The 70,167-nt window shown below is 32.8% G+C and overlaps 8 protein-coding genes and 2 long non-coding RNA genes across 20 annotated transcripts in view; 6 read left to right on the top strand and 4 right to left on the bottom strand.

Moving 5' to 3' along the window:
• The first annotated feature begins 506 nt into the window (after nt 1-506).
• Nucleotides 507-1,271, top strand: LOC146931556 (uncharacterized). The gene has a single exon (XM_085703056.1). It carries the CDS (start codon nt 578-580, stop codon nt 941-943), a length of 366 nt encoding a protein of 121 aa, XP_085559182.1. The 5' UTR covers nt 507-577; the 3' UTR covers nt 944-1,271.
• A 5,622-nt stretch (nt 1,272-6,893) lies between these two features.
• LOC146931557 (WD repeat-containing protein 55-like) lies at nt 6,894-15,174 on the bottom strand. Of its 6 annotated transcripts, none has more exons than XM_085703044.1 (16): nt 15,054-15,174; nt 13,349-13,445; nt 13,209-13,250; nt 12,978-13,042; nt 12,756-12,843; nt 12,581-12,653; nt 12,245-12,351; nt 11,210-11,252; nt 11,060-11,116; nt 10,730-10,806; nt 10,514-10,562; nt 10,364-10,410; nt 10,186-10,259; nt 9,975-10,030; nt 7,877-8,012; nt 6,894-7,326 (listed from the first exon to the last, which is right to left on the bottom strand). In XM_085703044.1, exons 1-16 carry the CDS (start codon nt 15,172-15,174, stop codon nt 7,256-7,258), a joined length of 1,203 nt encoding a protein of 400 aa, XP_085559170.1. In that variant the 3' UTR covers nt 6,894-7,255. The 6 variants fall into 6 exon arrangements, with proteins under 6 accessions (XP_085559170.1, XP_085559172.1, XP_085559175.1 ...); XM_085703046.1 differs by lacking the exon at nt 15,054-15,174 and adding an exon at nt 14,289-14,381; XM_085703049.1 differs by lacking the exon at nt 15,054-15,174 and adding an exon at nt 14,260-14,281.
• A 1,726-nt stretch (nt 15,175-16,900) lies between these two features.
• On the top strand, nt 16,901-19,060 carry LOC146931558 (uncharacterized). Of its 3 annotated transcripts, none has more exons than XR_015006760.1 (3): nt 16,901-17,539; nt 18,012-18,099; nt 18,560-19,060. It is a non-coding gene; the product is annotated as an uncharacterized LOC146931558 (long non-coding RNA). The 3 variants fall into 3 exon arrangements; XR_015006761.1 differs by having other exon boundaries at nt 16,907-17,539; nt 18,009-18,099; XR_015006759.1 differs by lacking the exon at nt 16,901-17,539 and having other exon boundaries at nt 17,847-18,099.
• A 1,607-nt stretch (nt 19,061-20,667) lies between these two features.
• On the top strand, nt 20,668-21,999 carry LOC146931559 (early nodulin-like protein 6). Its single transcript, XM_085708337.1, has 2 exons — nt 20,668-21,080; nt 21,429-21,999. Exons 1-2 carry the CDS (start codon nt 20,879-20,881, stop codon nt 21,770-21,772), a joined length of 546 nt encoding a protein of 181 aa, XP_085564463.1. The 5' UTR covers nt 20,668-20,878; the 3' UTR covers nt 21,773-21,999.
• A 2,216-nt stretch (nt 22,000-24,215) lies between these two features.
• Nucleotides 24,216-28,727, bottom strand: LOC146931560 (uncharacterized). 2 transcript variants are annotated; one of them, XM_085703051.1, is made up of 6 exons: nt 28,553-28,727; nt 26,601-27,127; nt 26,380-26,476; nt 26,000-26,278; nt 25,811-25,912; nt 24,216-25,723 (listed from the first exon to the last, which is right to left on the bottom strand). In XM_085703051.1, exons 2-6 carry the CDS (start codon nt 27,122-27,124, stop codon nt 24,341-24,343), a joined length of 2,385 nt encoding a protein of 794 aa, XP_085559177.1. In that variant the 5' UTR covers nt 27,125-27,127; nt 28,553-28,727; the 3' UTR covers nt 24,216-24,340. The 2 variants fall into 2 exon arrangements, with proteins under 2 accessions (XP_085559177.1, XP_085559176.1); XM_085703050.1 differs by having other exon boundaries at nt 26,350-26,476.
• Nucleotides 28,728-34,106: 5,379 nt separating this feature from the next.
• LOC146931561 (transcription factor-like protein DPB) lies at nt 34,107-38,624 on the top strand. The gene is made up of 9 exons (XM_085703057.1): nt 34,107-34,640; nt 35,414-35,487; nt 35,975-36,018; nt 36,478-36,540; nt 36,647-36,793; nt 36,894-36,962; nt 37,119-37,217; nt 37,723-37,793; nt 38,066-38,624. Exons 1-9 carry the CDS (start codon nt 34,417-34,419, stop codon nt 38,301-38,303), a joined length of 1,029 nt encoding a protein of 342 aa, XP_085559183.1. The 5' UTR covers nt 34,107-34,416; the 3' UTR covers nt 38,304-38,624.
• A 764-nt stretch (nt 38,625-39,388) lies between these two features.
• On the bottom strand, nt 39,389-44,002 carry LOC146931562 (uncharacterized). 2 transcript variants are annotated; one of them, XR_015006762.1, is made up of 7 exons: nt 43,362-44,002; nt 43,206-43,260; nt 42,700-42,738; nt 42,069-42,117; nt 41,438-41,503; nt 40,953-40,989; nt 39,389-39,619 (listed from the first exon to the last, which is right to left on the bottom strand). It is a non-coding gene; the product is annotated as an uncharacterized LOC146931562 (long non-coding RNA). The 2 variants fall into 2 exon arrangements; XR_015006763.1 differs by lacking the exon at nt 41,438-41,503 and having other exon boundaries at nt 43,362-43,942.
• Nucleotides 44,003-45,018: 1,016 nt separating this feature from the next.
• Nucleotides 45,019-49,221, top strand: LOC146931563 (transcription factor-like protein DPB). Of its 2 annotated transcripts, none has more exons than XM_085703058.1 (9): nt 45,019-45,524; nt 45,657-45,739; nt 46,451-46,494; nt 46,791-46,853; nt 46,951-47,097; nt 47,225-47,293; nt 47,431-47,529; nt 48,184-48,254; nt 48,534-49,221. In XM_085703058.1, exons 1-9 carry the CDS (start codon nt 45,316-45,318, stop codon nt 48,763-48,765), a joined length of 1,017 nt encoding a protein of 338 aa, XP_085559184.1. In that variant the 5' UTR covers nt 45,019-45,315; the 3' UTR covers nt 48,766-49,221. The 2 variants fall into 2 exon arrangements, with proteins under 2 accessions (XP_085559184.1, XP_085559185.1); XM_085703059.1 differs by having other exon boundaries at nt 47,438-47,529.
• Nucleotides 49,222-51,418: 2,197 nt separating this feature from the next.
• On the top strand, nt 51,419-53,751 carry LOC146931564 (NADH-ubiquinone oxidoreductase-like protein). The gene is made up of 3 exons (XM_085703060.1): nt 51,419-51,595; nt 53,155-53,239; nt 53,385-53,751. Exons 1-3 carry the CDS (start codon nt 51,473-51,475, stop codon nt 53,492-53,494), a joined length of 318 nt encoding a protein of 105 aa, XP_085559186.1. The 5' UTR covers nt 51,419-51,472; the 3' UTR covers nt 53,495-53,751.
• A 13,330-nt stretch (nt 53,752-67,081) lies between these two features.
• LOC146931565 (uncharacterized) overlaps nt 67,082-70,167 on the bottom strand; it is a 4,746-nt gene continuing 1,660 nt past the window's right edge. The window contains exons 4-8 of the mRNA XM_085703061.1: nt 69,910-70,167; nt 69,446-69,536; nt 68,887-69,220; nt 67,982-68,130; nt 67,082-67,830 (exon numbers count right to left, since the gene is read on the bottom strand). The exon at nt 69,910-70,167 is cut by the window's right edge and continues 52 nt beyond it. Coding sequence (XP_085559187.1) covers nt 67,317-67,830; nt 67,982-68,130; nt 68,887-69,220; nt 69,446-69,536; nt 69,910-70,167 — 1,346 coding nt within the window. The 3' untranslated portion in view covers nt 67,082-67,316. The remainder of the gene's footprint in view (nt 67,831-67,981; nt 68,131-68,886; nt 69,221-69,445; nt 69,537-69,909) is intronic.

Consider the following 70,167-nt stretch of genomic DNA (forward strand, 5'->3'; position numbering starts at 1 on the left):
ATTAAACTTAGAGCTTGAAAAGTTTGGCAGGTCAGACTTAGGCTTTGCAAAGCTTAACTCGACCTATCTTATTCTCACCCTTACTGTGTTGTAATTATCGTTTTGTTATTCTCTTCTGATACGCCTTGTGCTAGAGGATGTCCGTATATAATTCATTTTGGCCAATTCATTTTTTTTTTTTATAATTTTGACTTAGGTTGAAATTTAATTTTAAAAAAGAATCGCGTTGGTAAGGATGATTTTGTTTAAATAGTATATAATATACATTTTTTTGAATAAAGTATATAATATACATAACTGTTTCATTTTTGAAGAATTGATTAAATATTTTTTCATTCAATTAATAAATTTAATATTTTAGAAAAAATAATTAATAATAATGACGTGCAATAACAAACTTCCATAACTAATCGTAATAATAAAAAAAAGAAAAGGATTGAGTCAAGTCAACCAAAACAACCGTTGACTTATACTCTTCCAACCTTATAAACACTTTCAAAATTTCACAAAGAGAAGACTCAGCCACCAATCAAGAAAACTATAACTCATAGCACAAACAGGAAGGAAGAGATCAGAAATGGTGAATCTTACTTCTTCGCCGGAGTCGCCGAAGCGTCAATCCAACAGTAGCTTCTTCATAACAATATCAGCTATTCTGGCTATGCTCTCAAGGCAAGCCAGCCGTTTGAAAGGAAAGGCAAAAACGAAGAAATTGCTAAGTAACATGAGCAACAAAGCTTTGTCCCAATTCGGGAAGATGAAGAAGACGAAGAAACATAGAGATAATGAATTAAGCGGCGGTGTTTGGCAGAAGGAGATATTGATGGGAGGAAAGTGTGAGCCGTTGGATTTCTCCGGCGTTATTCATTATGATATTAACGGGAGACAAACCGGTGAAATTCCTCTCAGGTCTCCACGCGCTATTCCTTTCTCTCGTTATTGAATTCAATGTATTTGGTTTGAACGGTTATCCTCTGCACGCAACTGTATTTGGTTTGAAGGATTATCCTCTGCACGCAACTGTTGTATTTTCAATGCTGAATTCAAAACTCGGGATATTAGGTTAAGTTGCCATCTCATCAAGGTAGTTGAATTCAATGTTTCACATGCACTACAAAATTATTTTAAAAAATAATTTGTCATATAATTATTAGAATTGAAAATTTAGAATTTTAATAGCGTGTTTATTGGTTAATGATAACTAAACATTTTGTATAGAGTTTGTGCTCTATTGATTGTGTGAAAAATAATACGCGTTTGTGTTTTTGAGTTGACAGATCTTTGAATTTTTCTAATTAGGAAGTTTGAGTGTGTCATTTACTTGCTTTATACGTTTAAAAGCTGCTTGATATATACTTGCTTTCACATCCAATTTGGTACAGTCATATTGGCTACCTAAAGTCCACTAATTAAACGTGCCTGTAGTTCATGTACATGTTTTTGTTTTTGAATAAGATATCATCTGCCTTTAATTTGCTAAAAAAGGGGACTGAACAACAACTTTTTCTAGTTTTTACCCTTTTTGATTTAGAAACGAAACCAAGTAAGTATTCTAAATAGGTGTAAGTAGGAACTACTAGAGACAATGGGATAATAACCTGTCCAGATGTTGTAACTATTGGAACCTCTCACTAACTAAAAGTTAGTTACAGATTAGCAAATGTAATAGGAATCAATTTGTAAGATCAATTTGTGGAGAGTACAAGTCTCTCGAATCAATCCAGTCTCAATAAGAATTTGGTTACAGTTGATAGCTCTTACTCTCATTGCTAGAACCATATTGATTAATGAGAGATTATGATTACATCAACGAGTACGATGAGGCTTATATAGCCAATTACAACAACTAATTCATAAATAATGTAACTAATATGTAACATCTCAAATACCGATCCATATATAATGAAATGTGATATTTCAAACTAGTACTCGATCAAGTCACAGTTGGCAGAATGTTGTTTAACCATCCGTGCCAATCGAAATCCTTCAACTCTACCATATTCTCAATTTGGGGGTTACTACTACTCGGATAAGGATTTCTTGGGGATGCTTTACAAAACTCCTCTATTATGGTAGATACACTTAGGGTTTATTATCTACCAAAGTTGTTATTAGGTTGAGTCACGACCAGGTCGCTCTCTTTAAGACGTTTCGTGGCACTACCAAAAATTGTGCAAGGTAGACTATCAACCACGCCGCCTCCAGGATAAAACAAGTCCAGCTACAACTGTTCGATTAACTACTGCACTGTAGTTAATCGTTCGAGAATTACACCTTCAAATATGGTACTAAGACCACTCTTTAATACTGAAACCACTTTAATATAGTATTATTACCATTCTATTATGGTGCTAAGACCACTCAAATATGGTGTTTCCACCATTCTAACCTTCAAGTTCTTCAAACTATCAATATGGTACTATGACCACTCAAATATGGTGTTACCACCATTTCTCCTCAAATAGAAAAATATTGTTATTATATACCGTTAAGATCATTCTTGATTAGGGACTATGATCTTAAAAGTACTCTTTATTCCGAAGGGACATATATTACCGAAGGGACTATGTTGTTTTTAAGACTATTCTTAATTCCGAAGGGACATTAAACCGAAAAAGGGACTATGGTCTTAATAACACTCTTAATTCCGAAGGGACAGAAAGGAGTAGAAAAAGGAGAATGACTTGTTAAACAAGTCGAAGGAGGGAGAAGAGAGGAAAGACTCGTCAACACAAGTCAAGAAAGGGAGAAGAGAGAAAGAGTTCCCGACAACTCAATGAAACTCTTTGGTGTGTGGAATGTATTGTGTGAGCTCTCTATTTATAGAAAAAATTCACAACTAATAAGTGGGAAACTTTGGGAACAAGTAATACATTACTTTGTCATTAAGTAATTCACATATTAGATCTAGTACAAAAATATCTCAATTGAGTACCAAAATATATTATATTTAGTACAAAAATATATTATATTATGTACCAAAATATATTTCAGATCAAGCACTAAAATATATTAGGTTGCCTACCCAAATATTTCAGATTGTGTTCCAAAATATTCTAGATTGCGTTTCAAAAATATTTTAGCAAAACTTGGGGACTAAGAAAACACTTTCTAATAACGATTAAATTAATTATTTAATTTATCTTGTCCAAATAATAAAATATGGGATAGGATCAAATGACACCAAGGTGTCAAATTAAATTTTACACCAAATCCTAGCCATTAATACAGTTTTAATCTAATGGCTCCCATTATTTCATTAAGTGCTCACATGCTTGATCAAGTGACCCACCTTTTATTTTTAGAAATAATTTATTTTTTCTTCTTTTGGTTAATTCCTTTCCAAAAATTATAATCTTATATTTTTTTTAAGGATTCTACATCGTTTATTCTTAGGGCTCTCTTGCACATGACTTACCCCTATTTCATTACTCCAAAACCTAATTGCCCTTTTTGCTATACCACTATTTTATGCTTCACTTCCCAAGCTATTCACCATCACAACTTCCATCTTCTCTTTTCCTATACTAGTCGAAAACGTAAATTTTGTGGCTGCTGTCCAAAACTTAATTGTTGTTTTGCTCATCCTATAACAGCCTTATTTCTTTATTGAGTTTATTGCTATTAACTATTTTTTAGAAGAGCCTTAAAAAATTGTTTTAAAGAAGGGCCGGGGAGGCAAAAAACATGAACAAAGTGAATAGTGACTAATTCTCTAATTTAAGTTTTTTATGCAAGGTTGTGAGTAATTCATAGCGTGACGACCTCAATTCGTAAGTGAAGCATAAAATACCAGTATAGCAAAAAAAAAAAAAAGGCAATTAGGTTTCAAAGTAATGAAATAGGGGTAAATCATGTGCAAGAGAGCCCTAAGAATAAATGATATAGAATCCTTCAAAAAAAATATAGAATATTAGAATTTTTGGAAAGTAATTAACCAAAAGAAGAAAGAATAAATTATTTTTAAAATTAAAATGTGGGTCACTTGATCAAGCATGTGAGCACTAGCACTTAATGAAAATTTCTAAAATTAAAATGTGGGTCACTTGATCAAGCATGTGAGCACTTAATGAAAGGATGGGAGCCATTAGATTAAAACTGTATTTAAAACTGTATTAATGGCTAGGATTTGGTGTCAAATTTAATTTGACACCTTGATGTCATTTGATCCTATCCCATAAAATATTTGGTGTCAAATTTAATTTGACACCTTGATGTCATTTGATCCTATCCCATAAAATATATATCAATATATATTATATATTTTTCTCTAGTGCTTATGTACCCCCATTAATTAGAGGTACACCCCCACTATATAAACACTATTAATGTGTGTGTTCCATCCGATGTGGGACTTCCACTTTTTTTAATTCACACAACACTAGTTCTACCCAACATGGGAATTTGTGTTTAGTCTTTTTACTCAATTTCCACACATGTTCCAACAATGCCTTTTTTTCTTTCTTTTATAAATTAAGAAAACTATAAAAATGAAAAAAGAGTGTGTGATGGAAACGGTTTATGATCATCTATCATGTATTTGTTTTATCAGGAGAGAGTCCAAACGAAATTTTATTCTCTTTAAGTGGCATCCAGTCCATTACTTTTAAAAAATCGGAACAAGTTGCAAACGGAAATTTCCAAAGTTATCAAAACTGCTCTTTAGTCAAGTACATATGCTAATATGCAATTTTGTCACTTGTGCAAAAAATAATCTTGATCTATTTGTTCAATTATCAGGAGACCTAGAGAAAAAACTTTTTTTACATAAAGCTTTTAATAAACATAAGTAACACTATAATCATAAATACATTACTATATCACTATTTTTGTTTTATTCACGATTTTTATCCTCTATTTTTAAATCAAGGATTCAAGTGTTTGCCATTTTTCTCAGCTATGCATTTGAGGTTAAATTTTGACGATGTAACCATGTTTAAGTAACTTCTAACTTTATTTTTTGACAAAAGTAGGTTCTATTTTGACGAAAAAAAAATCCTAACTTAACAATTCATATTTTTTCCTCTGTAACTTTCTTTATTTGAAGTGTGTCAGAAACTAAATATAAATATATTTAGTTTGCTCAAAAAAAAAAACTAAATATAAATACATCTTTTGGTTACATTGAAATTTTAATTTATCACGTTGTAGAGTTTAACCTCTTCCATTACGTCTAATTTATTCATTAAAAGTTCATAATCAATTTCATCGTAGAATTTTAATTCATCACGTTGTAGATTTTAACTCATCGTAGAAAATCTATTAGGAGATGTCATTCCTTAATTAATATCAAAACCATAAATAAAATATTAGAAGAAAACTACCAATGGAGGAGTATTATTGTGTCAATGATTCAGGTCAAATTTAAGTTGGTGGTTGACTTCAACTTATCCCGTGCAGTTGACACTGGTCTCAAATCAAACAGCAAAGAATAATATGTGTGTCTGACCCATTCAACATGTATACTATCCTTTTTTTTTTGTTGAATAAATGTACAAATTATCCTTAACATCAAGGTTTCTCTAGATTTAGTTGTTTTGTCAAACTCTAGCCTAGCTACTTCGAGTTTGAGCATAGAAGGAGTCAAATACCAGAGATAACTTCTCCCTCAGGGCCTCATCTAGTAAAGTACGATAAAGACAAAGCCATAACCATTAGGAGGTTATTTTATTTAATCGGAAACTGCTTCTCCTACACACAAACCATTTTTGTATTTTAAGTTAGACTCATGCACACATATCCAATACTATCACTCAAATCTTATTCTTAAACAAATTTTTGTGGGACATACTATGTCATCTCAACTTTAAGAACATTTGCTGCTTCATACGGTGGTTTGATAGTTTGAAGAGAGAAATTCAAGTGCTTTATAGATAAAGGATTATAGGCTCAACCCTCACCACTAATATTTGTAATAAATACTCCCCCGGTCCTATTTATAAGAAACATTTGATTTTTTTAATTCATTGCATAAATAATGTATTTGGTCTATATTCTATACCAAGTACATTAATTACTCTGAATCTAAAAAGTCAACTTTTTCTTATAAATAGGACCGGAAGGAGTACTTTTTTTCTACCATTTTTCATGTGGTGTAATTACTAACATTTTTCATTTAAAATAATAATAATTAAATTCGTGTGGTGAATATTTTAGAAACGATGTACGGTAAAGATTATTATAACATTGAAAGTGAGAGTGCATTTTCTACGGGAGTAAGTGAAGCAATTTTAGTCAATGATCAAGACTTATCATAAAATTAACCATTGAATTACTTCAGTCTTGATCCCAATCTTACTAAATACATCTTTAAATTAGAAAGACTCTTTACAAGATTGACAATCAAATAAGGTTGCTACGTAAAGAGTAAGAGGGCAAAAAGTCGGTTCTTTCTTTGTATGTCAAAAGACAAATTTGTGTCCTCGTGAGCTTAACTCACATAGGATAATGCATAATATATGCAAGGTCAAAGATTCAAACCCCAGCCACCACAAAAAAAAAAAAAAAAGACAAACCCATTAGTTTTTTTTTTAAAAATTTTTTTTATTGATCATATGTAATTTTACAAAAAATAATAATATACAATTTGGTATTTCTTCTTTTCCTTTTGGTTTTCATAACATTGTTTTCCTTTCTTTTGGGTCAGAAATGTGTTCCTATCATAACCGAAAAAAAGAAAAAAATGTGTTCATATCCTTTTACTCGCATTCTCCGTGGAAACGATAACATAACTTCTAATTTATCGGACTGACTTTGAAATCATGTAGTTCAAAGAGTTTAATCAATATATATTGTGGTTTAACATGTCCAATTACATCTTATTTCTAAAATGCTGTAACTCTTTTCATCTCGGATTCACTAATAAAAGTGTATTCGAATAGTGAAAATGAATATAGAACAATCATGAAATGATAGTCTTTGATTCTTTTCACTCCACTACTACTTTAATGTTGCAATTTTGATATTTTTTTTGTAATGACAAAATCAAGATAAACAGCAAATATTGACTAGTATCTTTCAAAATCTCTAAAAACAAAAAAACATATTATCATTACTTTTGGAAATCAAAATATAAACGAGTAAATGAGAAACTAAGCTTGGTTATCAAAACTGTTGGAGAAGTTTATGTTTATAGCAAATGTGGCTGTGATGATTTTGTGAATGGGCACGTTACACTTGAGGATGTTTGCTGATAGGAAAATCACACTTGCAAGTGTTATTAGTAGGTTGTGGAAAAAGTTGCAGCCATAATCTCCTATAAATCTGCAAAGAAGTTGTTTGAATCACCAGCAGCATGCCTGTTACTTGCATTCTTTCTCTTCTTCCCTACAAAGGTATCAATAAAAAGTGAATTACAGAATACACATAGCCTTCCAATAACCATACTATGTGTTTGGCAACAAGCAAGCTGTAACGTTTATATTGCTATCTCATTATCTAACTATAACTATTTCAAATTACTGGTACTAGATACATGTATTATTTATTTTTTCAAACATACCCTATTTAATGCTATTGAGTATCTTGGGAGATGAAAAAAGTTGAACATATCCATATACTAAAGAGTATTTTAAGAATATATATACACAAAATAGCAGGGTCGGTCCAAAAGTAAGGCTACTAAAACCTAACTTTAGTCCCACCAAAAAATTATTCTTCAATAGATTTTATAAACAAAAAAGTCACCTATGCAGGTAAAAAATGCTCCATATATTAAAACTTGTTTTAGGCCTCACTATTGAAAATTATTGGGTCGACTCTACAAAATAGACATAAACACACAAATACATTTCTCTTAAAATATGTGGAAATTGTAAAATGAGCTTTGAACTTGTAACAAGAAAGAGAGGTAGTATCTATGCCAATCATATCCTACCTTTAGTAAACTTAGAAGTGTTGTTATCTACATCCATCTCATCTTCATCGTCACTGTCGACATCATTGTCAACCACTCCATTTTCACTTCTTTGAGTATTTCGTGAACCTTGCAGTATATTATCCAAGTCCCATAGCTGCACAAAATTGAAATTTTTTTGTTGGATATTTAGACAACCAAACAATTAAGCGTACAAAATAATAAAGTAGAGTAATACATATAAGAACGTAAATAAGGTTCTCGAGAATCTAGATAAATTCGTTCAACCTATATAAACTTGACTCCCAAATGTATACAGGATATGCAAGTATCAGAATACATCATACTTAATATTAAAATAATCTATGTGTGACAACAATTATTCAACATTATACTTTGATAAGTGCCTTTTAAATAGGTTTACTTTATTCGACCAATAAGAAATGGTGAAATAAATAAACGAACTTGTAACAACAAAAGTGCAAGTTTACATTTAAAAAAAAAAATCAATATATAATAACACAAAAAACTAAACCAAGTATTGAATAATATTGACCAAAATTTAATATTTTAAGGCCAAACCAAAATGTAGAACTGTAAACTCGTAAACTACTAGTAAAACCGAGTTACCGATTTTATTAAAGTTTACTGAAAAGAGAGATTACGGGTGAGTTAACATGTTTGTGACCTACAAATAGAATCGTAAACTCGCAAGAGTTAAAGATATAACTCAAGAGTTTGCCAATGTTGGACACAAACAACCAAAGTATGTTTTTTACTTTTTTAACAGTGATCCACCCTCCGTAATCATGAAGGGCACCTCAACGGTTTGGCAACAATATTTTGAGCCAACCAGAATGTAACAATGTATTTTCTTTATTTTTCTTTGAAGGTCCATATGACCCCATATAGACCATCTGATGAACAAATACGCTAACATAACCAACTTATGGTCACTAAACAGAAGAATATATATGTTTCGACTTGTGAATACTTCCAAGATCCTCAGCTGGTTCCCAGCACAACATGCTGGCTGCTGACATCACCCACCAGCAGTCGCTTATTGTGTCAATAAGGTCTGCTGATTCACGTCTTAACCTCTAGTGTTTCATCCAGCTGATCCTCATCAACCTTGATCTCTCAAGACCTCTTGTGATGCATATTAGACATCACACCCCAGATGACCACAGGTCAATCAACCTCAGGATCTTGTGCTTAACTAGCTCGAATTTAATCTCTAACTGGTCTAAAAAGTAGCCAAATGTTGCTTGTTCAAGCACCAGTGCAGAATATAGAAGATTGGGGTCTCCGCTGTTGTTGAAAACCTCTAGATTCAAATATAGAAGCTTGCTTTCAGCACTCTTGATTTATTGTGATAACCTCGGTACAGTCCCCCTAAGCCACAATCCAGTCTTGCACTCCCATAACAAACACATGGAACGTTTGTGCGTGAATAGGTTCTTAGCAAGAGTCTCGTTGTGGCTCGTGTACTTGTGGACACTGTAATGCTCTTGCAAAGCCTCTATCCAACTTCGTTTCTACATTATGGAGAGAAACTAAGGGTTCTTGATCACTTCCAACAATCCAAGTCAGACAGACTCTAAGATTGGGAGCGGCACTGACATTTTTCCAATTACATTCGTGTAGTTAGTCAATTAGTCTGTAAACATTGGTGCGGAACTAATGTCGGGGCCAATTACATTCGTGTAGTCAGTCAATTAGTCTGTAAACATTGGTGCGGAACTAATGTCGGGGCATATCAAAATAATTGTCACTTAGGACTTGTTACCAGCAGTTTCTGTTGTACTGTTCAGTATAAGTTAAAACAGAAACTCAGTGCCTGTTATTCAGTGACTTACACATAACACTGTGCTCTATAGTAAAGCCAATTTGTGTACTGAAACTCGGAATATCAGATTACATTTTCAGATCACTCCCTGAATTCTCTCTTCTCCTTCAATATCTAGCTTCTATCATTTTCTTCCCCAGCACTTCTCTTACAGACTAAAATGACCAGATAGTACAGTAACGATCATGAAAATCAGTGCCTAGTATAAATGTTGCAAAAATGAAAGCAGCAAGAGTTGAATGCTATAATTTTTTGAATTAAGAAAAATACCTTTAACATTTGATCGTGTGCAATACTTCCAAGAAACTTTCTATCATGAGAGAATGCTACAAGACCACAAAAAACCACAAGTCAAACTTACTGGAAGCTACAAACAAGAAAAAACTTGAAAAATATACTAAGAAATTGGAGTTTTGAACAATATGTTCCACCCTTGGGCCAAAACAGCCACATCAAATAATGAGAAAAGAGAGTATGTTACCAAGACGCTCAACAGGATATTCAGAATGCTCGGCAATTGGCTGAATGACTCTGTTTGGTAATATCCCAACCAAGCTGAACATAAAAAGAGTGTATATAAATGAGACAAAGAATAAGTTATATAAAAGTTTGAAATAAGATTCAAACAAGAGGTACAATGCTCTAAAAATAATACTCACTTGATCATCCCATTCTCTGATCCAGTAATAATCCTATCTTCATCAAGCTAAGGTCATAAAAAATTATTAAAATACTTATGTTGATAAAAAAAAAAAAAATACTAATACTGAAATAATAATAATAATTATAATGGTACGCTACCCACTCACCTTTAACATGGTATCAATAGAGTTTGAAGAGAGATCAACGAATCGATCACTGGAATTTAACCATTGGTAAGAATATATCAGTCAAAGAGGTCAAAGTAATGTAAAATAGAAAAACGACATCCAATTGATGTCTTTACTTCATTCATAAAGTCAATCATTTCCATTATGTAATGATGACATAATCCTATTAATCCATACAACCATACCATATATTACCTGCAATCCTTGAAGCATCCCCATGAATACAATAGCATGATTCCAGTTTGTGATCCACACACAACTTTCCTACCATTCTGGTATACCGGTCCAAAAATACAAACATTAGCAATGTAATTAAAAATGTAAACAGAAAATGAGTATAAAAGATATTCTCAAACCAAACGACGTTTTGTACTTCTACCATGAAGCAAGAACAAAGCACAAAAAACATTTTATGAATGGAGTTTCTTAATAGTTCTTTATCATAGTAACAGTTTTTTAAAACATTACTAAAAAATAATAAAAATTCACAGCAAAATCACACACACAACACAATGAGCATCATACCTTCATTAAAACAACAGACAATAGCTCATCTTCAGAGAACTCAGATTGGACTTGGACCTGTTAGTAAACCAGGAAAAGGTGGGTAAAATTAAATGCTGATAGAGTGTTTATATTTCAAAAGGAACCAGAAAATACCGATATGCAACTTACTTTATTTCTTCGAAGATTGCAAACTGAAAGAGTTCCGTCTCCACTTAATAACAAAAGGAAATTAAAGAAAAAAATAATTTAGACTGCAGTGGTAAGTCAGAGAAAGTAGAATTTGAAACACATTATTATTCATGAAGCATATTGCAAGGAAATGTTGGAAGTAATACATACTATTTAATAAGATTAAAACTGAAACCTAAAAGGATAAAGGTATTGGATAAGTATCAATTTTGCAAATTACAATCCCCAAGATCACATATAAAATGCAAACCAACTTTATTATTTACATTTTTTTTGAAGGAATTGTCCTTCTTTGCATTCTAGTAATTTGACTTTGCAAAGAAAAAGTCACTGTTAAACATTTGAAAACAGCTGAAGTATTTATCAGTTCTAAGGTCACATTATAAGGGGAAAAATGAAACTGTTAAAGAATAATGTCTGGCTAGGATATGCTTTACTTGAGTAATTACTAAGATAAAAAAGTTTGATGCCTACCTTTGAACATGATAATACTAATTACTGAATTGTTCAAATATACAATGAACAAATTTATTTGCAGTACTGCACCAGCAAATGCTATTAACTTTTTAACTGGACCAGCAAATTTATTTGCAGTACTACACCACCAAATGCTATTAACTTTTTAACTGGACCAGCAGCCAGCTAGTCGAAGCCAACCACTATAACTAGAAAAAAATAATCTTAATACAGAGGTTACTATCAGCCGCAATCGCAGTAAGTTTTTCTTTAATTTCTATTCCGCAAAATCACTATGAAATAACATGATATCCTATCTAGCTAGAATTGTTTCTTTTAAATGCAACTCTGACTGTGTAGCTACGCCAACAAGAAGATTTTGCAATTACGAATCAAATTATCAATACAGCACCCCCCCCCCCCCCCCCCCCCCGACCAAAAAGTTTAAAAACATCTTTACAAATTACAATTAGTACCTACTACCTAGTGCCAACTACGGTAATTGTTTCTATCCGTTCATATTTTCAGGTAAGGTGAAGAAGTTACTGAATTGCCTACCTTGTGGCCAACAGTTTCATTGCATCAGATGCAAAAGTTATATCTGAAATGTAATCCTCATGGGCTTCAAATGAATTGCAGCAAGAACGTTCTCTTGTATCCCAAACCTACCAGACGTAAACACCAAATGAAAAAACTAAGGAAATAACAATTGTCTCATTGTTTCCGTAATTAATTAAATAATTGAGCAAAGGTTGTGGAGGTTGAAAAAAAGTGAGTAACTTATTGTTTAAACGTGAATGAATATCTATGCCAAAAGTTATCACAATGCATTCCACAACATAATCTGGAAGTCAGAGCAAATGCTACAGATGTGAAATGAAAATAACAAGTTACCTTAATACAACCATCATCATCTCCAGAAGCAACGGTTGACTCGGTCAAGTTTACCAATCTATTGACCGCAGCCCTGCATCAAAACAAAAAACCACAGAAATTACAAAGCTATCAGCACACATGAAATTCTAGCAGCAAATCATAACAAATGAGTCATTGATAAAAGTCTACTCACTCATGGGCATTATCAAGTCGGGCAATGGTAGATCCAGTTTCCACATCTGTAGCCAGTATTGAGAAATCTGGAGAACCCGTCAACAACGCTAAAATACAAGCATTGCAATAAGCATTTCAAAGTCAAAATCATCCAAATGAAAACATAAATAACATGACAATAATACTATTAATAATATAAAATAAAAAGAAAATAAGGACCAAAAGCTACAGAGTGCATTACCACGTCCGCCATTGATGAATCGAGCAGCTCTACAAGACTCGGTGTGAGCATGAATTTCCAACACCCTGGAATATAGAAAAATAAAAAATAATTGCAATGTTTGGATTACATGCATTAGCTAACGTATTAATATAGTGATAACAAATTGGAAACAACGTAAAGCCAATCTTCATTAGAGTTTTTAGTACCAAAAAATATACAAAATAAAATGAGTTCAGAATTTATCTATACCTCACTGGGTCGCTATTAGTGTTATCAGAGCTATAACGGTACCTGCAGGACACATGATTCACTATAACCATTACTACAAATGCAAGTAATAGTAAAATAATAATGTTGCTTTGTGGAGGACTAACTGGAGAGTAACTTACAAGTGAAGGTTGCCATCTATGAGTCCTGTAGCAACGAGATTATCGGACGGATGAAAATCAATGTCAAATGCAAGTTTCCCCAAATTGATTTCCATTCCTGCAAATAATACACAGCAAGAGAAGAATCAAATAACACATAATATATGTGCCTGAATTATATTGGATATTCTAATAAATTTCTTCATTTTGATCTCATGTAAAGGCAACAAAGATTATTGAATATAGTCCAATCCGAGAACAAGATGTGCCCGGAAAGACAAAAATATACAACCACTCTGCACAGGCAGAGCAAGAAACCAACCCAAACACTACAGCCCCTAAAAAACCCACTAATACTACTACCAAATACACCACTGCAATAGCAGTACCTCACAAACTGGTGTACGGCTACTGTCAAACAAATTCACAGGCATGGAATATCACTCAACTCACCTGGACTAGATTAAGACATACAGAAAATAGTAGGAAAAAAAATTAGACAAACCAGAAAATTGCAACAACAACAAGGGACTCATCAGAAGCAAGAGTTAACAGCACAAACTCCTCAATACTATCTTTTTAGGGTACTTAAGGTGAAATACTATAAATGAGTTTTAATTGTGGGGGACACAATTTGTTATTACCAAAAGAAAAAGGAAAAGGAAAAGGAAAAGGAAGAGCTTTATCTACTTTGTTAGAGTAATTAAGAAGGACTATAATATAGAGTGATTATCAAAGACCAAGTTATCCTAAAAATCCCATATTGACTATGGAAGAATTGGTAACTCTCGTAATTTCATAAACAAATCATTATAAAAGGCACACCACTCATCAACAAGAAGTAAAATCACCCCATATACTCTTTTCTACCAGGTACTAGCAAGAAGAATAAAAACATATTCAAACATTAAAACATCACAAATATGACTCACACAAACCATAATTGCAGCCCAAATGATACCTTAGTCTACTAATCAAACAAACTAGTGTTTTAGTCCCCCCCCCCCCCCCCCCCACTTGTCATACATTTGGATTAACCTCATACGAAGTTACCAACTAATAATAATCAGAGTGAAGACCCATTTTGTCCCTCACAATTTTCTAATGTGACGGCCCAATTCAATCCGAGACAAAAATAAAACCCAAATTAGCCCCTGACATTTTTATATTGGGGTTAAATTAGTAATTCTATTACAACGAATCACAGACTAATTTGTCTCCGCTATGAAAATGTCATAGACTAATTTGGATTTTATTTTTGTCAGTGACTGAGAACTGAACTGGACTGTCGGAAAATTGTGAGGGACCAAAATAGGTCTTCACTCAAATAATTAAGTACTGTTTTGGCTAAGGACTCCCAAATAGGCACAACACAATCTTCAATAACCAAGCTGGCTAATGAACTTGCCACAAATTTGGTGATATTTACAAAACCAAATGTTACTTCCTAAAGAAATTCTAATTCAATCTATAAACAATATGGCTAATACAACATAAAAGAAATGAGAAAACAATCCAAATAACAAAAACAAAAATTATACGAATGCATTTCCAATTTCACCTAACAATCAATGTAAAAAAAAAAAAAAAAAAACAATTTTAGAGGAACTAACTAAAACCCAAAACCTAAACAACATCACAACGCAAATTGATGGTAATGGATATCAAGAAATGAAATTGCCTGAAAATTGAGAGAAGAATGAAGATTGATGATAGCAAGCAGTACCTGAGAAGTGAAGTTTTGGATAACTGAGCGTTGTCAATAAGGCAGTGACGGCGGCGGAGGCAAGGTCGAGGGTGGCGGAGGCAATGTTTCGTTGTTTTCGTAAGTGTAAGCTTAGTAGCATGCAAGTGCTCTTCTTTTTTATGTTCTTATAGGAAGGAGAAGGAAGTTAATTTCTTAGTCAACCTAGCAACTAAGAAATTTAATTTGATTTTTTTTTTCTTATCAATGTTATGTCGGGTAAAATGGAAATCGATATAACTAATTTTAAGATTAAAATGTCGTGTTCTTTGTTAAGTTAGGTGACAAGTCAACCGATGTAAGAACGTGTAATAAAAAATATATTTTTGTAGTAGTGATTTGTCTCGCATTTAGGTTTATGCTTTGATTAAAGCAAGAAGAAGAAGGTGGTTTGATTCAATGGGTTTAGGTTGGGGGTGATTAATAAATATATGAGAGGTAATTCCCTCAAAAAAAAAATATATATATATATATATATATATATGAGAGGTAAAACATTAAAGGCCGTAGAGTTTCACATGAAAAAACGGAGAGAAATTTGCCGGAGGGAATCTGTTCCCCTAGGTTGGTTGGAGTGGTTATGATTTTTGCGTTAAATATAATCCTTTTTGATGGTTATTTTTTATTTTGTTCATTTTTTTTAAATGTTTTGTTCCCTTTGATTTAACATATCTAAGTGAAAGGAATGCCTCCGGGAGTTCCCTCATGGTTGTATGTTTTATTTTGTTTTATTTTATGGTAATATTTTTTTTTCTTCTTCCTGATAGCAGCAAGCAGTACCCCCCCTCATGGTAGCAATGAGGAGTGAAGTTTTGTGGTAATTACTCGTTAATATTGTTTTTTATTTTTATGTCCCTTAAAATAATGAGTGAATCATTCAAATAATTCTTTGATAGATAGATAGAAGTTGTATATAGGCATGCAATTCATTTGTTTTATTCCATAAGCCTAAACTTCAACCACATAGACAGAAGTTATACAGCATAGGAGTGCACATTGTTTTTGTTTTTGGATGAAAACTAAATTTAGACGTTTCTTTTAATTAAGTTTGTAATCTTTCGTGTTTCACTATCACTCTAATAAAATAAACTATAGTAAGACTTTTTATAATAACACTATAGTTAAGTAATTTAATGGGTAATAAAGATTATACTTTTCTTCTGGTGAAAACTAAATTTCAACATCTCTTTTAATCAAGTTAACTTTGGTTAGGTCTACAATCGACCATTACTATAATCAAATAATTAATTAGTATGACTTTTCTTAACTAACAAGTTAACTATCACTATAAGAAAATTAGTCTTTACCAGCGGTTAAAAGCCCCAGAAATCAATCAAAAAATCTCCACAAAAAACATTTTCCAACGATCATCAATGAAATTCTTGGTCACTGTTTACTTTTTTGTTTGAAACCGTTTTAAGTGTTTTTTTAGAGAAAAAAAAAGCTGCCGCAAATTAGTGGCGCACAATTACCGATGACTTGACCGCCATAAAACTTTATTTGTTTTCTTCTTTCTAATACGATAGTATCAACTACCAGTAAGTCGCCACAAATAGCATGTAATACTAGCCAAGATTAAAACTGTCGATAATAATATACATTTTTTCAAGAATTTTTTGGCTGTTTTAAGTCGTCGCTAATGTTTTTGGCGGATTTTGTCTGTTATCGGTGGTTTTTTACGTTAAAAAAGACAATTATGGGTTTTATTACCGGGGGGGCTTTAAGTCGACGCAAACGAGTTTTTACTCACCGGCTCTTGACCGCATCAAACCATTTTTTAAAGCAAAAATATTCTCCATTTTTTTAGCTGGGGTATTTAACCACCGCCAATCCTTATTATCTAATCCTAATGTACAATGTAAACAACTAATGCAAAACCCTAATCCTAGATTATGGGCGGGAAAATTCTGCTTACAAACTCTTTGAAATTTGAATTTCAAATTTCCCTCCCACACACAAACTATTAACCAACGCTAAACTCACTCACACATTTTACAAAGTCAATTAATTGCTGCTGTTTTCAATTAATTGGTTATTGATATTTAATGGCTCAAGAAGACTTCTGTACTGCTCAATGAATTTTTCCCTCCCATGAGTTTGTTTCCAACGCCATGTCATCAAAACAAACACAAACAATTAATGCTGCCTATTTTTCCAATGGTGCATAAATACTCCGCATCCGTTTCTCTGTTTTCCTCTTACGGGTTTACTCTTCATTTCATCTCAGAAGTTTTCATCTTCATCTCTGCCATATCCAACAACACCTACACCATTATCTAAGCGTCACTCTCCATTTCACCTGCAACAACACGCCGCCGCCGACTGAGTTTGAATTAACCGGTTTTCCTTTTCTGGGTTTACTCTTCATCTCATCCCATAAATTTTCATTTTCATCTCTGCCATTATCTTAGCGCCACTCTCCATTTCACCTACAACAACATCATAGCTCTTCTTAAATTATAATGAAGGTAGGACAATTCTCTTTTTGCATTGTAGTTTGTTACAAATATTTTGGGTTAAATATTATAAGCTTTTTTGTGCTCTAATGATCGTGTGTTGTGCTCTTAAATGTTAGGTTTCGGCTATATTTTTTCTTTAATATTATCATAGTTTTATGATTCAGCGTTTTTGGATTTTTTCTTTTATTGAATCAACCAAAAGGAAAGGTAAGAGATGATGTTTCCAATTCTCATTGTCTCTGCGGTTTATGAGTAAACTCTTATGAGTTTCATTTTTTGTAACTTCATTTTAAACTCTTAGAAATATTTTTTTTTTTGTAGGTTTTCTGTTTTTATTTATGTATTTTGATAAGGATGTTGCGTTTTTGGGTTTCTTTTTCCATGATCCATTCATCCAAAAGTCGTATCTCTGATCATTTTTAATTAGTTATTTGTTTCTATAGGTTCACAAATATTTATCATTTTTTTTGTTAATTAGTAGTTGGAAGATGTCTTGGTCCAAAACAAATAAAGAGGTTAGACTTGAAGTATCTAAGGATAGGCGTGGTAATTATAAAATCATGGACCAGGTAACTTTTTTCTTCCTTATTTTTTCAATCTTTGAAATGGTTTGAATGTGAGTTGTATATTATATTATTCTATTAGTAGGAACTGGTTCCTCAAGCTTGCAAGTATTTGAACTTTTTATTCAATATATTTCTTGACTCTTAGGTAATATAGATTTTGATATATTCAAAACCAAGTGTTGAAGAAGCCACATTGCACTTATTCATTTCTTATGTTTGATTTTAAATGTGACTGCTTTTGTCAATTTTGTTTGTAACAGTGAGCTTAAAAATCTATCGGAAGATGATAAAGGAACATTGAATTCACTTGCTTTTTGATTTTTTTTCTTTGAAGTTTCATGCTTTATGTTAAAAAAAACTTTAAAACCACTACCATAGGATGAAATAGGAGCTTTAGAATCAAGTATAGTTTGTCTATAAGATATCTCTTTTTTTATATTATTTTACTTTTGAATAAAAATAGGTGATTCAATCCCAGTTGTATAAGATTGCTCCGACATATGTAAGGATGGGATTCATGGATGTTCCGATGGTAACAGAACCAGAATTGATCCCAGACGCAATGGGCTTAGTTGTAAACAATTTCTTCGATATTAGGACCTACAAGCATGACGAGGAGAACACCATTAGTGAAATCAAAGTTTTGCAATAGTGATATGGCATTGTTTTCTGTTGCGAGGGTGGAGGTTCTATCACGGAGGGGCTGTCTTGCTGCTGCAGTTTTTTTGATGGTCCATAGGTGGTATTTGGAGGCCGGTTAATGTGTTCTTAATTTGTTGAACAGATTCAAGCCCAACATTCACATTTAGATGGCAACGTACATATATATACGTATAGATATATAGTGTAATATACCAAAGTAAATGGCAACGTGTGTGTGTCTATAAAGTGTAATAATCAAAAGTAAATGGTTAACATTCAAACTATCTTCTTAATGTGTTAAACAGATTCAATCATGTTGACACACTCCTTCATTGTGTTTTCTTATCAAGTGTTCAAACTCGATGCTGCATGCATAGGTCGAAACTGCTTGGTCCGAAGCAGAACAGAGCTTTAAATAAACTGTATCGAATCATTTTCCTGAGCCATAAATGTGACTGTTATGCTTTTGTATTTTGAGATACAAATTTGCGGTTGTTCGTTTTGTGTTCTAATAGATGACAGTGACTTCAAAATGTGACAGTATTGGTTTCAACCGTAATTATAATATTATATACTCACTAACAGATGAAAGTTATGAATTGTACAGGTTATGATCAATTGTAGAAACACCGCGATTTCGGAGCTGCTTTTTACCGTGCTATTATTCAATCTAAATCACCTCTATTTAGAACGATATTTTTACGGTGTCATTGTTTGATGTATAGTCACCGCTATTTAGAATCACAACTATTTAGGACGAGATTTTTATTGTTTTGTTCTTCACGGTAAAATCATCGCTTTTTAGAACCAACTCTTAACTTTGTTATTTTTCTTCACCGTAAAATCACCACTAAATGAATACAGATTTTTAATTGTCATTGCACAACTATTTAGTAAAATGTTTTACCTGTTGTGTTCTTCAATGTAGAGTAACCGCTATATAAGACGAATTTTTTTTTTGAAAGAATATAAGACGGAATTTATATCTAAGTTATTCTTTGAGGTATATAATAACCGCTATTTTTGTTGATATTTTAATTGTCCTATTCTTCAAGGTAAATTTATGTTATTTAAGACGATATTTTTACATTGCTATTCTAAGATGTAACATCGAAGCTATTTAGATGTAACATCTGAAGATTCTAATCACCGATGAGAATGGTGTTAGCATGGATAGCACTTCGAATATTGTTTACAAGGAATTTTTTCGCAATGTACCAACGTGAACTCATTTTTTATTGTATTTTTACTATTAAAATTGTATTTGCACCAAAAGCACATTATTTTCTATTTATTTGAATATTCTATTTGCCGTCGATATGACCCGTGCGACAGCGCGGGTGCAAGGTCTAGTGGAAACAAAACTTCAGGTAATCATCTTTGCAAACTGCACTTTTTGTAGTGCTTTTGCGGCGGAATTAGATTGTTGGAAATGCGTAAAAAACTACCAAAAATTATCACAGGTTAAATCCGTCAGTAAATTATGTTGGTAATTTAATGAATTCTTGTAATGTATGATTAGATGGTTAATAAATGTATGTCATTTGTTTGGTCAAAAAAAAATGTATGTCATTTGTTTTCTTGATAGATAGCGAAATGACAAAGTTCCGATCATGATGTTCTGCCTAACAATTTCAGCATTTTTGTTAGTTTAGTTAAGATTTACGAGACTAACATTTCTTCTAATCTGATAAAAACCATATTTAAACCTTTAATAATACTATTTCAATTTACCCTAAAAAAATATTATTTTAATTTAATTAAAAATTAGTTAAACAGTGGAACATATTTAAGGATTCAGAGTCAAACCATATGAGTCAAGAGCACATGGATAATAGAATTAAATTGAGAGAAAAATTAGAAAAATCTCAAATTCCACATATAAGCTAATTTCACTCAAAGTTAGACAAAGTCAGAGAGCATTTTGTGAAGTGAAACCATCACTTACAACAAAACCCACGACCTCTAAAACGTGTACCTCAATTCTCTCCCTCTTTTTGGTTAATAAACCACCATTGTCAACTTTAGTTTTCATTTTAAGTCCAAAGTTAACAATTTCTCATTTCACACTTTTCACTTCATCAAAAGTAATATATAATATAACATCACTTACTAGAGCTCCCTATATAGAAATCCAAATATGGCTTCCATCTTCAAAGCTGCCTCACACTCACTTTTACTTTGCTTCATTCTTTTCTCAGCCTCCCAATTTTTGGTCATCAACTGTACTGAATTTGAAGTTGGTGGTAGAATTGGTTGGGTTGTGCCTGACTCAAAGGACAAAGATGATATGTACAACCGATGGGCTTCACAAAATAGATTCAAAATTGGTGATACCGTCCGTAAGTACCATTTCTTACCAATTTAATTTTGCCATATATGTCATGTTTTTAGTATAAATCATCTATTTTTCAATGAAAATGAAGATGTCTATTCTTAAAGTTGTTGGAATACAAATGCATGATATATGTCACCATTTTTTTAGGAGTAATATGTGTGCATTTATATTATATCCCAAAACTTTAGTAATGGATATATTCACTTCTCAATCCATTTATTTTTATAAATGAAGATGGTCTCAACTCAACTTGTTATTATGTATAATACATCATACATGTACACATTCCAATATGTAGAATCCGACATATAAAGGTTCTGAATTACAATTTTAAATGTATCGCGATTTTTAGATTTCAAGTATGAGAAAGATTCAGTGATGGTGGTGAGTGAAGAAGAGTATGAACAATGCAAATCCACTCGTCCATTATTTTTTGGCAACAATGGCAACACAGTTTTCAAATTTGAGCGACCAGGAATGTTCTACTTCATCAGTGGAGTTAGTGGTCATTGTACAAGAGGCCAGAAAATGATCATCAAGGTTTTGGATGTCGAGCCAATTACAGCACCAGCACCACAATCTGCAAATGAGAATGCACCAATAGCACAACATTCTAATGCTGCTCAAATGACTCCTATTACTATCACATCATGCACACTCTTTACTTTGTCATTCCTTGGCATGATTTATGCTTGAATACTAGTTATTATTGGTCTTTTAATTTAGGTTAGTTTATTTATGAGTATGGTCTAATTGTTGGGGTTTTGTTTTTGAGTTTTTAGGTGTTAGATTTATTTGTTGCTTTGGTACATAGGATTTGGAAGGTCCTTCGTCATCATGGTGATATTGTTTCCTTTTCAATAGTTAGTTTGTTTGTGTTGACTTTTCCTATGTTTAATTAACGTGATTTACATTTTCCTTTAGGTGTTTTTTTGTTCAATGTGTCTTTTTTTTAAGAGCAGTGCTAAATGGTACGGACGGATTGCATACGGGATTTGACGAATACACACAACTGTAGTGTTTTTTAAATAATAATAAAATTAATATAAGTTCTACTTACCACAATACAGGCTGGTTAGTTAACAATAATTTTTAATAAATAACAATAATATAACACTTGCACTTAATGGAATACAGGAGTTGGTTGCACTTAAAAAAGCAGTCCGTAAACAAATTCTTGTATTTTCGTATTGTATTTATCCGTGCTACTAAGCATTTCCCTTTTTTTAATGAATGGATGATATTTTAAAGTATTGATTCTGATTTAATGAAACAAACCACTAAAAGGATGAATAACCATACTACCTTGTCCATTTGTAAAAAGAAAAGAAAAAAAAAAAACATACTACAATAATACATTCAAATAAATTATATATGCAAGGTATTGGATAACTCAACTTGTTTAGGCTATGAGTTAAAGGAGTTGGACGCGCCGATGAAAGAGAAAAATATTAATCTAACAACTCATTTTCTAGTATTAATGTAAAAAACAAAAAATCAACCAATTGAACTTAGTTTCCTCAAAAAAAAAACAATTGAACTTAGTTTCTATTCCATTCTCATTGCCTTTCAGAAGTAAGTAAGAATTAATGATAGAACTTACAACAATAAAATAATTACAAACCGGAAACAAATGATGATAGGGAACTATTAATCAGGTACAAGGCAAGAATGAGGTGATATATTTCCAGTTGTAGAATATTCTGATCGCTTCAATTCAAACATTCAATTCATAATCCTTTTAACTATGAATATCAATTCAAACATAAAAAGCCTCCTATGATCTATATGTTGCCACTTTGATTAATTTTGTTTAGTAGTTTAACATGAATTGTTAGTATGTTGAATTGATGGCTATCATGAATTGTTTGCTTATTACTTGTGACAAGGGTTATGTAACATTGTGATTGAATTAGATCTTAAACCGGTTTTGAATTTAATCTTGGAGGTTTCTTCCTCTTTCCACCCTTATGCTTCCATCATCTTTTACACCAGAAAGTAGTTGAAACTTCCTAAGTTGTTTCTCTTTCGATATACCTTGGGAGAGGATTACATATACAATTGTGTAGATAAGCTTGCTAAATTTGACGTCTCTTATGATGATAGTTATGGATTGTCTCATGTGAAAAGAGAGTCCAGTGAAATCTTGGTCACGCAAAAACAAAATTTAGAGGATTTTAGATATTAAAAATGAGTTTTAATAGTTGGGATTATTCACATGAGAAAACATGAGGGGATTTCACCGGAGGCATTCCTCTCCCTTATGATGATATGCTAAAAAATAGTAGGTACATTTAGCTTGACATTGTTTCTTTGAGACAATTGTCCTTGCTTTTTAGATTAATTTTTACTTGCTAATGCTTTAGACATTGTTTCTTTGAGACCTTAGTCTCCTTTTTTGCTTCTTGTCTTCTTTCCTTTCTCATTACCTTGTCCATACCTTACTCATTGAGAAGCCTAAGACCGTACTCAAAGTTAATTGTTTGGCGAGTACAACTCAAATAGTAAAAAATAGTAGGTACATTTGATATGTTTGAAACAAATAAAAAAAAAAAACTCAAACTGTAATGTTAACTATGACAGTAGGTGCCAAATAATATGTTGAGTTTCGACGCTGACCTCTTTAAAACCAAATTATGTGTTGTCAGGCCTTAGCATAAAATAGACTTTTAAATAGACTTTCAGGCTTCATCAGGCCTTTAAAAAGGTCAGGTCAGGCCTCGAAAATGAGCCTATAACGGGTAATAGGTCAGGCTCAGGCCTATAATTTTTGAAGTAGGTCAGGCTTAAGCTTTACAAAGCCCGGCCCGGCCTAACCCATTTCCACCCCTAACCAAATTAGAAAAATAAAAATTAAAAACCAAAGCTAATTAAATTGTAATTAATGTATCTATGACAAAGTGAGACATGTTTAAGCGTCAAAAGAAGCAACAGCTATTTGCTTCTGAGAAATACAGAAATATTCAAATAATTGATTGGAAACATTAATAAAACCTACAGAAGGGCTAGAGTTAGTCTGCACAACATTCTTATGCTGGTTAGGGTCGGACTCGCTCACACTAAGATAGCGTCGACCAGACTATTGCTGTTTTTAATTTATCTGATCTGATGAATAAAATCTGGACTGGAAATATCAAAGTGTCTAAAACCGATTTAAATATAAACCACAAGTTCAAACTGGAAATAATTACCATGGTAGTACAGTACGTCAACACAAAGGTACATCTTAGTTTAAAATACATATCAAAGAAATCAAAACCAAACTCAACTACGGTAATGACGACGGCGACGGGCTGGTAAGACCTCGTCTAGTGAATCGGTGTCATCATAAAGAGGACGTCCCCTTTTAGCTTGATGATTCTTTGGTAAGTCCTCTTGTAGCGAATCCTCATCATTATCATAGTGAGGATGTAGCTTTTTAGCTTGACGTTGCTTTGGTAAAACCCCATCTGGCAAATCGTCATCGTCATCATCATAGTGAGGCTGTCCCCTTTCAGCTTGATGATTCTTTGGTAAGTCCTCATGTAACGAATCCCCATCATTATCATAGTGAGGATGTCGCTTTTTAGCTTGAGGTTGCTTTGGTAAAACCCCATCTAACAAATTGTCTTCGTCATCATAGTGAGGACGTCCCCTTTTAGCTTGATGATTCTTTGGTAAGTCCTCATGTAGCGAATCCTCGTCATTATCATGGTGAGGATGCCGCTTTTTAGCTTGTCGTTGCTTTGGTAAGACCCCGTCTGGCAAATCGTCATCATCGTCATAGTGAGGATGTCCCCTTTTAGCATGATGTTGCTTTGGTAAGACCTCATCTAGAGAGTCGTCGTCGTCATAGTGAGAACGACCCCTTTTAGCTTGACGCTGCTTTGGTAAAACCTCATCTAGTGAATCCTCATCATCGTAGCGAGGATGTCCCCTTTCAGCTTGATGATGCTTTGGTAAGAGTGAATCCAGCGAATCCTCATCATCATAGTGATAATGTCTCTTGTGAGCTTGATGTTTTTGGCGACGGTTTGGGAAGATCTCATCTACTGAATAGTCGTCATCATAATGAGAATGTCGCCTTAGAGCTAGATGTTTCTTTCTTCGACGGTCTGCTAAGAACTCGTCTAGTGAATGGTCATCATCATAGCGAGGATGTCCCCTGCGAGCTTGACTCGCACTTGTGAAAGCACCTGCTGATTGGCGTCCCCTGCGGGCTTGACTCACACTTGTGAAAGCACCTGCTGATTGGCGCTCTAGAGCTTTCATGTGCTTCATTACTTTGCGCAACTGCTCCTCCAAATGCTGATAATGTTGTTTCGACTCAGCTGCCTCCTGGCGTGCTGTGGCTGCCTCCTGACGTGCTGCAGCAGCCTCCTGATGTGCTGCGGCAGCCTCTTTACGGACTGCATCAATGGCCTCTAGATGCATAGCATGATCACACCCACCACTATAAGGTTCCCGAGACTCCTGAGTCAGCGAAGTTACACCACGCCGGAGGTTTAAAGCAAAGTCTGCAGTGCCATAACACCGACCTCGACTCTTTCCACCAGCAACCTCTTTCCACAATTCAAGTTTCGTCGCCCCATCTATCTCCTGCATCCCGTTCTGGGAGGCCTTACCATTTTGTGTTTGTACCTCCTTCAGACGATCGTGATATTGTTTCTAGAAAAAAGGAAACATAACCTAATATCATTTTGTTCAAGAGTCATATTATATATAATATAAAAAATATAAGGGCCAACAACTTACATATGTTGTTTGAGAGCGGTCATCAACCCAATTGCCAGACTTCCTTTTATGGGTGGCTAAAAAGAGCTCATCGGGATCCACAGACCGCCCAAGTTCTTGAGCCTGCATTAAATTAAAAAACAACACATTAATAAATATTACACATTCTAAGATAATGAACAAGACAATAAGTGTGATTTAAATGCATACCATGCTAAGTGCCACATCAACATGAGCCTTGCGGCCTGTGGTGTGGACTGCTCCGCCTTTACACGAATTACGATTGGTCTTATTTTGGCTAGAGATCTTTATAAAGGCTTCACCCTCCCAATGGGCATTAAGACCCTTCCAAGCCTCTTCACATATCCAATGAGGTCTCGTCCCCTTCTTCCTCACTTTTGAGAGCATATCTGAAAGGCGTTTTGCGCCTCTTGTTTGAAACGTCTTTTTGATATACCCATGATCACGAGGATCCCAAGCAATCTTGTCCTAAAAAAGGAATCTAACTAGTTATCGTTATGTAGGGGCAATTACATAGTAATTAAATAAACACAACTTACCCCAAACAACTTCCACCAATATTCCCTTACATCCTCTGGGGTCTCACTCCAGCGATAGAAAGGACCCTGAAAGTGTGACTGGATGGCGTGTTTAATCGCAGCAGCAGGCGCCGCGCTAGGAGCCCACCTACAAAAAGTCCAAACTAAATGTCAACCATCAACACACACACACACACACACGCACACACACACACACGCACAAAAAAACAAAAAAGTGCTTAAAGAACAAAACAAACAATATTATAACTTACCCTAGACCACAGGGCCGTATAAGAACCTTCCCATCAGCATTCTGCTTGTCTGAAACTTGGAGAGTTTTGGGATCCTCCTCCTCTTCTGAATCCTCTGTATGAGGAGTTTTGGGATCCTCCTCCTCTTCTGATTCCTCCTCCTCTTCTGATTCCTCCATATGAGGAACTTTGGGATCCTCCTCTTCCTGCACCTCCATATGTGGAGTTTTGGGATCCTCCTCCTCCATATGTCTACTGCTATTCGATTGACTCCCTAGACAAATATTTTGCTCAAGTTCTCCATGCTCAGTCCAGACCAAATAGTTTAGTTGAAACCCACTCTTGTACAAATGAGTTTTCACCTCTCTTGGAGTTAAAGACTTTACACACTTGCACATTGCACATGGACACTTGATCTTTCTCTCAGACAAAAAGCAGGGTTGTTCCTTGGCCTTCTTAATAAACTCCTGAACTCCACTAACAAACTCATAGTTCAAGCCTTTCCTATGTGGATTGATCCTATCATACATCCAACTACGATCCATTATCTGCATATTGGGTATATAAGTATTAGCCACTTAGGGTACCGCTCACACTTTAAAAATTTCGACAACATAGCATAACCCCTTGTATTATAGACAATTGTAAAAAAATCAAAAACTAAAAAGTATACATATGATAAATATGTGCAGATTCCGAATTATCAGCACGCAGCTAACATATTGGATCTTAGACAGGGTTACACCCTACTAAGCTCAACTCTCCACCAACAAACAAGACATCAATCACACAAATACATGAAAATTTAGTAAATTATCAGCGCACAACCAATGCCTTATTGAGCTTTACACTCTCCACTTACAAACAACATTACATTCCAAAAAACATGTCATATTAACATCACATACAACATTGCTTATGCACCTCGAACTCTTAATGTAAGCTATGAGTACCACAGAGTCAAGTCACAAACAAAATTTTATCGAAAAGCCAGTAAGGAACAAAACTACATCAATTTAGTCTTGAATGTCTAAAGCCACATGGTATAATAGGGGTTATTTTTTTGCTACACGATTCTACTTTGCATATTATTTTGGAGTTTGATTACCTACTTGCTTTCATTTAAGAAATTTTGTTACTATCCTACCAAGTTAAATTTCACCATAAAGATTTAATACGGTCGGAAAAACCTAATCGGGTAATCCTATGTTAACTAACTATAGGATTTGTATGCACTATGCTTTACAATATGATTTGGTTAGATCATCATAAGTGATACTTTGATTTATATGAACTTTAGCCCCTTTGTCAATCAATCTAGATTGAGTGAATCACTTTTGATTTTCACTTTTGATTTTCACTAAGCTATTTGTATGCACTATACTCTAGTTTATATAGCAATGAAAACAGTGAGGATCTAGAAAATGATTCTCCAATCATCTGTTGTTCTTTTAAAAAACAAGTTGTAAGTATTCATTCATGTATATAAAATAGCAACAATCTACGGTATTAGTACCGGAAAATGCAATCAACTCAATGCACCTCGAACATAGGGGCTAATTCTAAACTCATTTGCCCCAATATAAGTCACTTTACCAAATGACACACAAATCAAGAAACATAGTTCATAGGAACAGGTCACACAAAATAACTAGAGACAAAATTTTCAAAGAGCAACCAGCACAAAGAACTAACGACACAGCAATGATCAAGTAAGGTAAATCACCAAAAAGTAAAGTTATATTTTGAACAATTGATACTTCACCCTCTGCTAAAAGTGAAAGTTTAAGCATAACATAATAGCAAATAAAAAAAAAAAAAAAAAACTTTAGGGTTTGACTTTCACGGCTCAGTGGTTAGTTAATAAGTTTAGAAGATTCTCAGGAAGAGAAACCATTGATTTACGGAGTAAAAATCCTAAATTGAAGAACCCTAGAACTTAACCCTGGTTTGATAAGTAAAGTAATACAGACCTTGCGAAATGCGGTGAGACTATAGAAGCTCTCTAGCAGCTTCACGTATGGTGATTCTTGGCGGCGAGAAAGGGATAGAATGGGAGATGCAGAGAGATAGGGTTTAGTGCTTCGAAAACAGTGTAGCGTCCAGTTGGATCGCGCTAAATTTCATTTTGTGACTGTCGCGTCGATTATTAGAGCGTCGGCAAACGATGAAAATAAAACAAGCTGAACTATGATTTTCATTTTTCATTGTTATTAAAAAAAATATTTTTTACATTTATGTAATGGATATGATCAATATCATAGATTAAATATATCAATTATTTAATAAATTTTAAAAATGGTTTTTTTTTTATAATGAGAGTTTAGTGATGATGAGTTGACAGTCCAAAATAATTTTGCACGCACAACCAATAAATTTTAAAAATGATTTTTTTTAGGAAAATGCTAACCGGTGCCCCGGGGCACTGGTTAAGGATATGAAAAAGGAAATTATATAGTAATTAATGCATTGAAATTGTGTAATTAATTTATAATAAAGTCAAAAGCAGTTTCCATTTATAGTAATAATTCCCTTTTATGGTATGCTTAACCAGTGCCCGGGGCACCGGTTAGCAGGACCTTTTTTTTTATAATGAGAGTTTAGTGATGATGAGTTGACAATCCAAAATAATTTTGCACGCACGAAAAAGAGTGCACTGTGTACCAATATTTTACATAGACATCCATTAATACAAGTGTACATACCAATATTGATACATGTTATATTTTACACCCACATCTAATTATATGTTTTTACAACAATTAATAAATATGATAACTCATTTATTTTTAAGCACATTAAATAGTGTGACAACACATCGTTAAATGTACATGTAAAGTAACTTTATGCATGCTAATTAAACTTTTATTTTTATCTTTTGGTTAGATGGTGTCTTTTTTTTTCTTGAAAGGAGTTTTAATAATTTTTGTTTTTGTCTTCGTAGTGTTCTTTATAAGCAAATATAGTTCTTATTGTTAAAGGTTACTTGTACATGTCCTCGTGAGTTTAACTTAGTTGATAAGGACTAGTTGGTAAGGACAATGCATAAAATATACAAAGTTTGGTGTTCGAACCCCGACCACCATCAAATAAAAAAAAGGTTACTTGTACATTAGTGTATAGATGAACTACAAAAGAATAGGATAAATTTATAGAGATAAAACATTTGTGTTAAAATATATTTTTTTCATCGTTGTATATACGTATATCATATTTCATTTCTCTTTATAGAGGGTCACTTTAACTTATTTTAACAAAGGGGATCAAATTTGCTAATGGGAAACGTTTGAGGGACCATTATTTAGAGGAAATTTTTTAGACAGATAAAAACAATGTATTCGTAGGGATCATAAACTTATTTAGTCATTTATCTTTCACTTAAATCCAACTTGAAATGGTTATTTTGGTTTGATTGTGATTCTTTATACTATACAATGTTTTGATTTATAAAAGAATTTAAAAAGTGACATGACATCCATATATATAAGTATTTCCTTTGTTTCAGTTTAACTGAATCAGTTGATCATTTCACACGGATTAAGAAAAGTGTATAAATGAAAGAGATAGAACAATAGTTTTGAGTGTCTTTGTCAAGTGTTTGTGCATTCTTCTTTATCATAAATGTAAAGTATAATACTCCAGGTAATATTAATTAGAGTTATAATTGGAAAAAATAAATTAATGTTGTATTGAAAAGTGAAATGAGTCAATATTCTTAGAACAATATTTTTTTACAAATGACTCGGTTATTATGGGACGGAGTGAGTAACTTATGGCCATGTACGCTAAAATTTCCCATATTATCCAAAATTAGGGGACCGAAATTGTGAAATTGGAAATGTCAAAACCAAAATTTTTTAGAAACAAAATGATAAGCAAACAGACAAAAATGGACAACATACAATGAGCTTGAATCCTTTGAATGACAATTTTGTATTTGTCAAAACCAAAATTTTTTAAAAACAGAATGATAAGCAAACAGACAAAAATGTACAACATACAATGAGCTTGAATCCTTTGAATGACAATTTTGTATTTTCCACAAAGTGCAAATGTATAGTTGGAATTTCAACAGAAAATGGGGGGTAGTTTCATAAATATATTTGAGATTTTCCTCTCGCTCCCATCCCTCCTCCGATCCACCCCCACCTCACCCCATTACGCCTCTTGCAACCTACATAACTCAGACACCCCTTTTTGAACTCAGTTGTCAGTGATTGGTCGTCGGTGGAGGAGATTTGCTACAATGGTCGTTGATGGTAGAGTGATACTAATGGGTGTGAGAAAAGGAATGGCGTGTCAGAGTGAGAGAGTTGTAAAGTACATAAATGACATAAATGACCAATGAAAGAACTGATGCATATGGGAGAACACTTAAAAAAGAAAGGAGGGAGAACACTTATATAGTGTTCGTATATGTTATGTGTCAAAAAAATTGTATCTATAACTATTAATAAAGGGAAAACTTGGTTTTGGTGTAGCCTATTTTTTTCCCATTTTAGCCCTCAATTGTTGCAATTATTCCAAAATAAAGATCAACGGATGAAAAAGGAAATAAATTATCAAATCTTAAAATCAAAATGTAACTGCTCTTTGATATTAAACAACCACACTATTAGATATTTGAGAGGGAATAGAGATCATGAGTATAAATTTTGGTTCCCTATATTAACTTCCTTCTGGTTTCTTTCAACTTTTATTGAAGAATTTTCACTTTCACTATTATTTGTCGATGATACACCTTTAACATTCATGGTTTACATTTGCCAATTTCTAATTGGAGGGACAAAAGTCATCTAACGGAAACATAGGTTAATTGAAAAAATTGATATCACTTGCAGAAGAGGAAATAAGACTTTGCCAAGTATATGTTTCTAAGATTAATGATGTGGTCCCTTAAGTTATTTGTTGGTTAGATTTTAGTCCCATAAGTTATTAACGTTACATTTTGGTCCCTTTAAGTCATCTTCCGTCAACCAAATAAATCTCTACCGTCAAAACCGTTAAGCCAAATGTCTAAGGTGGATACACATTGCAAGTTGTCACGTCACCGTTCACATAAGTTATTAACGTTACATTTTGGTCCCTTTAAGTCATCTTCCATCAACCAAATAAATCTCCACCGTCAAAACCGTTAAGCCAAATGTCTAAGGTGGATACACATTGCAAGTTGTCACGTCACCGTTCACATGTGCTTATTTAACGTTTTGGGAAAAGACTGACGGTGAGGATTTATTTGGCTAACATATACTAACTTAAGGGACCAAATTGTAATGTTAATAACTTATGGGACCAAAATGTAACCAACAAATAACTTAAGGGACCAAATCATTAATTAAGCCTAATTTTAATATCCTTCTCTTTCAAAATTCATTCATGAATAATATTCATGATACAACATTTACTTTCCCCACTACTTTAATTCCTTCTATCTGTTTTTAAATTAATTCAAGAAATAGCGCGACCACCACTTCCGTGCATTAACGTAACTACCATGGCGGAAATCGGGAAACCATCCATCGGAAAGAGAGATAGACATAGGAGAAACATGAGAAGAAAATAATGATAGATAGATGATGGGTGTACATGTTTATTAGAGAAAGAGAAATTTTTGTTTTCTATCAATGGTGACACAAGTTATTTGAGTTAACAGGTTTTTGAGAAAGGTGTTGAAGGTAGTGGATGTTAAAAGATTCTTTCTCAGCATTTCATGGTTCAGAGAAAAAAGTATGGTTCTTATGCCTAGACATTATATGATTTGTCAATTCTCTTCACTTCAGTTTATAAAATGAATGTTACGTCTCATGTATCTGCATTGCAACCTTTTGTTTTTTTTTTTTTGTTTTTCGTGAGAAAAAACAATCAATATAGGTGCTTACAATTAAATCACTTCTCACATAGATTCTAATTTTATACTGGCTTCTCAATAATACGTGGGCAGATGGGTATTTCACAAAGCATATATATAATTTGAGAAATGTGTAGTTCCTTTGGTAAAAAAAAATGTACTATCATATGTTGATCATGCAAAAGTTACTTCCATTTTAGTAGACTATAATTATCATTTGGTTATAATACAATCATCCACGACTTTAATTGATGGTAGGAGATGAACAGTTTACTTTTTGTTGATTCGGTATGTTGTGTTGCACAAAAGAGACCATTGAAACATTCATTTTGTGCACTAGCATGTAGATGACACTCTCACATTTTTCTATTGTGTTGGCATATGTTTATACTTTACTATGATTTTTCTTAATTAAACATGTATTAGCGCAATAGAAAAAGGAACAGAGTATATTTATAATGGTTAGAATGAGTCATAATGGTTAGTTAGTTTGCCATCAAGTCGATTCAACAATTTAACATGAGATAAAGGTTTAAGCTAATTCACATAAACAAAGACAATTGATGCTAAAAAGGTAAAATAGAAAAAGGAAAATGAAAGTTTACACAAACAAATGGACGAAAAAAAAATCATAAGGGAAAGGGGGGGAGAGAGAGATAGAGAGAGAGAGAGGAAAAGAGGAATAAGGAAGCGATATAAGAGGGAGGGTCATCGACAGTCCGTTGTTGAGAGATAGGGCGAGGATGAGAGATAAGGTAGGGAAGAACGATAATGTGTAAAGGAGGTTCTTATAAGAGGGAAATGTGAAGGGACAGATGAAGGTGGTACTCTCCACTAAAAAATCATATGTCTTTTCATTTTTGAATTGGTCACTTATTACTTTTTATGTTTGTTTTTCTCAGCTTTTACGGGTGCAATGGAGTGTTTTCAAATGACAGTATAAGAATGTGACGTGGTTGTAAAGGTTCAACAACGTTGAATGAGTGAATTTGTTCTTATTCATTAATGCATTATTTTTTTGAACTTTGACTCTATCATGTATTTTCTTTCAAAATATGTAGTTTTCAATTTATATTGTTTATAGAAGTAATGATTTTTTGTTGATCGATGTGTAGATATTTAGATTTTGTGTTGCTACATTGTCAAATAGAATGAATGAGACCATGCCATTCGAGGGTTGAATGAATAACAATTTAATCATGCCACTAAATATGGTCTTAAAAATGAGGCCTCTTTATATGTATAGTAGTTAACATGACTCCATTCTATTTGTATATGCATTATTGTTACAACTTTCGTAACAACATTATTTTTCACACTGACATTTTATTTTTACTCTCTCTTCCACCTTCCTTCGCTTTTTATTATTTTTGTCTCAAAAGAAGAGGAAAGAAATTTATTATTTTTGTCTCAAAAGAAGAGGAAAGAAATAGTTGTCCCAATTCATAAATAAAGTTGTGGATGAAAAATTGAGAATAATATTTTCACGTGTTAACGCAGTAAAAAAAGCGGACAGATGGACATGAGTCGTGCCCAAACGCTACCCTGCTACTTTGTCTAGAGTTCCTCATTTCCCCTAAAAAAATTCATTCTTCATTTAAAAATTAATAAAATAAGAGGACTAAAAGTGAAATTAATCGATTTTGTATATTTACGCAAATTTGAGGGGCAAAATTGGCGGATGCTAACGATTTAGGAGTTATGCAGGTAGGATGGGTTGCATAAAAATAAGTTCAGGAGCGAAACGAAACCGTATTTGTATTTCGTGCCCCCGCGTTCCCTAAGATCTCCTCTTTCCCTCGCCGAATAACCGCCGCTGTTAATCCATCACAACCTCACCTCTCGCTCTCTCTCTCTCTGACTCTCTCTCTCTCTCTCTCAATTTTTCAATTTCGTATTCACATTCCTTCTTCATATTGCGTGCCCTAGGGTTTTTCTCCCTTCGTTTTCGATCAATTTAGCTTCAAAATCGAAACTGCTCACTACAGGATGGGAACGCAGCCGCATCAATCGTCCGTGGACGAAGAGGATGAGGAATTGATGGGTTGTGGAACTACGATTTCCGGCCAATCAGGCTCAACGAGCAGGAGTGCCGGGTTACCATCTAGCCGGAGTGAGCAGACCACGGGGACAGCCGCCGGTGATAACGCTGCTCTCAAATTGAATCATCTTGATATACATGATGACGATGCTGCTTCCCAGGCAGTAGTTGCGTGAGTCTTCTCCAATCTCTGCACTTTCTAGATTAATCGCATTTTATTGTTCATGTGATGCAAATTGCTATTTTATAAATCCGATTTCATGTTTGGTTTAGCTTGGGATGAGATTCTGGTGATTTTCTGTGTTAATGTTCTGTACATGCGTTCAATTTTGATTTAGGGCTTAATTTTGTTAAGATTTTCAATTAGTGAAAAGGAAAATGATATACTGGATTTGAACCTGGCTATACATTACTCCCAATGGTACATTTTATTCAAGGTCTAAAAAATGGTCCGTTATAGGTAGTGTCTGATACGGTTTTAACATAGTGAACAAACGTTATGGAAGCGGCCATGGTAATTGGTATAGAACAAATTTATTGTAGCTGTTTTTTTTTTATGCTCTTGTCTCTTCTAAAAACATTAAAACCTGAATTAATTAGTGGTTAATTTGGTTTTTAGAAGAAACAAATTCATTGCAAAATTATGAAAAATTTGTTGACAATTCTCCAGTCTATGAGAAATTCATTGCAAAATTAATTAGTGGTTAATTTGGTTTTTAATATGATTTTTGCAATGTTGTGATTAATTCACACCGCAACGACCACAATCCATAACGCAACATCCGTAACAGCCAAAGTCATGAAATCCTTAGCGCGACCACGATTCAAAACCTTTTTATTTATATCTATACTTTGTGGTTTTACAACTCCTGTCAATTCTCTGTTTTTATTATTATTTATCACCATTATTTTCGATTGATTCTTACCCACTCAATGTTTATGCAGTACCAAGAAGAAAAAGCGACGGGCTGTTGGGGGTGATAAGAATGGAAGAGGGCTCCGGCAATTTAGTATGAAAGGTTTTTCATCTGTCTTGTTTGACCACTTTGATCTTTAACTTTTTACTAGTAATTTACTTTATCCTTGCAAAGTTGCACTTATCCTTGTCTGAAACAACTTATTTGAACTTATGACATAAACATTTGTGTAAAGGTTTGGAAAATTTATGAAAATAGCTTATTATATGTCACAAGCTCCTCACAATAGCTTATCGAAGCAATTTATACAGAGCTTATGCAGCGTTTGTATTAATTTTTGACTTTTGAAAGAGTTTATGCATAAGCTCTTGGATGATAAAACACTTATTGAAATAGCACTTAATTAACTTATTTACTGAAATGACCCCTTAGTATGCTGAATGCTGAGTATTTAGACGATAATTGTGAAACTTGCAGCAGTGGTTCTTTTATTTCGCAGACAGAGATTTATTTTATTCAGGCCATTTTTGACAATTTTCTCTACTTTTTGGTTTTTTCCCCTCTCTAATTTATTGTTGATTTTCTGCAGTGTGTGAGAAGGTAGAAAGTAAAGGAAGAACAACTTACAATGAGGTTAGGCCTTTACTTTAAACCAGTTTTTTACCACGTTAAAAGCACAGTTCTCGATCATGGATGGCAAAGCGGAGCAACCAACTCAATAAATGCTATAGCGAGATTACCACGTTCTAAAATATAAAGTCTTTTATACAGATTTAATAAATGATTCTATAAATACATACATGTTGGAAATGTAAACTAATTACTAAAAGTTCATGTATATCATAGAATAGAATCGTTACCTTCAATTAGTTTTTTAAATAGGTTTTGTCAATGATTAAGCACGGTGGTTTTTTTGGGATCAAGTTGTCCGTGGTAATTATTAGCCTCAGAAACTGGTAGTGGACTTGAAGCCTGCCTGCCTACCCATTTCATGTTGTGATTTATCATTCATCCGTATTACTTATATTTTTTTTCTTCTAGTTATTAATCCTTATTTCCTAATTTTTTTTTTTTTAAAAAAAAAAAATATAGGTGGCAGATGAACTTGTGGCTGAATTTTCTGACCCAAGCAATGGTGGTTTGTCCCCTGATCAGGTTTTCTTATCTTCACTAACAATTTCAATATTATTTGCTATTTACACATTAAGGTGTAAGATAAATCTTATGAACTTATTTTTTTGGGGAAAATGAAACTTTTCAGCAACAATATGATGAGAAAAACATCCGTCGAAGGGTCTATGATGCTCTGAATGTTCTTATGGCTATGAATATTATTTCCAAGGATAAAAAAGAAATACAATGGAAGGGTCTTCCTCGTACCAGTCTGAGTGATATTGAAGAACTAAAGGTTTGGTCTTCTTTAGCTGTATCTTTTCTCTCTGCGTGGCTTATTCTTTACCTTCAGTGATGTTCTGATCTAATCCAAAAATATAAATTTGATTAAATAGACACAGCGTCTTGGGCTTAGGAGTAGAATTGAAAGGAAAGCAGCCTATCTGCAGGAGCTTGAGCAGCAAGTAAGTCCAGCCCACTCTAATTGATTTAATACCGGAATGCTAACCTGGATTGCTATTTTTTAAATTTGCATTTGATTATAAGAAGATTCTATCAAACTACGTTGTTTTTGTGTTGTTCAGTTTCTGTTTGCTAACCGCTTTTATTATTGCTACAAGTTTGTAGGTCTTCAGAACCTTATTCAACGAAATGAACAATTATATAGCTCAGGAAATCCTCCCAGTGGAGGTGTATCTTTACCTTTTATTCTGGTTCAGGTATACCATCATCTCAGTATCTGCCTTTTTTTGGTCATTTTATCCAGTAGAAATTGTTGTTCAATTATGCCTTGGATGATAATATATTACATTGATATGAACTCACTACTGAGCATATTACATGAACTTAAGTAGTTGGCTTGGATTTTGACTTATGAACATTTTAATTATAAAGTATTATTATGAAAATAGATCTTATCCAGCTGGTTAGTGAATTAACTAGAAATAATTTTCCCTTTTTTTGGGCATTCGTTTGGATTTTATCGACCGAAAGTTACTGCTATATACTAGATGGATTTTATCAGCTCATATTGTTTAGTTCAGCTTACTCTGGTTGCCTATTTTATGGGTCTATGTTATGGGTTTATACGGAGAATTCCTGGTCATGGATCTTAGAAAGTTGCTAATTTATTTTAATGAATAATATGCTCATCCTGTTGGCTGCTGTGATGTGGCTCCTATTGGTGCTGATATTTGATTAATCTCATGCTTCTAAAATCTGTAGACACGTCCTCATGCAACTGTGGAAGTGGAAATATCAGAAGACATGCAGCTTGTTCATTTTGATTTCAATAGGTAAAGCTTCACTTGCCTTGCTTGTCATTATCTGAGTTATGATGTGATTAGCTTTAGGTTTGTACGCCGTCTTAATGTTTAGACTTCCTAATTTTGTGGTATCATAAAGTCCGGAAAGTGGAAACTAGTGTATCCTATTGTGGTCAAACACTCGGACTACTAAAAGAATTTTCAAGTAGATAAGTCTTGGGAGCTAGTTAGGGTGGTGTGGTGCTTTTGTCGCTGTGTTGGAAAATTTATCTGCCACTTATTTATGTTTACTCTCTCTGCAGTTCTCCTTTCGAGCTGCATGACGACAATTATGTTCTCAAGGCAATGGATTTTGGTGGGGGTGAGAGACCACAGAGTGACAATGTTACACACAATATTGCGGATGGAGGGGAAGGTTCTAGCATGTCAGGCATGTATCAATCACAGGTTCCTCAGTCAGTTTCAAATATGTTAGTTAGGCCTCCGACATCACCTCCACTCCCTGGAATATTAAAGGCAAGAGTTAAGCAAGAGAATTGATCTGCAAGTTCATGATATCATCTTACCTTACTTAAGCATGTCTGTATATTGTGTAAAGAAATTTACCGAATTATAGACCTTCATAATAGTTAGTCATCAGTACAGCTTTGGTAGGTCAGAAGCAGATCGATCTGTTTGTTTCTTTATCGTTTGGGGTAGACTGGCAAATTCTTTGCCTACCATTTATCATTTACTACATTTACTGAATTTTTTTCACCGCATATTTTTACCGTAACTCTCCTTCCCCCCATGTAGTAAGAGAGAATCAGTTGTAATAAATCGGTAACCTATACAACATAGGTTACTTTCGGGATTCACTAATTTACAGGGTAAATTGCTAAGTTTTCTAGTTTATATGGATATATGCTACTAGTATTTGCACCCGTGCAATGCACGGGGGGAGAAAAATAATATAAACACACATATTATTTTTATGTACGTAGTTTGTTATACCTAATATAAAATATAATTACATTAAATAACATATAAGAATTAGTAGAAATGTATAACAAAATGTCGACATTAACACAAAAAAAAATTATATTTGATTTTGATATCATATAATATATCCTATAGCCCCCGTGTTTTTGAATGCATCACTTACATTAAAATTCCATAGCATATCTAAACTAATATATTTTTTGTTATTAAACCTTAGTTTACTATCAATGGTAATATAAAAGGAAGCAGGACAATTTCCTTTCCTTGTCAAAAAAAAAACAATTTTATTTCTGATAAAAAAATGAGTTTGGGCCATGTGTTAATCTTCCTGCTACATTAGACATAAGTTTTAGTAGTCTTATAAGGAAAGCTACTAACATGTCAAGAAACTTTTATTAGAACAAAAAATGTCAAGGAACTTCTCATGTTTCGTAATTGTTTTTAGTGTGAGCACGCATGAATTTCGTCATATGTTTTATTTGTGAAGTTCATTATATGATTTAGTTGATCATATGATTTAGTTTGCATGTTTTCTTGTCAATTCAAAGTCTTCAAATTTGTCGAGGAGCTAACCACATGTAAAATCCGTAGAAAGTCTCCGGTCACAAAAAAATAAAATAATGATTGAATAAAATTTGGAAAGCTTAAGAAAGCACTTGAACAATATATAGAAGCTCTACAAAATAATGTCAATAATATCAGCATATCATAATGGAGTTACTCTCAACTAATGTTGTTGAAAAATGAAGAAAATAAATGGAATAAAATGGAACTGTCACACACAAGATACAGTGAATGCTTCCTCTTAGGTCTCTCCATTGACATAATGACAATGTGCTTGTCCAACGTCTTGAAATCTTTCTCAGATTTGTCCACTGAAAGAAAAAATTGCAAAGGTAAATAAAACATGAAATAATAACAAAACACCCCCAAGCAAAAGTTGTGCACATGTGGCTACATACAAACAGAAAGTTCACATAACATAATCAAACACCTAACAAACGCAATAAAGAAACCACACAACCAAGCAAAAATGCACATCTCATCTCATATCATCTCATTATGGTAAAGGAGAGTAACTCAGGCTGAACCACATATGCTATAATTTATCATCAGCAAAACAGTGAGATTGAAGTATACACAGCCATGAAAACACCAAAACAAATCTATTCTAATAAAAAGGCAAGCTCAAACAATCTTAATATGGTTATCGCTAACAAAAATTCAAGCCAAAAGCAGCAAATTTTTATCACAAATCTTCAATGTATATTACATCTAATTTATGGCACATACAACTATCCTTCTAATACGTAATGAGAAATGTGTCTTATTAAGTAATGAGTAAATAAATTGATGATGTCTTTGAAATTCAATTAGTCTTTATTAAATATCAACTAATAAACAATAGTAAAATGTCAACAGAAGAGTGTGGTTAGTAAAAAAAAAGTAGAAAGAGGGGGTAACTTGATCCAATTTGAATTGTGGAGGTGAGGAATCTTTCACAGACAAATAGGTGAGGTTGAGGAATCATACAACCTGTTTTTGTTGTACAGCTTTGAGGTGTATATGGAGAAAGATTCATGAAAAAGTAGTAGTAGCTCAAATACAGGATGTATGGAAAAGATGATCTCTAATTAAGTCAAATTGAGTCTAACTTGTATAATATAATTTGGGTTGTAATTGAAATGCAATCGGAGCCTCTTAGTAAACAATCTTTTCCTTTTTAATCCATTTCTTTTGGGTTAAGTAACTGTTGTCATTCATATTATGAAGACTAATCATCCAATACACAATTTACCATACTTTATGAGGCAAAGTAAAACTATCTTATATAAATTCATTATCATAAAATTATATACTAAAATGTGGTCACTATGATAAAAGGCTCATGTTTCAAGTTAGATTGACACCTGCCAAAATTGCCATACGGGTTAATGCGAACATGTAGAACTACTTTCCTTGTCCTAGTAATTTGACAGTAAGAATCTCCAAGACATGAGAGTTTCATTCTAGAGCACATGAGCCTTTTATCATAGTGAAATTTTATTAGATAGTTTTACATGTAATTTATCATTCCAAACATGGAGTTCAAGCATATAGGCAAATAATTCATATATTATAAAAGATCGTTCAAGCATATTCACATTTATTCAAGGACCAATCCCAATTTATAAAACTCCAACATAAAACTGATTAAAGGAAAAATACCTTTGGTTTGATTGATGTCTGCTACATGAATTGATGTCTGCTACATGAAAAAGTAGAAAGCAACATAGCATCAATGGGATTGGTAGCAGAATAAAATCAAACAAATAAAGAACAATAGAAAGCTTAATCATTAAGCACGGACACTCCTCGGATTAGGCGTATCCCGGTGTCAAACACGTGTCGTGTTCGACACCGACACGACACCGACGCTTGTAATTACACTGAATTATGTGATTTTTTCAAATTATTAGTTGTGTCGGTGTGTCCGGTGTCCGTGCTTCATACTATAACCCTTTTGATTAATTGTCATTACAACAATAGAAGGCTTATAATTACAGAATGACATTAATTCAAATTTCTAATCAAAATCTGAGATTAATCATTACAAATATTATTAGGCTTCTCTACTGTGATGTAAGTGAGGAATCGCTTTTTGATTTTTAAATTTAGAAATTTAGAATCATTATAAAACTTAAATATTTTACCTTATTGAATATTTTTAATGTTAGCTACCAGGTTGGTTCAACTCAGCAAGCACATGTCTGAATCACCTACCAAACATTAATAGAAAAAAATTAATGAAATAAAATTTAAAAGTATCCAACTTGAATTCAATGAGGTTAAAAAACATATGAATTATCAAAGGTTAGAGAGAGTTTGAAAAAAGGGTGGTTTGAAGAGAGAGCATGAACTTTGAGTTTTGAAATTTATTATTTCTTTTGATTCTTTGCTAATACATTATAATCAACAACCAATTACCAAAAGAACTTAAGACCTGAAACAAACAAAATTATGGTAAAACAAATTCAGTCAAGAATAAATATATTTATGGAAAATTCACCAACCAAACAAACAAATCTTTTAAGTTCACTCTAATCAATAATAGTGGCATGAGCAAATCGAAACATAAACACATCAAAATGGCCATATTCAATTATAAATTTGGACTAAAATCTTATATATGACAGCCACATCAAATACAATTTTTACGTCAATTTCCAACTATAAATTAGATAAAAAAAACTGTAAAAAAAAAAAAAAAGACTTCTAATACCATGCTTTAAAATTAAGCCGGTAACAACAACAAAATAAGTCAAAAATAGGAAACAAAATTACCTCATGGTCTTTATTTCAAATACAAATATCTCATACCATGCTTTAAAATCTGCCAAAACAAAGAAAAAGAAGAATCAGAACACAAAAGGTAATGTCAGTTATAAAACAAAAGGCAACAATAAAACCCCCCTTTTATAGAATCTTTCTCTGATGATAGATCTTATAATTTCTAATAAAAATATAGAAATGATAATCTCCAACAATTAACAGTACAAAACAAATGTCCTTCAAAGAAGCATATTAAGAGATAAGTGGATCTCTTTTACAAAACGTAATACCATAAATCACACATATAAAGACCGACCTTAACAACATAAACTAAACTCAAAATCTAAAAACAACATAGCACAATATGAAGTTAGTGACACATAAGATTCAAAACAATATAAAACTTCATGTCCTTAAAACATTTATGTCTCCAAGTACACATTAAATATGGTTTTCCTCAAATTTATAAAATTATAGATTCCACAAACCGCTAATCTAAAAAAATTACTAAATTACACAATCAACAAATGACTAATCTAAGAAATTAGTGTTTTATTTATAAATTGTCTAATGCTATTCCAAAGCTATCCAAAATTCTACTGCAGTTCCAATACTTGGAAGAAACAGGGTACAAAGCAAATACCTTTTTTTTTTCTCTCCTGTACAAATAGAGACATTGAATCTGCAAAATAAAATGAAGAAATAGGGTTATCTTTCCATAGAAATCAAAATTAATTTTTTTTATTGTTACTGGTAAAGTGAATGCAAGGAAAATAGAGACATGGAACACAAATTGTTGCAATTGTTAAGATTCCTGAAATTTTTTTATTGAGACATTTCCTCAAACACTTGGTGAGTACTAAATTTTTTCATAAATAAATCAAATAAAAAATTGCATATCAGTTTCAATGTTGAGACATTTTCTTAAACACTTGGTGAGTGTTCAATTTCACAAAAATAATTCATATGAAATCCAAAAATTAAAATACATGTAAACCATTAAAAACAGGGTTTTCATTTGTAAACAAAACACATCCAACCAAATAGATTCATAAGCAGAAAACATTAAACAAAATTTCTGAACAAAATCAAATCAAAAGGCTAATAACATAAAACATTTGAATTAAAATGTATACCAGAAAGTTGTACCTTTGAAAAGAATCCCTGCTAACTCAGCAAATGCATCAATCACCTCTAATCATGCCTGTTTAGGAGAAAGAAAGAAGATGTTCATGAAAATATAGCATATGATTTCAACATCAAAGAAAAAACCCAAGACAATAAAAGTTTTTCATGAGATTATACCTTAGTGAAACTTTCTGCTTCCTAAATCTGTGTTTCTGTAATCTGCTTAATAAATCCGTGTTTTCGTAATCTGCTTCTTTCAAGCTCTCGTTTGCGGCAATGAATGTGATGAACTCTCAGATTTAGGTTAGATTGAACAAAGACGGTGTGAAAGGATCAGAGAGACTGAAGGTTGAGAAAGAGAAGAAGAAAGAGAGAGTGAATTGAATATGAATTGTGAAAGAGAGATTGAAGGTGGGAGAGAGAAGAGTGGAGGATGAGTGATTCTAGGAACAGAGAGAAAGGGGTCGTAAGAGTGAATGAGTGAAGAAAGAGAGAAATAAACTTTTAACAGGGAGAAAAAAAAAAGTTTGGAATGAATGAGAGAGATAATGTGACTTGAAAGTGGTGTTTGTTGGGATAAGAGAAAAAGTAGGAGGGATGGAAGGATTTGAAAAATTTTGAAATTTGAATTTTGAATTGAAGAGGGAAAATATGTGATAATGATATTTTATTATTTGTATTGTGTGAATGCTTAAAGTGGCAAAAATAAAATTATTTTTTAATGATGATGTGACATGAAGAGGCTTGAGGATGTGACACATTGGATTGATGTAAAAAATTTTGCTATTTGTTGTTCCATGCTTGTATATTATTAAGATATATTGGTTGGTATTTGGACCAATGCATCTTGCTTGTCCTGTTGCTTGTGTTGTTGGTATTTTCAACATCCCTTCCGTTTCGTACTGTCCATATTAGTTTATCATCGAAATACAGTAATTTAGCAAGTGTAGTGGGAAATTGATTGGTCTTCATGACTGCAATGCCCGACTGCATTTGCTCAAGTATTGATTTTTACTTGAAAGTAATACAAAATTAAAACTAAAAAATAGGGCTGAAAATGAATCGAGTCGATCCAAACTTGACTCGGCTAACTCGATAAAAATTGGTTTAGTTCGAAACTTGACTCAAGTTCGCAAACATCTTGGTTTGACTCGTTATCTTGAATGATATATTTCAAAAGTCAAAATTTTTGAACTTTTTACCTATAATCAAATCATTCAGGGTCCCACAAACCCGAAACAGTACAATGTTCCATGATCAAATTTTTAAAACATTTTATATATAGTCAAAACATTTTATATATAGTCAAAAGTCAAATTGAACTTTGTACTTGTTGCATTACGCTAACTAATGAAAATTAACATTGCTCAATAGTGTTCCATTACCTCAAATCTAAATGGTGTTGCTTTTATAGATAACGGCATCTCTATATTACGTACGCCTCAAGGTCTACGTAATTTTTTTCGTAGAATATTCAATGTTTGAGGTCTACATCATCAAAATATTGAACAATGAGCTATCCACGACAACCAAAACACACCATATTTCACATCGCATAATACTTGTGTTTTCGTGAAAAATCAATATTTTAATGTCAACAAATCATTTATCAAAAATCAACTATTTACTTTTTCATCACCCATTTATATCAAAGGTTGACTCGGTTGATAAAAAGATAGTACATCTTTTGTAACAATACAAGTTCAACTTCTGACTGTTACGGGTTATTAATCTATTAACGTTTACTAAATCTTAAAATTTACTTTAATCATATAGTCGAAGTTCACTCGAAATTTATTCTAAAAAAATTAGAGTTGGATACACTTTAAACCTTGCGTAGGGATACTAGGGATTGGAGAATTTAGGAATACCGCATTCGTATTCCGTGCTGCTACTCAACAAACAAACCCCGCTCCCCCTCTATCAGATCTACTTTTTCCCTCACCGGTAACCACCATCCCTCACCACCGTACTTTCCCGCCCTTTCCCTTCTTCAATTTCATTTTCGCAATTCTTCATTTTTCACACCCTACAACTCAAATTCTTCCTCAGCACTCCATCATTTCACGTCAGAAATCGAAACCGCAGCTGAATTGCAGCCCTCTCTCAATTAAGGTTTTGCTGCCAAACGATGGGAACAAGATCGCAGCAATCGTGCGTAGACGAAGAGGAAACTACGATTTCGGGACAATCAGGCTCAACCAGCAGGAGTGCCGGCGGCGGGTTGCCGTCTAGCCGGAGCGAGCAGACGATCGGGACAGCCGCCGGTGATAGCACTGCTCTCAGATTAAATCATCTTGATATACAGGATGATGATGCTGCATCCCAAGGAGTAGTTGCGTAAGTTTTATTGCATTATTATATTCTTCATGTCATGCAAATTGCTTATGGCTATGTGATTATGCATTAATTCTCAGTTTCAATTTTATGCTTGTGATGCAAATTGCTTATGGTTATGCATTATCTATGCAGTAGCAAGAAGAAAAAGAGAGGCCAACAAAGAGCTACCGGAGGTGATAAAAGTGGAAGAGGGCTTCGCCAATTTAGCATGAAAGGTTTTTTATCTGTCTTTTTTGATCAATTTTGTAATTTAACATATAGTTCATGCGCCTAGCAAACTATGAAACCTGGATACCTAGTACTGATGTGGGTGCGATACAATATGAATACATGAGAAATTTTGAAATTCAGGATACCATACTGCACTGTACTGTCTTGATATCTTAACAAAAAAATTATAATAAAACTTATATACATGTAAAATACTTGTAAAAAAGATCCATTGATGAATGATGATTCTTCATTAACATATAATTATAATGATAACGATTTACAAAAAAAAAAAATGTTCTTGATCACAACACATTATAGATTTTTTTTTTCAAACTAGATCTATATCTCCACTAATTTCTCACATGTACCCTAGATAAGTATTCTAAATATGTATCAACAAGTATCCTTGAAGTATTTCATATGTATCCGGTAAAATATTTTATATAAAATAAATAATTTAGATACTTCTAGAGTGCATAACCACGAGTATTCGTGAAGTATTGGTATCTGATACGGATGTCTCCAATTTGGATTATCCAGGCTTCGTTGCTAGCAAAGCACGTTTGGTATGCAGAGTATTGAGACATCGATTGTGAAATTTGTAGAAGTGGTGTCTAGATTCCCATGCTTTGTAAATAGAGATTAATATTGTGAGGTCGTGCTGACAATTTTCTTTCTGGATTAGCTTCTAATTGATTTGTGGTTCTTTGTAGTGTGTGAGAAGGTAGAAAGTAAAGGAAGAACAACTTACAATGAGGTTAGCTGGTTACTTTAAGTCAGTTTTTGCTATGTTGAAATTGATATCTTGCTTCGTATGGTGAATTATATGATCAGAATTATGTTCGTATGATAATTATCATGATAGCTTTTTTTTTTGGGGATGAAGGTGATCATGATAATTATTATTGGGTCAAGAACTTGTGGACTTGTATGATGCCTTTTATCATCCGTCCATAATCCATATTGTCTATCTGACTATCTCTTTCTTACTAGTCATTATTCCTGTTTTCCCAGTTTATTTCTTGACTTTAATGTGATTGTTTTATATTGTAGGTGGCAGATGAACTTGTGGCTGAATTTGCTGATCCAATCAACAGTGTTTTGACCCCTGATAAGGTTTTCTCTCCTTTAATTGTGTTTGCCATTCAAAATTTCAGATATAGTTATAGAAGTATTGTAGACTTACTTTTTGTGGGGATTGGACATTTGTCAGCAACAATATGATGAGAAAAACATTCGTCGAAGGGTCTATGATGCTCTGAATGTTCTCATGGCAATGGATATTATTTCTAAGGATAAAAAGGAAATACAATGGAAGGGTCTTCCTCGTACTAGTCTGAATGATATTGAAGAGCTAAAGGTTTGCCCACAGTCTTGAGTTATAACTTTTTTGCTCCATGTATCTTATGCTTTACCTGCAATGATATTCTGAGCTAATCCCAAAATTCAATGAAGGTCCATTTTAATTGCTTAATTTGATTTAACAGACAGAGCGTCTTGGGCTCAGGAATAGAATTGAAAGGAAATCATCCTATCTGCAGGAGCTAGAGGAACAAGTAAGTCCATCCTATTCAGAATATATTTAATATGGGAATGAGATCCTTTGCTGCATTTGAAATTGCACTTGATTATCATTACTTCATTTTGTAGTGTTCAGTTTCTGTTTGCTAACTACTTGTATTGTTGCATCAAGTTTGTAGGTCTTCAGAACCTTATTAAACGAAATGAACAATTATATAGCTCTGGAAATCCTCCCAGTGGAGGTGTATCTTTACCTTTTATTCTGGTACAGGTAAACCATCATCTCAACTTCCTCTATTGTTTTGTTTTGTTTCGTTTCCCATAGGCTCCCTTCACTGGAGGTAATCATGTTTGACACTGAATGTGGGCACCTCTTCCAGCCGGGTTTCACGTTATGGGAGACTAGCCTCTTCTGCTATACCCAACCTCAGTTGGTGTCTCTTTTGATTATTTTATCCAGTAGCAAATGTTGCCAATTTTTCCTTGGATCTTCAATTGTATGATTGACACCAATTCACTGCACAACATGTACTGAATTAGTTGACTTGAATTTTAAATTATTAAATTTATTGTGAGATGATTTCTCATTCTAGCTGCTTAGTGAATTCGTAGAAATACCTTTTTCCCGCTTTTGTAAGGATTTGTATTTTGTTTGAATTTGTCTGCTGAATGTAACAGCTACACACTATGAACTAGAAATATTTTATCAGCTCATTTGGTCGAGTTCACTTTATTCCGGTTGCCTTTTGGCTTTATATCTGCTCAATGCTATGTCGGGTCTATACGTTGAATTCTTGGCCACAGGAAAGTTTATAACTTGATAATTTTAACGAAGAATTTGCTTGTCCTGCTGGCGGATGTGATATGGCTCTTAGTGGTATTACCATTTGATTAATCTCATATCCCTGGCTTTTTAAAACTGTAGACACGTCCTCATGCAACTGTTGAAGTGGAAATATCAGAAGACATGCAGCTTGTTCATTTTGATTTTAATAGGTAAAACTTCACTTTCCTTTGGCGTTCTTTCTAAGTTATGGCGTGATTATCTAGGTCTGAATGGTGTCTTATTCATTGTGTAGACTTCCTAATTAAGTAGTGTCATAAAATCAGTAATTTGGAACTAGTGTCTCCTATTATGGCCGAATAGAGGCAACGGAAAGAATTTTCATGTAGAGAGGTTCTGGGAGGCTGTTATGGTCGCATTGCTTTTATGTCTTTGTTGTGAGATGTACTGCCACTTCCTATTTATGTTTACTCTCTTTTTTCTTTCTGCAGTACTCCTTTTGAGTTGCATGACGACAATTATGTGCTTAAGGCAATGGAATTTGGTGATAGAACACAGAGTGATATTGTTACACACAATGTTACAGATGGAGGGGAAGGTTCTAGCATGTCAGGCATGCATCAGTCACAGGTTCCTCCTTCAGCTTCAAGCGTGTCAACTAGACCTCCAACATCACCTCCACTCCCTGGAATATTAAAGGCAAGAGTCAAACAAGAGCATTGATCTGCAAGATTATGATATCGTCATACCCTAATTAAGCATGTCTGTACATTCTGTAAAGAAATTTTCCCAATTAATATACCTTTGTGATTGTTAGCCATCAATACAGACAAGTCATTTGGTAGGTCAGCAGCAGCTTGGTCCGTTTGCCTCTTTATTGTTTAGGTTAGACTCTTTTACTACCATCCATCAATTACTACCTTGGCAGATTTTTTTCCTCCACATTTTTTGTGGTAACTTTTCCCGCATTGTAGCTAGAGAGATCATGGAATGGAGTCCAACAACATTGGATTAATTTCAGATTTCCCCGATTTACAGTGTAATTTGTAAAGTTTTTCAACTTATGTGGATATTAGTTGTGGTATTTGGACCAATGCATCTTGTTTTGTATCATTTGATAGGGTCCTTGTGAGGCTCTCTGTGGTCTATTTCAACTTCAATGGAAATTTTGTTACCTGATTTTTGGTTGGAACATCATTAGAATAACGGATTTAGTTGTTATTTAAAAGGGGAAACTATATTCACCACCCATAAGGTATTCTTAAATAGCAAAAGCACCCCCTCTATTTTTAAGTGAACACTGACGTACCTTATTTTTCTTCAAAGTGACAATCTCCTCTTTTCCACTTTAACACTGTTTCTTTTTCGTTAAATTCTCCACATTCTCTTTAAATGAGCCTTTTTCTTTCTTTGTTGTTCCTCTTGTTAGTAAGTTCCCCTTTTATTAATGGAAACTAAAATCTAGCGAAACACAAATCAATCTAACAAATAGGAACAACAAAAAGAAACCTCATAAGCACATCAAAATATTGGTTGCAAGTGCAGCACTGGAAAATGGAAACTTAAATCCAACCTTTGCATGCAGACAATAGGTCACTGCCTTTTATGTCGGTTTGTGTGTTTTATTTGATGACACTAATTTTGTCGAGGAACATATGTAGAAGATAACAACAGAATTTTATGGTTTTCACAAAATTCCTGTTGGTATATCTATTTATACGAAGGAAGTTATGACGTCTAACATTAAGAAGTTTTCTCTTTGTATATGAAACTGTAGTCTAAAGATGTTATCTTAAGGAAACTAATGGGTGTGATTGACATTTGGGTAAAACTTAGGGGAAATCAATGTAATTTGCCCTATTTAAATAGGTTTGTCTAGAATCTTTGTTTTGCACTATGCCCTTGTTGTAGTGGCTGTTTGTCTAGATTATTAAACTTCAACTTCAAGGATGGGAAATTTTCTGGTGAAAAAATGACATACTTACGAGAATATGAATGATATGCAAAATTTTCTGGTTAACATGTGTTTAGAAATGCAAATTCTCATCTTGATTTTTGAGAAACAAAAATGACATACTTACAAGTTACAAGAAAGTATGAATGATATTTGTCGTTTTTGAGGGACCAAAATGTTATTTTTGCACTCTCGTGTGATACTTTGACTCAATCTTCATGTCACATTAGAATGTCCTTAAACGTGAGATTGTTCTGCTATATACAGATCAATTTATTGAGACATAGTTGATGTTGAAGATCCGTCAAAAAAAGAAGATGTTGAAGCATATGGAAAATGTTGATATCATGCACATTACTTTGTATGAGTGAGAATTCTTGGTTCTAATCCGCGATGATATGATGAGATAACATAATTTCCTTCACAGTGAACCATGGTGGAACTTCTTAGTAATGGACGGGAACATATTTAGAATCATTTCATTATGTTAAACCATAAATTTTTTTTTTATTTTTTTTACGGAACCATAAATTATTTATAAGTCCTCTTGAATCATGTCTTTATTTAACTCTTCTTATGTGTGTAAAAATTCAGAATATATTGATATTATCATGAACTAATTGCAGTTAATCATTTGTTTAAATTTCACTGGTTGTGACTTATATAGGACCTAATTCTAACTCTTTTCTAGTAGTTGCAGAATATATATTGGTGCATACGATATTTTGACCATGTTTGAATGAACAATATGATATATAATTTCTTATAACACAATCTAAGTTACCTTTATGTTTTTGCTAAGCTATAAGTTATTTTCAATAAACTATTAAGAATTCAGGAAAATAAGCGGATGAACATGTCATAAACCGTTTCCACAAGTCTTTAAAATAAGTGTCTATGTTAGTAAATAAACTCAAATCAATAAATCTATACAGACAAACAGTGTATGAGACACTTTTAAAGTTTAAGTATGAGGTGTAACTTTTATTATCTTCCACAAGTGTACGTTAAAATATAAACATCATTAATATATATTTTGTTAATCCTCTCATTGGTACAAAATTTTCACCGACTTGACTAATTTCTACCAAAAAACCTAGCTAGTTTTAGTAGTTCTTCTTTCTTGTATGAACCATGTTTTTCCCATCTATAAGGTTGAAACCCAACATCAGAAATATAAAATCCAATATATTTAAAAGAAAATGACCTTCCAAATTTATTACACTTATGTTAGTCATGAATTTTCCAAAAGTCCACTTCAGAAAATTTAATTAATTAAGAGAGTATAATTTAGAAAAAGATGGGATGTATCATAAAACACAGGGGGTACGGATAGTAATCAAGATCCGTGAGGAAAAGACCGAAACCTCCCCAATCTAGCGAAATTCAATCAATTTTCCATTTGCTTCATTTCATTGATCTAAATCGAGGTTATTTCTTCTTTGTTGATTTGCGATTGAATTTAGGGTTCGTGAAATGGCATCGAGCATTCTGAAAAACCTCGCAAAATTTTCTTCATCGACGGCGACGACCAATGCCACGAGAAGCTTCAGCCTCGTAACCTCTCAAATCAGCAACCATACCGCCAAATGGATGCAGGTATCCTTGTGAATTCACCTCATGCGTTTGATTTAACAATCTTCCAATTCAAATTTGTTGCATTATTTATTTGATTTCATTGAATTTTTTGAAATGAGGGGAAAGTAATGTGACTAGGTTTATAATTCTCTTCCTAATCGGAATTTTTATATATTGTTGATTAAATTTAGGGATGATTGTGGTGAAATGAGGGAATTCTGTCGCAATGTATGTAAATCATTGTTTCGCATTTGGTTTGTTACACGTTAATGGATCCTGAGATTATATGAGAAAGGGTTTGATCCTTTGTGGGGTGGCATAGTAGTTTAATGAATTGGGGCCTGTTTGGATTGGTTTATTTTTGAGCTTATGCAAATAAATAAGCTTTTATGTATTATTCATAAGCTTGTTAAGGTAGTATATGTTAAAACAGCTTAGGGAGATACATTTTTAGTTAGTGAAAACTAATGAATTAATATAAAAGCTTACATATTTGCATAAGCCAATCGAAATGGGCCCTTGGAAGGTTAAGCTTGTTTGGGGAAGCTAGTTGTTTGTTACATGTTATTGCTCATTGTATACAACACTCAATCACACAACATTGTTTGAGCATAAGTGTATGGACCAGGGGAGAGATTAGAGAATGTGATAAAAAAATGTGATGACAATTTGCCGCGTGTGAGCTTTTCTAGGTTACTTATGTGGAAGAAATCTTCATTTTGAGGATGGAAACTTTAAGAAACAAAGTGAGGTGTAAAGTTTGAACAGGATTCCACAACTGCTCTAACTGGATGCCGGAGTCGAGGGATTCCTGTTAGTGAATAGTTATATCCATCACTCTAGCGGATGCTTCAGGGATGCTTTTCTCTTTGGTGTTTCTGAACTTGTTTAGTGATGTTATGATGTTTTGGGCTTTCTCCCTCATTTAAACAAGGGTCTTGCTAACCAGTGCGCTATGTGCATTGGTTAAGGAATCCATAAGTAGAAGTTTTCTCTTGGAAATGTAAGCTGTTACATTTGACCAAGTAATGATTACACTACTTTTTATTAAAAACTTACTTGTTTTAATTGCTTAACCAATGCCCCTAGGGCACTGGTTAGCATTCTCCTTTAAACAAAAGAGAAATCGAAACATGGTATTTTCTTTTTATTGGCTTCAACTTCCTGTGTGTTTTGTGTTGTTTAATTTATTAGCTAGCTAAATAAATGTTTGGGTGAGCAAACGCCCAAGTGATTTTGAGTGCAATTGATTGTGTAAAATTGAGTTTGAAGTGCAGTATTTATGTTTGGATGTTTTTACTTTGAAAGCAAGTTTGATGTAAATCCTTGTGTACATTTTTCAACTTAATACAAAAGCCACTTTTATCACTACTAGCCAAAATGAGACCTGGAGACATAATTCTTAAGTAACCTAAAATACCAGCAAGTTTTCATGGAGAAAAATCATTTTTCACATCAACTTCCGATTGCGCTGCATCCAAACATGCACTTAGCTCCACTACTGGAATTTTAAATCATTCATGCTTTGCTGATCTCTGCTCAAGAAATTGTGAAACTTACATTTGTTTCTTCTGTAATAGGATACAAGCAAGAAATCTCCAATGGAGCTGATCAATGAAGTGCCACCTATTAAGGTCGAAGGCAGGATAGTTGCTTGTGAAGGAGGTACAATACAAATTTTGCAAATTTCTATTCTCTCTTCTTCCTTGCATAAGTGAGAAAAAGATGAAGACCTGACAGGTCAAGTTTTGTTGATTATGTAGGATGATTTAATTAATTTGGATTTGGATATTGCTGTCTGTGATTTCAGATACTGATCCCGCCCTTGGACACCCAATTGAATATATATGCCTTGACTTGGCCAAGCCAGCTGTCTGCAAATATTGTGGCCTACGTTATGTTCAGGATCACCACCATTAGGAAATGCTGTCTACAAATCATCTGTTGTGTATTTAGAAAATTGCTGCTGAACATCATTAATGTGTTTTTGGTTACAATGTTCTCTGACCAAATCATATGATGTAACAAATGTACTTGTCTGTTACGATTTGCTAAATAAGAATATGACAAAACTGTTCATGTTACCATCTGATACAGATGGGGTCTTACATTGTTGTGTCTGTACTATGCAGAGCCAGTAATTTGTATGAAACTGGAGGTATAACTTCGTTGAGCAATCTTTTTTAAGTACTATTTCATAGCTTGCCAGCTCCAAGTCCGTGATAATATTACTATTCTCGAATCAAAGTAACAATTGCATGCATTCTTAGTGTATGTTTGGTTCAGCTGTGACAAATTCAATTTTTAATGAATGATTTTGTAAAATTGATACTTAGTTAAAATTGATTTTGGCAATTAGATTCAAAGTGAGTCCTGACAAAAGAGTAGCATGGCTGGTTTTATAAGATGAATTTAAGTATGTACGCACTCCTTCTTCTAATATGTTAGGAAAACATAAATACTTCCATACATGCTCATTCCTTTTACCAAGAATATTTAAATAAAATCAAGACTAGTAAATTCCCTCCAATTCGGTACGAAAGTTGTAGTTTTTATTGTTTTTTTGCACCTTTCAAGTCAACAAATAAAAAAAATAAAGAAGTACATAATTATTAACCAAATATCTATACTTAAAACTATAAAGAAAGAAATTAAGGTATTATCACCAGAAATCCATTGCATTATTTAATAATTATTTATATTACAAAAGAGTTATCCCTTACATATAAAAAAATAACAACTCTGTAAGACTCTGAATTAAAATCAACTCATAAGGGAGCACCCTCAACAAAGCACGAGAAGGCTATTGATCGTCTGGCCCCTTAGGACTTGCAAAGGAAGGAAAAATGCCTGCAGAAAGTGGAGACGGAGGACCAGAGCTTGAAATCATGTTTGATAGATGTGGATAGAAAGGGTATTCAAGAGATGGAGACGAATAAAAAATGCTTGGTGACAGTAAAGTATTATCCAAAGACTGCGGGGATAGCAAATTGATGTTACTTGTGGGTGAAGACAATAGGAATTCAGAAGTTGGTGACAGAGGGTCATTTGTCTGTGAAGAAGGGAGATCATTCATAAGTTGGTAACTAGCATTCACCGGCAAAGTTGGATTGGTAGCATTGAAAGACACCAACGAAGGGAAACCATTCACATGTTGGTTACTCCCATTGATTTGCGATAAATGGAAACCATTCACAGGTTGGTTACTACCATTCATAGGACAATGTTGTGGTTGAGATTGAATTATTGACTGCAATTGAACATTCACATCGTTCAATACTTGTGATTGAGGAGGGTAAGACTGAAACTGGTTACCTCTTGAATTATGAAAGTTCATCGTTGAGTTTTGAAAATTTCTCATGAAAGCGGAAATTGGAGATTCAACAATGTTGGTGCATGAGTTGTCAACAACAGAAGGGCCAATAATAGGCTTCAAAGGTCCAGGTAGTGGATGGTAAGGAGCATGTGGTGGAGCTACCGGAACCTGAACTGGAACAGGTGGCCTTCCAATAGACAATGGTGGAGGCCTGTTCTGCTGCAATCTAGTAAACCGAGCCGGAGGTTCTCCGGTGGAGTTTTTTCCAGTAATGTGTTGAACAAAACTCTTGAAATCATCTTTATCGATGTAATAGACTTTTGGCTCAGGATAGTGATGTCTACCACTAGTTATGATATTATTGCCAAAATCGATTGTTCGTTGAAAATTATTTCTTCTTATGTTCTTTCCTCTTGTGTTTACACCCAAACTTCCATTCTGCTTTTTTGAATTTTCCATGTTTGCAACCCCTAAAAGATACACGGTCAAATTCCCTCATTTTAGAAATTAATAAAAACACTCCAAGAAAACAAATAACTCCAAACACAAAATACCAATTACACAAATAAATTCAACGCAAAATTCAAATTCTAAACTTGTGATTGTTGATAAAAAAAAAACTTCACTATAACAACGATACCAAAAAAGAGAAAGGTGAAAAAAAACAAGCAAAATCATACCCTTCTTGAGTTCACGTTCACTCAACCCTCTAATCAAAGAACAAGAGAAAAAGAAACCTATAATAGAAATTGATAAAAATATTGAAACTTGACTCAAGAGTCTATGAAAAATGAGAAACGATGAAGAAAATTAAACTCCAAGATACTATATAGGATTTTTTTTTTGTTGAGTCAGCAATATCAGTGGAAAATGAATTAGAAGGGTATTTTTGGAAAAACAACTTTGATTTAATCAAGGTGTTTGGGTGTTAAACATGAGCACTTATTGCAAATAAAAAATTATTTGACAAACAACCTTTTTTGTATAATATAAATCACAGTTTATTTGTTGACATATCATGTTAGAAAACATTATGTTGTATATATTGTGAAAAAGATATTTAATCTGGTTGGTTAAAAGTTAATGATGACTCTTTTTTCTATAAGAACGTAACTACTATATACAAGTATATTATTAAAGGGAGATGATCAATACCACAAAAAGTTGATTTACGATTTGATAATGAACCGTTGATTTCAATCCACTCCCTCCTTGATTTTCGCCAAAAAAACAATTATTGAATTATCCTGAACTAAATGCACACAACTAAGCATTTTCGTGGTTCCTGTGAAATTGTTTTCGTGTTATATAGCTATGCCCATTATTAAATTAGTCAAAAAAGATTACTACCCAAAAAAAAAAAATCAGTCAAAAAGTAAAAGAAAAAAGTGCTACTAATTTTATTTTTTTAAAAAAAACAGATACTGCCTTTTTTTTTTTTAAAGAAGCTACTACCATTTAAATACAGTAAAAGAAAAAAAAGAGCTACCTTTTTAATGAATACTTCTCATTGGTTTCTTTTGTTTTTTTTTTTGTAGGAAATACCTCATTGTTTTATTCCTTACATCTAGAACATCCTTCAATATCTGTTGTTTAAATATTTAAAACTGAAGTAAATGTGATAATAAACGTAATACAATAATGAAATACAAATATTTTTATTTTTTATATTTTTTATTGGAATGGGAAAAATGTTATTTTTATTTCATATATCCTAAATTAGAAAGGAAACGAATATTTAAAAGTAGTAGCTGTTTTTTATTTTATTTTAATAGAATGTATTAAAACTTCTCATCTATGGTATACTTTTATTCCTACAACTCCTTTCTTGGTCAAATATACACTCACTGGAACTTAATAGAAAGAAAATTTAACAAATTTAGTCAAATTTTTGGTTTAGTAAATAAAATAAAATAAAAATAAAACTTCAAAATATAAAAAGTATGTATTATATTTATCATAGAATAACATTTAATAGAATGTATTAAAACTTCTCATCTATGGTATACTTTTATTCCTACAACTCCTTTCTTGGTCAAATATACACTCACTCGAACTTAATAGAAAGAAAATTTAACAAATTTAGTCAAATTTTTGGTTTAGTAAATAAAATAAAATAAAAATAAAACTTTAAAATATAAAAAGTATGTAATATATTTATCGTACAATATCCTTTTTGACTGTTTTTTTTTTTTTTGGTAGTAATCCTTTTTTACTGATTTAATATACTTGTATGTAGTCACGTTCTTATAGAAAAAAAGTCACCATTAACTTTTAACTGACCAGATTAAATATTTTTTCACTATATATATATAACATAATGTTTTCTAACATGATATGTCAACAAATAAACTGTGATTCGTATTATAAAAAAAATGTTGCATGTCAACTAATTTTTTATTTGCAATGAGTGCTGATGTTTAACACCCGAACACCTTGATTAAATCAAAATTGTTTTTTTCTTTCTATAATACCATTCTAATTCATTTACCACTGATATTGCTGACTCAACCAAAAAATCCTATAAAGTGTCAGAGTTTAATTTTCTTCATCGTTTCTCAGTTTTCATAGACTTTTGAGTCAAGTTTCAATCTTTTTATCAATTTCTATTTTAGGTTCCTTTTCTCTTGTTCTTTGATCATAGGGTTGAGTGAACGTGAACTCAAGAAGGGTGTGATTTTGCTCTTTTTTTCCTTCATCTTTCTCTATTTTGGTATTGTTGTTATTGCGAATTTTTTTTTTATCAACAATCACAAGTTTAGAATTTGAATTTTGTGTTGAGTTTATTTGTGTAATTGGTATTTTGTGTTTGGAGTTATTTGTTTTCTTGGAGTGTTTTTATTAATTTCTAAAGTGAGGGATTTTGACCGTGTATCTTTTAGGGGTTGCAAACATGGAAAATTCAAAAAAGCAGAATGGAAATTTGGGTGTAAACAGAAGAGGAAAGAACATAAAAAGAAATAATTTTCAACCAAAAATTGATTTTGGCAATAATATCATAACTAGTGGTAGACATCACTATCCTAAGCCAAAAGTCCATTACATCAATAAAGATGATTTCAAGAGTTTTGTTCAACACATTACTGGAAAAAAACTCCACCGGAGAACCTCCGGCTCGGTTTACTAGATTGCAATAGAACAGGCCTCCACCATTGTCTATTGGAAGGCCACCTGTTCCAGTTCAAGTTCCGGTAGCTCCACAACATGCTCCTTACCATCCACTACTTGGACCTTTGAAGCCTATTATTGGTCCTTCTGTTGTAGACAACTCATGCACCAACATTGTTGAATCTCCAATTTCTACTTTCATGAGAAATTTTCAAAACTAAATGATGAACTTTGATAGTTCAAGAGGTAACCAGTTTCAGCCTTACCCTACTCAAAAACAAGTATTGAACAATGTGAATGTTCAATCTCAGTCAATAATTCAATCACAACCACAACATTATCCTATGAATGGTAGTAATCAACCTATGAATGGTTTCCATTTATCGCAAATAAATTGTATTAACCAACATGTAACGGTTTCCCTTCATCAGTGTCTTTCAATGCTACCAATCCAACTATACCAATGAATTCTTGTAACCAACTTATGAATGATTTCCCTTCTTCACAAACAAATGACCTTCATTCACCAACGTTTGAATTTCTCCTGTCTTCACCCACAAGTAACATGTATTTGTTATCCCTTCGGTCTGCGGATAATACTTTACTCTCACCAAGCCTTTTTTGTTCACCTCAATCTCTTGAATACCCTTTCTATCCACATTTACAAAATGGGATTTCAAGCTCTGGTCCTCCATCTCCACTTTCTGCAGGCATTTTTCCTTCCTTCGCAAGTCCTAAGAAGTCAGACGATCAATAGCCTTCTCGTGCTTTGTTGAGGGTGCTTCCTGATAACCGAATTGATTTTCATTCAGAGTCTTACAAGAGCTGTTATTTTTTATACGTAAGGGATACTCTTTTGAAATATAAATAATTATTAAACAATGTAATGGATTTCTGGTCATAATGCCTTAATTTCTTTACTATACATGGCATATATTTGTAAGTATAGATCTTATTTGGTTAATGATTTTTCAATGTAAGACATTATGTACTTCTTCAATACTTAGATTCCTATTCCATCGATGGCCGTTTTGGAAATTTGTTTGTTGACTTGAATGAGGCAAAATATTAACAAAAACTACAACTTTCGTACCAAATTGGAGTGAATTTACTTGTCTTGATTTCATTTATGTATTCTTAGTAAAAGGAATGAGCATGAATGGAATCATTTTTGTTTTCCTAACATATTTGGAAAAGGAGTGCGTACATACTTAAATTCATCTTATAAAAACAACCATGCTACTCTTTTGTCAGGACTCGTCTATATCACACACACATATACATATATGACTACCTCACTCTATAAAATATCTTACATAAAATACCTAATTGCTTTTTTGTCCCAAGTATAATCCTGTTGTGCAGTTTTGTCTTTCCAATTTTTATTTTTTTTACGATTTTGACTTCTTATACTCTTAGTGATTTAGTAGTACCGAAGGACATATTCAGAAATCTATCGAATATGGGTTTGGAAAAAAATATAAAATTTAATATAAAATAAAATTACAACAATTGTCTTTGTAAGAAAATAAAATATAATTTTATGGAAAAACAAAACACAAAATCGTTATATAAAATATAATAATTTTATATAAATAGAAATAGAATATATACTAGAGGATTGATTATTAAATAATGTTTATAATATGAAAATAAATCTATAATAGCAATATATAAATGGACCTGTGCATGTATTTTATTTTTTTTATAAACATTATGTGTTATTTTTTTGAGCGATTAAGTATGTGTTATATTACATCCGTCCTCCATGGTATTCCCTTCTCAAATTACTCCTAAATTTACGGCGAGGTGATCATATATTAATGTGACTCCCAATTCTGAAATACCTCATAACTTTTTTTAATGTTAAAAGTTATAAATTTAAAAATGTTTAAAACTCTACTTAAATTTCATGTGTTGTTCCGTGTACAAGATGATTTTTACATTTTTACTTTTGATAAATAGTCATGCTCACTATGGGAGCTGGGTATCATGTCCATAAATAATGTCATTTTACATTAAATTTTGGAGGACAATGGAAAATAGTCCCCATTTTCAAAAGGGAAAAGCATAAGATATCAAAAATGCTAAATCAAGATAATCAAACTAGTGGAAAGGAATACCTAGACTTAAATCCAAGTGTAAGGAGTACCTAGAACAGAGACCAAAGATGAAGAACTGTAATTCATATCTGATAAATTTTCTTGTTTTCCATTACTAAGTTTAGTTAGACGTTTGAAATTTTTTATAATGTAATTCCCTTACCTTCACTATTTTATTTTATTTTTGGAAATTTTTACTTTAAAGAGCCTACTTAGAATTTCTTTATCATTTTTATATCGATTAAGTCAACAATGATCACACCCATTTAGTTATTGGACATATTATAAGTTGTTTTTATAAACCCTCAATTTTACAAGTATTAATGGTAACAAACAAGTTCAAACAAGTCAATTCAAACATATTCTATGGTAATTACAATGTATACTTTAGTAATTAGTTTAGTGGTGAAAGCTTAGCCTTGTAACATCAAGGTATAAAGTTTAAACCCCCAAACAATTGTAAGAGGCTAACTAATGCCAATTCAATTGATAAAAATGTATCTCTTTCACAGTTTTTTATTTTAAAAAACTATTACTTACATTGGACTCTATTAGGGTTGGACAACGGTCGGTGTCGGGCCAAAAATTAGACACTGTCGGCCAACCGTGGGTGATAAAATCCCACCCAATTCCGTCTGTTAGTCTCCTCGGCTTAGTTGGTTTCGGTTTAATCAGACTGTCGGTTGGTGTGGGTGGGTTGGAACGGTTTCAGACGGAAAAGAACAACTTACAAAATTCAAGCTTTTCAAAATGTTTCAAACAAAACAAAATTTGTCAAACTTAGATAAAAATAAATTAGTACTTGAATTTGATATAATTGAAAATACGATTAAAGGAAAAGATGAAGATGATTTTCGAAAAGTATGATGATTAATGGAAACACAGTTTTCTGAAAACATGATTACAAAACAAAAGGAATGGTGATAAATCATGCTTGATATTGTTATTGCGAGGTTTGTTTGATGTGGAAAAGATGATGTGTATGATTTCTGGAAATGATGATTCCTGGAAAGGACAAGAAGAACAACAGAGGAGAGAAGAACATAAGATGAGGGAAGAACAAGAGATGAGAGAAGAATAGCAGCAACATTGGCGCATATACGAGTAGATTAGGGTTTCCATTCTCTTGAATTAGGCCTATATGTGTCTGGGCTTGGCTATAAACCGGTCCAGTTCGGCTTTCGATGGGCCGGTCCACCCCACCCGAAACCGACCAGAACAAACCACACCCATCCAATTTGAACCGCTTAGACCGTGGCAACCGCTCGACCTGACCCGACGTCCTTCGGCCCATACGGTCCGAATGGTTTCGGCCGAATATCAATTTTTTGTTCAGCCCTAATTTATATTGCTCCAATACGTATTTTGGTATTTATAAATTATATAGTTACCCTTTTTCAAATAACACATCATCAAGCTTTATTAAATGATGTGATAATATACATGAATATGAAGTAGATGCATGTGACTCTTGTTTGTGACCTCACTTGACATTTTTGAGGAGGTATAAAGGTGGATTACTAGTTAGAATTCAATATTTAAGAAGTAAGTGATAATTAAGTCGATGGTTCGATTCCTACTCTCAGCCAATACACATATAAAAGTTGACGAAAATGTTAGAGTGAGTGTTAAACATGCAAGATGAGAAGGAAAAGATTTTGGGTGTGTTAGGAATTTTAGGATGAAGATTTGTTCAAAATTTTGTGTGGGTGTGTATGAGTATGTTTATTGTTTGAGGTTGTTATAGATTTTTGAGGTTAATTGTTTTGGAAAATGAAAAGATGAAGGAGATTAGGAGAGTCTTTTTGAGAGGATAAGGGTTTACCTATAACTAACAACTTTATTAAGATCTTTTAAAATTTTAAACTATTTGTTTTTGTGTAAAATTAATCATTCATCTTTAAAATACATTGGTAATCATCTTTCATTCTTATTCAATTTATTTTACAAATTTGTGTATATAATATTTGTATGATGTATTATTATACATAATATTTCATCGCTTAGCACTGTAACTTTTTAGCATGAAAATATAATTTATATTAAAAATGAAGAGTACAAGGTGTACTCAACCCACAAACAAACCACTCAATGATCGAGGAAAGGCCTACAATATATCTAACTCAGAAAAATATACCTTTACAAATACAATCTAAATACAATCTAAAGAAGTAAAACAACATTCATCATAAAAATAACCTATAAATAATAGCAATGATTCATTTTTGCGAACAGTTTTAAAGAAGTAACATGAATATTTTCAACTAAATCTAACCAGACAAGAAGAAGAAGGGGAAAGATTATCACCTGAAAATATGACTATCATCAAGCCACCGAAACACCTCATGCCAAAATGTTGAATAGAAGTTAAAGGAAGACAAGTTAAAGAAGTCCAAACTCTTGAATCCTACAAAACAAGGTCAGTCAAGTTGGATGCCTAAGTAGCAACAATTTCCATGAAAAAGCCATAAACTTTGAAGCTTATTTCAATTGTACCCTATTCAAACACAAATAGTGAACAATGTGAATGTTCACTTTCAGCCAAAAACTTATTCTCAACATTATTATCCTAACTTTGCAGCACACATGATTAGAATTATTGAATCAAACTAACCATCATACACGTTTCTTCTTAATCCTTTAGTGTCTCTGAATGCTACCAACCAAAATTTGCCTATGAATAGTAGTAACCTACCAGTGAATGGTTTTCCTTCTTCACATAAAATAAACCTCAATCACCAACTTCTGGTTTTCATTCTTCACATAAAATAAACCTCAATATAATTATAATGATTCATTGAGGGTGTTCCCTTCTAAGCAAATTGATCTTAGGTCACTATCTCACAAGTTTTTTCTTTGGGTTATATTTGTTTTGCTGTGATGGGATATTCTCTTGTAATATAAACATATAATGGATTTATTGTCAAAAAATCCTTATTTTCTTGTTATGTTTCTTTACTATATATGTATCAAATATATTTTTAATTACTTTTTTTTTTTATAATAAAAGTTTAGGTGAGTTGGATTTCAAGGGTCCATTAAAGTTAGGATATGCCTCAAAGCTCAAAGAGTGCTATCAAAGATATTTACATATCATCTAGTAAATAGGTCCTCGTATTTGCAATGGGAATTGAACTCACGCTCTTATGGGGTATGAGCGAAGTCTTTAATTATTTTTAAACATATTTTTAATTACTAGTCTTATTTGATAAATGGACCAAAACTGCAATTAAGCTAAAAAGGTTTAAGTGCAGTTTTGGTCCCCCTATTTTAACCATTTTGTGAAATTGGTCCCCCTATTTTAAAATTCGACAGTTTTGGTCCCTCTATGTAATAATTTGTGGTGATGTAACATGTTTTAAATAAAGTTTTTAAGGAATTTTTCTTACGATTTCATCGATGTTGATATTTTATCATCTTCAGATCATATACCACGACATTTAAAACCTACTACATCACCTTTTTTAGTTAAAAAATATGATGGAGAGACCAAAATTGTCTAACTTTAAAATAGGGGGACCAATTTTACAAAAAAAATGAAAATAGGGGGACCAAAATTGAAATTAAGCCAAAAATAAAAGATATCATGTTCTTCTTCATCATCTAGTTTCCTAAATCATCAATAACTATTTTGGAAGATTTGTTTTTATTGACTTGAATTATAGACTAAAAAATAAGAAAAATTACAACTTTTATACCAAATTTGAGTGAATTGATTAGTCTTGATTTGATTTATGTATTCTCAGTAAAAAGAACGTGTATATTTGAAATTGTCGATGTTTTCTTAACATATTAGGAAAAGGTGTGTGTACATATTAAATTCATTTTATGAAATTAGGAATGTTACTTTTTTGACATAATTACGACTAAAAAATAAGAAAAATTACAACTTTTATACCAAATTTGAGTGAATTGACTAGTCTTGATTTGATTTATGTATTCTTAGTAAAAAGAACGTGTATTTGGAATTGTCGATAGGAAAAGGTGTGTGTACATATTAAATTCATTTTATGAAATTAGGAATGTTACTTTTTTGACATAATTACGACTAAAAAATAAGAAAAATTTCAACTTTTATACCAAATTTGAGTGAATTGACTAGTCTTGATTTGATTTATGTATTCTTAGTAAAAAGAACGTGTATTTGGAATTGTCGATAGGAAAAGGTGTGTGTACATATTAAATTCATTTTATGAAATTAGGAATGTTACTTTTTTGACATAATTACGACTTAAAAATAAGAAAAATTACAACTTTTATACCAAATTTGAGTGAATTGACTAGTCTTGATTTGATTTATGTATTCTTAGTAAAAAGAACGTGTATATTTGGAATTGTCGATAGGAAAAGGTGTGTGTACATATTAAATTCATTTTATGAAACTAGGAATGTTACTTTTTTGACATAATTATGAATAAAAAATAAGAAAAATTACGACTTTTATACCAAATTTGAGTGAATTGACTAGTCTTGATTTGATTTATGTATTTTTAGTAAAAAGAACGTGTATATTTGGAATTGTCGATATTTTCTTGATATATTAGGAAAAGGTGTGTGGACATATTAAATTCATTTTATGAAACTAGGAATGTTACTTTTTTGATATTCAACAATATGAATATTGTTGAATGCTTCACTTTTAGACTAGATTTTACAAATTCAATTCATTGTTAGATTTATAGGTTTTCTTTTTAAAGGAGTGTGTACATATTAAAATTTATTTTATGAAATCAAAAAATTTATTGTTTTGACTTAAAAGGACACTTGACAAACGAAATACACACGTGGAGGCCAAATTAGAAATCATAAATATATATATATATATATATATATATATATATATATATATATATATATATATATATATATAAACAAATAGTTAGCCAAATGAACCTAACCATCTTTATTGTGTTATAATTTTTTTTCCCACTTTCATCATCTTTTCAGCATTACCATAATCACCATCTTTCCAACATCATCAACATTGAACCTAACCATCCCTCCTCATCATCATCATCGTTCCTTTCTCTTCCATTCTCATCACTACAACTTTTTAATATGTACTTTTAGTCATCCTATTTTAACGAATCCACAATTTTAGTCCTCCTATTTCTGATTACACAATTTTGATCCCCCTATTTTTTAAAATTTAGACATTTGGTGCCTCCCATCAATGTGACTCTTAGTTTCTGATGACGTGGCAATTAATTGAGTGATGTGGCAATAGAAGTATATATGCTTAAGTGGAGTTTTTTTTTAAATAATGCTTAAGTGGAGGAACATTAATGCTTCATTGGTACTGTAAAACAGTATATAATTTGGGACAATTTTTTCCGAAGCGACAAATAATTTGAGACGAGGGAAGTATAAGTTTAAAATACAATGGTTAAATTTGAAATTTTTTATTGATCAATAAAACGATATTGAACGGTGTAACATTGATGTACCATTACTTCGGTATAATTTGATTCATCCTCGTATGCATGTATATACCCCCACAATCCTCTAGACCTACACTAATCTAAAAACATTAAGGAATAAGTCAGCAACCTACATCCACTTGATTTTGACCAAAAGACATATTCTATTCATTTAAAATAGGGTTAATTATTCTAATTGACGTTTTAATATACGTGAAGTCTGAAAATGACATTGTAATAAAAATGTCATGAAGGTTGAATTTTTTTCTTCATAAAAGTGTAATTTGAGATTCTTCTTATTTTTTACCTCATATTTTTCCTATAGGCATAAAGTTTAGAAAAATGTCATGAAGGTTGATTTTTTTCATAATTTTTTACAAGCATATTTAGGACATTAAATTATCGCTTTTGACATAAAATTAGAATTTTCCGACAAAAGACATATTTCTTATGAATTTTTAAAGCAACAAAAGTTCAAAATAAAATAAGGGAATTCTCGATTTAGAAATCGAATTTTTAGTTGATTTTCTGCCGACACCTCTATAAAAATACATAGGTAAGATGTGATAAGTTTTGTAGTATTCTGACTATGTTTCTATTTCTTTTGATTTTTCAACCAAAACATACAAAATCGTAATTTTGCTTTAGGTAGGCATATATTAATTGGTCAAATTTCGTTCACTGATTTTTATAGCCTATATTTATAACATCATAATAATCCCAACCACTAAATTTTGGAGTTTTTAAATGTCGGACGGATTAATTCTGAACTTTCGCGTAATTATGAATATCTTTAACAATTCATAATTAATTCATCCGGTTTAAAAACTCTAAAATTTCATCGTGAAGATTCTTATGATGTTGTAAGCATATCCACAAAACTAGGGAACATAATTGAACTTGAGACTTAATCTTATCTTATAATTATATGTAAAATGAGCACAAAAGTATTCAAGTAAAACAATCAATGCGGTTCAACATTATTAAAAAAAAAAACGTCGTTTTGGAAAGTGAACTTAGATTGATAAAAGGTTTAATTGCTATTTTCGTCCCTTAAGTTTTTTTTAGTATCGCTTTGGTCGCATAAGTAATAAAAAGCCCGTTAAGTCCGTTTGAGTCCTTTAATTTCATTTTCGTTACACTTTTTGGTCCATTCCATTAGGTTTGATAAAAAAAAAACCTTACTGTTGTACACATGTCATTATGGCGTTGGTTTTGGAAATTCTTATTATCATTTTTCTTCATCTTCATCAAAATCTTCATCATATTCATCAACTAAACCCAGGAAAAAAAAAACAGAAGCTGGTAAAGTAAAAAACTCTCTCTCTTCTCATCTCCTCTCCCTTGGCCTCTCTCTCTCTCTCTCTCTCTCTCTCTCTCTCTCTCTCTCTCTCTCTCTCTCTCTCTCTCTCTCATAACATCACCATTTTTCATCATGTTCTGTTCTTCATGTTCTTTAACAGATTCATCATCATCATCTTCACCAATAAACGCTTTATGTATCTATCTGAATTATTATTTGATAAGTGCTTTGCACACCCAACATCATCAATAAAAGTAATGAAACCAAAAAATCATTATTATAAAATAAGTGCGATGTAAAACAGAACCTCTCCTTGATCACAGTACAGCAACTATAGTCCAAGATTAGTGGTCAAGGGAGAAAATAATTTTCAGCGTGACAAAAAACCATAATCAGCTGTTACATATAGTCATAAATATTGAATAGTTATTATCAGCAATAAGTGCTAAATAAAACTTCACTATACTCTAATTCCAAAATCTTCCTTCAATTATCATGCACTAGCTTTATCAGCACCTGCCAATTTTCTTCTCTGTTGATGCTCAGCAACTTTATAATCAATCACTTCGCGGAACAAGCTTTGGTCAAGAACACAGTCCTTGCTTCCATACACAGCAGCTTGGACACTTGCCATCAGTTTTGCTATTTCCCTTCCAGAAAATCCCTCGGTGTTAGCCGCAGCTTCCTTTATGATATCATCAGTCATTCCTTTTATCTCTATCTTTTGTGGGTTTCCTTTCAATAGTCTTTGGACTAAACCAGGTTTTCTTGATCCAGCTTGGGCAATGTACTTGTCCAGATAGAGCTTAAGAAGTTTATATCGCTCGTCTTCTCCGGGTAAGGGAAATTCTAGGACCTCATCAATACGGTCTGACACGGCTGAATCGAGATCACCGGGACGGTTTGTGGCAAGGGCAAGGACTATGTCTTTGGACTGGTCACCGGTACGAGAGAGGAGCGCATTTAGTGCACTTCTTTGTGCTTCACTCATGTAAGTCTTGTTCCGCCTGTAAAATTTACCCAATGCAATCAATTCGCTTGGTCAACTTTGGTGCAAGAAATGTTGTTTTCATATCGTGCTGCATATTAATATTGTGCAACCTTTTTTTCCTCTTTGGAGAGAGTAAATGATAAAAACATGAAAGAAGTGTTGCTTACTCGCACAGAAATGCATCAGCTTCGTCAATGAAAAGCAATAAACCCCTTTTTGACTTCTTGGCCCAATCAAACAATTGGTGTATCTTCGTGACAGCCTGCGACCCAAGTGGCGCAACATCTCCCCCGGTCATCAATGCATAATCTAATCCCTGCAGTGTATCCAAACAAAAATGAGACAAAATAACGATACCACTTTTGTCTCTAAATAGAAGTCTTATTTGAAAAGAAAAAAAAGTCCATAAATATAAGCTTCTTTCCAAATAATTAAAGGAGAAGTTTGGAATACACTATATAACTTTCTTCATATGTATGAAATTGTAAAGATGGTACTTATAATAAGGGGCAGAGGTAGTATATCTAAAGGAAAAAATACTGTTTAAAAAATTATGAGCACAAAAAAACAACTGTAAGGGATATACTTTAACGTTTCTTAAAATATGCAATAACCCAGAGCATGATACTTAACATCGACTTCTATTCCCCTAAATAAAAAAGTAATTCAACTTGTATTGAGAACTACATTCCAAAGAATCAAGAACTTAAAATTGAGTTTACAAACACACTAGGGTAAAATAAATTTAGAGAGCCTTGAAAACAGATTATTTTAGATTCATCAGTTGAAAATTTATGAAAAGGAAAATGGAAAAATACTTGAAATGAGAAGATAGTTTTGCTAATATAATCATGACATATGATAAAATAAAATCCATCACAGCATAAAATTTAAACTTCACTAGAACATAGGAAAAACCAAGGTAGATAGTATTTTAAACTTCTCTAGAACATAGGAAAAATCAAGGTAGATAGTATTTTAAACTTCTCTGGAACATAGAAAAAACCAAGGTAGATAGTATGAAACACTAGAAAACTGGAATAAGATCGATAGAAAAAGTACAAAATCATACAGATCTACGAGCCAACTCTCTGGCAGCCATTGTCTTTCCTGTTCCTGGAGGGCCATAAAAAAGCATGTTTCTGAATGGTGCATGATGTTCTTTTGTATGCTTAGTTGCAGATGCCAGCTGCCCAATTCTGTTATTAAGATCAGGATGCAAAATTACATCACCAAAATCATTTCTGACTTTTGAAGCAGATTCTAGATCAGTACGTCGGGACAGGGAGCTCATGATACGAGACAACGTGCCAGACCAGGGGTATTTCGCTATGGAGGACTCCCGGATCAATGATGGTTGTCCCAATATTCTATCAACATATCCCCATATAACCCGTGCACCTTCCCTACAAACATCAAGTCCAATGTGAATACAAACTACGCATACAATTCAAACGACAACAAAGTACAATTTTTCTATTTGTACGAAATAGACAGATAGAGAAGATGAGCATTTGAAGTTGAATATCGGTAAAAAAGAACAAGGCTTGGCAAAAATAATATCTGATTATGTTTTTGCCCACCTTCCTCATTTTCAGTAGCTCATTAGAAACTTTGTGAACAATTTATACCTTGTCGTGTAGATTCCTGCTGCCAGAGCAGTAACTCCACCAACTGCTACAACTAACTTGTCTTGATCTGTTAGAATGGCTTTTAAACCCCCTGCAAAAGATAGACTGAATTTTCAAACATAGGGATTTGTGTGGAGTTTTTCTAACTAACCTAGTCGAGTAAAAACACTAATGGAGCTAATCAAACAAGTTAATATAAAATACATCATGTAAAAGTAAATACAACCCCAAAGTACTACATTACTAATTAATGAGTAAACAACATCAGGAAAGTAAAATAGATAAAATTACATATTGCTACAAAAATCCACATGAAATTTCTTTTTAAAAGCAAAGTATACACACTATTAATGATTCAGTCATGTATTCAAATCAGCAAATGCATAAATATAGAGATGACCGTTGTCTTTTAAGATTGTCAATGTAACCATTTGCACAGTGCATACTGACTAGTAAAAATGTACCTCCAATATGGTCAAAAGTAGCATTTATGGAAGCAACCCATTTTTCTGTTTCTAACTTAGCGGTATCATATATCTTTCGCCTTCTAACATCCTCAGTTTGCGTTAATACAAGTGCGTCTGCTTCTGCTTCTGCTTCAGCCTTTACTTTGATTGTCTTACGATCAATCTCAGCGATCTCTGCCTCAGTCTGCATTAGATTTGCCTGAATCTGTTCTTCTATTGCACGCCGAGCTTGCTGCAGTTTGATTGAAGAATCTT

The sequence above is a fragment of the Medicago sativa genome, chromosome 4, assembly GCF_051527215.1.
Source record: "Medicago sativa cultivar Bolivia chromosome 4, Bolivia_mono, whole genome shotgun sequence".
Taxonomy (NCBI): Eukaryota; Viridiplantae; Streptophyta; class Magnoliopsida; order Fabales; family Fabaceae; genus Medicago; species Medicago sativa.

Coding starts and splice junctions, on each gene's coding strand:
- LOC146931556 (XM_085703056.1), top strand. CDS start 578: ATGGTGAATCTTACTTCTTCGCCGGAGTCGCCGAAGCGTCAATCCAAC.
- LOC146931557 (XM_085703044.1), bottom strand. CDS start 15,174: ATGCTACTAAGCTTACACTTACGAAAACAACGAAACATTGCCTCCGCC. Junction 12,654..12,755: donor CGACTTGATAATGCCCATGA/GTGAGTAGACTT, acceptor GTTTTGATGCAG/GGCTGCGGTCAATAGATTGG. Junction 11,117..11,209: donor GCAATCTTCGAAGAAATAAA/GTAAGTTGCATA, acceptor GTTTACTAACAG/GTCCAAGTCCAATCTGAGTT.
- LOC146931559 (XM_085708337.1), top strand. CDS start 20,879: ATGGCTTCCATCTTCAAAGCTGCCTCACACTCACTTTTACTTTGCTTC. Junction 21,081..21,428: donor CAAAATTGGTGATACCGTCC/GTAAGTACCATT, acceptor CGCGATTTTTAG/ATTTCAAGTATGAGAAAGAT.
- LOC146931560 (XM_085703050.1), bottom strand. CDS start 27,124: ATGGATCGTAGTTGGATGTATGATAGGATCAATCCACATAGGAAAGGC. Junction 26,477..26,600: donor ATACGGCCCTGTGGTCTAGG/GTAAGTTATAAT, acceptor GACTTTTTGTAG/GTGGGCTCCTAGCGCGGCGC. Junction 26,279..26,349: donor ATTGGTGGAAGTTGTTTGGG/GTAAGTTGTGTT, acceptor TTCCTTTTTTAG/GACAAGATTGCTTGGGATCC.
- LOC146931561 (XM_085703057.1), top strand. CDS start 34,417: ATGGGAACGCAGCCGCATCAATCGTCCGTGGACGAAGAGGATGAGGAA. Junction 36,541..36,646: donor GTGGTTTGTCCCCTGATCAG/GTTTTCTTATCT, acceptor GAAACTTTTCAG/CAACAATATGATGAGAAAAA. Junction 36,963..37,118: donor TGCAGGAGCTTGAGCAGCAA/GTAAGTCCAGCC, acceptor TATTGCTACAAG/TTTGTAGGTCTTCAGAACCT.
- LOC146931563 (XM_085703058.1), top strand. CDS start 45,316: ATGGGAACAAGATCGCAGCAATCGTGCGTAGACGAAGAGGAAACTACG. Junction 45,740..46,450: donor TCGCCAATTTAGCATGAAAG/GTTTTTTATCTG, acceptor GGTTCTTTGTAG/TGTGTGAGAAGGTAGAAAGT. Junction 48,255..48,533: donor GTTCATTTTGATTTTAATAG/GTAAAACTTCAC, acceptor TTCTTTCTGCAG/TACTCCTTTTGAGTTGCATG.
- LOC146931564 (XM_085703060.1), top strand. CDS start 51,473: ATGGCATCGAGCATTCTGAAAAACCTCGCAAAATTTTCTTCATCGACG. Junction 51,596..53,154: donor ATACCGCCAAATGGATGCAG/GTATCCTTGTGA, acceptor CTTCTGTAATAG/GATACAAGCAAGAAATCTCC. Junction 53,240..53,384: donor GATAGTTGCTTGTGAAGGAG/GTACAATACAAA, acceptor CTGTGATTTCAG/ATACTGATCCCGCCCTTGGA.